The sequence below is a fragment of the Crocodylus siamensis genome, chromosome 2 (genome assembly GCF_052110815.1).
Source record: "Crocodylus siamensis isolate JL-2025a chromosome 2, ASM5211081v1, whole genome shotgun sequence".
Classification (NCBI taxonomy): Eukaryota; Metazoa; Chordata; order Crocodylia; family Crocodylidae; genus Crocodylus; species Crocodylus siamensis.
Window position 1 is genome coordinate 257,109,343 of NC_143396.1, and position 60,948 is coordinate 257,170,290.

The 60,948-nt window shown below is 43.3% G+C and overlaps 1 protein-coding gene across 1 annotated transcript; it reads right to left on the bottom strand.

Annotated features, from left to right (window-relative positions):
• Nucleotides 1–38,878: 38,878 nt before the first annotated feature.
• On the bottom strand, nt 38,879–56,623 carry DIO2 (iodothyronine deiodinase 2). The gene is made up of 2 exons (XM_090033816.1): nt 55,830–56,623; nt 38,879–44,881 (listed from the first exon to the last, which is right to left on the bottom strand). The coding sequence occupies exons 1-2, from the start codon at nt 56,049–56,051 to the stop codon at nt 44,261–44,263; spliced, it is 843 nt and encodes a 280-aa protein (XP_089889942.1). The 5' UTR covers nt 56,052–56,623; the 3' UTR covers nt 38,879–44,260.
• Nucleotides 56,624–60,948: the final 4,325 nt, after the last annotated feature.

Below are 60,948 nucleotides of genomic sequence, written 5' to 3' on the forward strand. Positions count from 1 at the left end.
GTGCCAGCTCTGCATAATCCTGAGAAGTCATATCACACCCATTTATGCTGTGAGCAGTGTTCTCTGCAAGTGCTATGGAGGGATTTGCCCATAGTTGGTAGAGATATTTAGGAATTTTGTTGAAAGAGACTGTTTAAATGTTAGTCAACATTCATTTTTATTTCTGGTAGACTTATTTGGACCCATCCATTTCTCATCATTAACATATTATTATTTTTATTGTTATTATTGCTTTGTGACAGTGTCAAGGATCCAAATCCCATTGTGCTCTGAAACTATACTTTCAAACAACAGAGAAGAAAACAATCTTACAATTTAAATGCTAGACTTCAGATTCAAGTACACCCCTGAGACTTTAGATTCTGTGTTTTTCACCCCTGATTGGCAGCTTTAGTGCTAGAGGATGAGATGTCCATGCATTTAGTTCCTATTGCACCAACCTGAGACCTCAGTGCTCTATAAAAATGATGATGTCAAAGTAAAATCCAATGTCTACCCCTCTCACCGCCCCTGCAAAACCTAGCTCACTCTGGTTAAGGCACAACTGTTTCCGCAGCAAAGGCACACAAGGAAATGATGTAGCCAGTATCATATCCAGCCACCTTTGACTTCCCAACTTGAATGACCCAGTCTGGTCTGCAGCTGGGATGAATGTAAACATGACTCCAGGACCAGGTTGGAAATACCTTAAAATACCTTAACCACTCTGCAACTATGCCTCAAAATGCTGTCAAACAATATGCAAATGAAACTTACTCTCACACTGGTCAAATTCCTAACTAAACAGCAGCAAAATACTGACCCATGACCAGACTTCCTGTATCCCAGCTCATCAGAACTTCAGCTTACTTTCATCTAGTGCACCAGAGAAGAAAGTTAAGGTTTTTCTGTTGCCTTGGAATATGAAATATGGGCTTTGGCATCAATTGTGTCACCAGCAACTTCCACTCATTTGAGAAGGTTTCAGCTCAAGTGAGCCTGCTGATCCCAGCTTAGGAAACATGGTCTAGTGTGTGAAGAACAACTTTATGGCAATCAGGTCCTGAAACACTGAGGTCTTTATAGTTTAACGCCCGCATCTGGCACTCCACCCAGACACTTAGGGGCAGGTGCTGCAGACTGCAGAAGGATGATGTACAGTACTCCCTACATGATGCACTTCTTAATAAAGTTAGCTGCCACAGCCTGCACTAGCTTCAGTTTCCAAATGGATTCAAAGTTTAGCTTCATTAGCTAGATCCATTAGTGTAGCCCCATTAGTTAGAACTGGACACATATGGGGCTTCTCTCTAATGCTATTTCATGGTAATCATCTCCTAGGAAGAACTGACTAGAAAAATGGTCTGAGTCAAATTGTGTAAGATTCAAGACTCCTTGTATAATAATCATTAGGAATATTTCAGTTACAATTATTTTTGTCAAGTTTTCTTATGTCCAGAAGTGTCAACCTGCCCTACGTGATGATACCTAATAATTGTATTCTTGTATGGTGGGGTACTATCCAGATTCAAGTCCTTTCACTGCCTGACCCCAACCAAGGACTTGAAAGTGGCTGCACTCCCCACAAGTGTGCTAACACTACATATTTGCTGTTATGGAGTGGGTCTCTCTCTCTTTCCCTCTCTGTTTTTCCTTTCCCCACCAAAATGTTAAAGGTCTTGATCTCAGTCCAGTTTAGAACAAAAACAAATTCTGAAACCTGGTCATTTTCACAAAATGGAAGTATTGTTTTCCAGCCAGCCCCGATAATACTATCATGTTATATTTAAGAGTACTTCTCATGCCAGGGAATCCCTGCTGCCTAACACAGCACCCCAGAGTGTTGTCAACACTTAAGTACAGCATGCCAGTCACAACGCTCTGTAAAGCAATGGGTTGGGGAGAGGGAATTTGGGCAAGTGCACCAGAACAATCCCCTGCTGTTATGAAAATTGCAACAGATCTAGAAGCTGGTTATAGAGCAGGGAGGTGGCTTTTTAAGGGATCATTTGAAACAACTCTACTTTGTAAATAACATGGAACAGAGGTTTTCTCCTCAAGAAAGGTGCAGGGTTGAATAAAACTTCTGGAATTTGATTCTGGCATCCTAGGAAGTCTGGGTGTTTTAAACCTAAAGCTTCAACAAATAAGCAATGCTCTATGGGTGGAGTTCAAAGGAGGAAACTTTCTCCTATGGAAAGGGAGCCTGCTTTGCATTCCTAGACCAAAGAAAACAGTCTAATTTATGTGGTGAACTTCAACCAAGGAAAACTAGGGTTTTGGGGAGAGGAGGGGGGTCTTGCTAGGGACAATACCAGTAATATCACTGTCTTCAGAGAAGAACATAGCAGAGAGAACATAGGGCATATATACACTGCACAATACAGTCTGTGCAGAATTAAGCAACCTGGCTTGGACACTGGAAAATATCTAGCTGTGTTAGCATGGGAATCGTGCTGAGAAACTGGATATATTAGCTTGGGTGGAGAGCTACACTAATGTAGCTATATTATTTCTGGTAGACCCAACTATCTGCCTTATTTAGAGATAGCCTGGGTATCTCTAAATGGTATGGCATTGTTCTGCATGGCCATAACCACAGAGATAGGAACCAGGCAATCTAGGTCCTAAACCTGGCTCTTCCTGATTCACTGTGGGCATGTCTTCATATGCATTTCACGTGCACAAATAAACTTTGTGCCTGGGCATGCCATTTGAACTTGTGCCTGGAGGCAAAAAACTCTGGAGCATATTGTAGCACATGGAGTCTGATCAGAGCAGCCTGGGCTGTTCTGACAAGGCTCCATGTGCTGCAGAGGAGCTGGCTGAAGCATGAGGGTGCTTCAGCATAGGGGCTGCTTGTGCCCCAGCCAGCCACTCCACAGCAAATGGACCTCTGGGTCTCCTGCCAGCCTGAGCTGCTTTGACCAGGCTCCACATGATGTACAGGGCATGACAGTGCCTCAGCATGGGGGCTGCCTGCCGGCTAGCCCTGTACTGAAGCACCATCGTACCCCAGCCAGCTTTGTCACCTTCTACATGTGCGCTACAGCATTCAAAACAATGCCACCTCAGGGTAGTACTTGTGTTTAGCTGGACTACCCTGCAGTGGCAGTTATAAGTTTACTACGACCTAACAGGGTCGCACATGTAGAAGGTGACATTTTTACTGCAGAGTTGACTAGTCAGCTCTGCAGTAAACAACTTGTGTAGACACACTCTATGTAACTGGACAAGTCATTTCACCTCTCTGCATTTCAGTTTTTCCTGACCAATAAGGGTCTGTCTACACTAAGAAATCTCATTATCAGGCATGCCCTAAAATGGCACCATTTACTTACTTTCCTTTATAAATTACTTTGAGATGTGAGGGTAACAAATGCTTATAATTTACTGCGATTGTCATACGTCCACCCGGAGCCTATCACAGAGGTGCATTAAATGCTTATTGCTTCGTTACATTGCACTGTGCTTTGACCATTGATTCAATTCATAGTATGACTGAGATAAGAAAAGACCAGAAGTCATTGCTGCTAAAAATGCAAAGTGAAAGAGTTCTTACAAAGAAGACCAAACAAAAAAGTTTGTGGCTACCTCCATGCATTTTTCCTGATTAGCGTATTTCCAATCCAAATCCAGATGCCAGGGTTATTGGCATTAGCTGAATTCCTGCCCAGGATAATAAAGCTCTTAAGAGAAGCTTATACAAACTGTCAAGTTGCCAAGCAGGAGACAAAAGCATACTACTGTTGGGAAAGAACAGCTCACCTTCATCACAGACCAATTAAGATGGCATCTGCTATGGGGCTGGAAACTACTTACATTTCCCTGTCATGAGTTCACCTTTTCCAGCAGCAGGCAGAAGGGCCAGTTTTACACGTGGTTGGAACACTTTGTTTTGTTTGAGTACCCTGGAGTCCGATGACCTTGAATGTTACACCGAAATCGAACCACATTTATTCCGAACGCTGAGAGAAGGTGGTGAGAGCTGTGCCAAGAGCTGGAATTCTTAATGATGAAGTGGCTGTAGTGAATGTCCTTATCATTTAAAGATTATTCAGTATAATTAATGCATCATCCCACCATTACAAAAATATCATGATCTTCCAAACTGACTAATGCCTTTAGTCAGAATATTTGTATCAAGATCTTACTGTATAGTGGGCTATAACTTGTTAAATAAAGTATGGTGCTAATAACACCAAGTTTCAAGTTGGATCACCAGTTGAACTAGATAATTTCTTGTGGTCCCTTCCTGCCTTACTTCTCTATAAGACAAAGGAATTTTACCATAGGCTTCAGAAGGATCAGGATGTGGCCTAATCTCGCCACACTTAAAAAGAAAGACTTTAATGGGAAATCTAATCTGAGCATAAGATGAAAGGAATAGATGAATATGAAGTCAGAGAGCAGCAGGAAAGCAAATCCATAAGGAGCAGTGAAAATCTACTGGGTGGTTTCAGCTCTTAGAAATAAGTGGAAAGCCATGCAAAGTGACAAAAGTTAGAGGACATCTTACGCCACTCCTTACAGAAGTCCAGCCTCAGCAGATGTCTTAATGTTCTGATGTTCAACCAATAAAAATGTAGGAGAATAAAAGATGGGAGAACTGTAGCAGATGTAATGGAAAATGGTTGAAGCACAAGTGTACGTAAAGGTGAGTCAAGGCAAAGTTATGCTGTGAAGGGAGCAGACTTAAGTCAGATTTACAAGCTTCTAGATGCCCCAGCATTGGTTATAATCTAAGTAAAAGTGGGGAATGGCAAAGGAATCTTGATCCCAGTCTTTGGGAGCAAAGCTAAGGAGCATGACTCTGAAACTTAGATGTGAATACAAGCAGAAGAGAAGCAGTAGAATGAGAAACAGCAGCAAGTTCACATGACAAATAAGTAGCAGGAACAGATAGGCTTTTTTAGAAATAAATATCCCTTTTTTCATGCTCATTTTCCAACTAATAAAAAACAAAAAAAATAAATACCAGTTATATCCCACATAACCAAGACATCAAATTCATTTATTTACTTGGTAAACATAGTGTTCTTTCAAGTTTTGTGTGAGGCATTAGTATATTTTAAAATAAGAAAAAATTAACACCACATTTCCCCTAGTCAAGCCTGCAGACCACAAGGTTTTTACTGTCCACTCCATTTTTTTCTTTTCTTTTCTTTGGGATTTTTTTTTTTGCCACATAAGAGACAATGAAAAGAAAACACTTTGTAGAGGGCTGTCTTTAAAACTGGTCTGCAACTGGCATGCACAATCACTGCATGTGATGTGCGTGAGTGGGGATGTGGGTACGTGTGAGCCTGAGAAAGTCTGTGTGTGAGATGGAGAGTACATACATATGTGGAAGAGGCAGAATGAGAACTGGAAAGCAAGAAAGATCCAGTGCAGGGTGGGATTGAGCAGTGAGAAATGAGTTATAAAATAGGATTATAACAATATGAGGTTATTTTTGTGACTTTAGGCCAAAAAGGAAGTGGAAAAACCTAGAAATTCTCTCAGTTAGTAGCAAAACAATTCAGAGTTCATTACATACTCTAGGGTGTTTGGTTGTTAGTTTTACATCCCCCAGAGAGAATGAAAAGAGTATTTACAAAATACAGGGGGGAAATTCTGCAGAACTTTGAACAAAATCATGTTGATCCAAATGAGCTAAAGCTCTCACTCTCTTTGAGTTGGCTTCCCCCCCCCCCCCCGAGTTTGCTAATGCTGTAATTTTTCTGTATTGTAACAGCTGGACTGAATTTTTCATCTTTCCTTCATAATCAAAAACCAGGTGCATTAATAGAACTAGTGCAGATTATGACAGCTTAGACTAACTATTAAATTGTCGCTGGGTCAGAAGCAGGGGATCTGTTCCTGTGAAATAACAGCCCTTTTGTTAACTACCTCCTCTCCCCCCACTGCCAAACAAATCTGGTCAGAGTTTACAGATTACATTGGGCAGATTCTTTTCTACAAGATTTCCTTTTAAAACCAAAGTAATCTCTTTACTAGTTTAATAAACTATTTAAAAATCCTACGGCTCACCATGTTCCTAGCTGGCTGTCATGCACATTTTCACACTCTCTTACCCGTTCCTTCAGTCTGATGTTGGTGAAAAGAAACAATGCTCAAGAGAGACCTTAGCTAAATTGGGGTGCTGGAGTACAATTGTCTCTATGTTCTCTGGCCAGTCTGGGTACTATAACAACATGTAAGAAGGCAGTTGATCCTAATCTCCATTTTGTCCTTGGCCACTCTCCTTACACTGCTAAGGCGGACACCAGTCACTGTCATTTGTGGTGGGAGTATTTGTGATATTAACACCTGTCTAACTTAAAACTCAGCTGAAAATCATTTGCATCTGCAATGGACATGTGACAAGGATCTTCTCTCACCACCAGTATGGGAGACAGCCAAAGAAGTCACCTACAGATGAAGCCTTTTGTATCCTATTTCCAGTTTCCTGACCCACTCACTCCCTTTTCCCTTGCCTTGTTCCGCTATATAATTCTTTGTGAACCTAGAATAAAGAAAGCAGCACAATATAAGAAAAAAGTTATTTTCTTGGGGAAAAAAATATATTTTGTAATTAACAGTCTTCAGCAGAAATGAAGCTGAGTCTCAGAGTGTATGTCCCAATTTCCTCCTGATATTTGGGATGGTTCCTTGGACACATTTCTGCTTTAAAGCTGCAGGTTTCCTAACCACCAAAAGAGCCTCATAAAGTCGTTTTGGGCAATATGTGTCTAATGTCCTTTTCAACTAATGCAGCCTGCTGGTTCCAGGAGCCTAGCCACCTAGGATTTACTCCATGTGCTGTTAGCAAATGGCAATATGTAAGGGAGTAGATATAATATATGAAATCCTGGTTATGGCCAAGCCCTGCCTGCCAGCTTTAATAACAGGAAAACGATTACACAAGTCTAGTAAATCTGCTGGCACTCAACAGCTGGAAGGGACCCAGATTTACCTTCTGCCCCATGTTTGAAGCCAATTCTTTGAAGAAGACAAAAAATAGAAACAGTGCAGTATTATCTGAGACCTCCTGAAACTCTATTACCCCCATTAGACAAAATGCTTAAAGTCCAAACCTCCATCATTATGAAAGAGACAGCTGGATTAGTACCCACACAGGAATGCAAGGAGGGATGTCGGGCTTTGTGAATTTATAATACTATTTCAGGAGCATAACTGGATGGACCAGGGAAAAGAGGTGATGTCCCCTTTCTTCACACAAAGCCAAGATAGGGGGTCCTAAGAATGTAGCATAATGGCAACTGGATCTCACTAGATCTGAAGCTACAAGCAAACACTGATTTGGCTGAGGACCTCCAGAAAGATTTGTCCACAGGAACCCCATGCAGATGTAGTGGGGAAGGCACCCATAAATGATTTGCTACAGAAAGAAAGCTCTCCACATCATAAAAACTACCGCCAGGGTTGAGCTGCCTGTTCACAGATTGTGTAAGTTATAGATGGAAATGACGTAGTAGGTAAGACAGGCCATTCCCCTACACTGCAGGCTTGAGCTTTACAAGACATTTAGATCTCACAATGACTGATCCCTTAGAAATACCATGGAGAAAGAGACAGACAGAGAGACAGATACAAATAAATATTATATTTCTAAAGGATGTTCTAATTTAATGTTAAGTGACCTAAAAAAATGAGTCAAGCAGCTATAAAATGAATGAATCTGACTTTCAAGTAATGTCAGCATATAAACTCTGATTCTCAGCCTATGTCTTCCTTTGCTTACAATTTATCCCATCCACCACCCCAAATATTTCCTTTGCACTCCTTAGTTATTTACACCTTTCAGATATTTACAGACTGTTATGTCCTTCCATTTTGGCATGCCTTAGCCAGGCAAGACAGATTTAGGTCCCTTAATCTTCTGTCATAAATCAAGCCCAAGGTGACTGAACTCACATCCCTCCTAACAGCAGTCCTTTCACAGAGCTGGTTTCAGAGCCTGAAAAACCCAGAGCTCTGGATCCTCCTGGATTAGGAGGAACTGCAGTTGCAAAAAACAATCTCAAGGTTGATTTCTTTTTTAGAGAAGTAAGTTTCTAGTGCTTTACTTTGTAAAAAAGGGCCTTGAAAAATAGCAATGTAAACTGATACTCAGCCTCTCTGAAAATCAGGCCATTCATTTAGGAGCCCACATACACCAGGCCTGATACCAGGTACACACGTTTGAAAAAGTTGGCCTTAATTTTTCTGTCTTTGTTTCTCCCTTGGAATGCCTTAGAATGCATTAGCATGCAGATAATAAATTTACTTCCCAATCACAAAGGGATGATGTGAAGATTAATTAATTATAGCTCTGCACTTTACTAGAGCAAACACGAGGCCACGGGGGGATGCCTGGAGGTTTCTATGCACGTTTTAACTTGCTACAACATATTTATCTGGAAGAACATGTGGGCTCTTGGGGGTTAAGGAACCAGCATATATCAAACCCATCCTATTTGTTTGTAGAGCAGAATGTTTATAATCCTTTTTGTTCAAGAACATGCAGAATTGGGAAGAGACACCAGGTGCTCCAGGCCTCTTCTGTTTCACAATTAGTAGCAAACCATGCATAGAGAACAATTACTTTGCCCCAGAGCGATTTGGCTCTCCAGGCTAAAGAGCCAGTGAGCAGGCTGACAGCAGCCACAACAATAAAACCCACAACTGGGCTGGTTGGAACTTGCTTCCAACCTGGAAAACAGCATGTCCAGCCTTGAGCATTCACAAAGGTTTAGAGGAAGGTACAGGAAAGAGGAGAGAGGAGAAATGTTGGGAACTATTATACACAGCCATATGCTTCACTTGGATAAAATAATCAGCTTTAATAGTTACCATAAAGAGACAGCTTTCTCCAGTGCTTTAGGAACTAGGAGTCAAGAGTCCCCAGCTCTGTTCCTATCCTGCCACTAAATTCACTATTTAATTTTGAGCAAAACCCTTAACTACACCCTGACTCCATCAAAATGGGCATACTATCTAATCTATCTGCCTATCATACTGTACCCTAGTAACCTGACCTCTAAGGAATCCTCCAAGCCAACAGGGGACTAAGCGTACCATTCATTATCATTATTTTGGTTAGGGCTCAGCCACTTTGATTTAGCTGTGGTCAGACAAGTGAGCCTGCTTGGTTCTTCCACCCCAACCACTCAGGACTTTAAGATGAGGAACTGTGAATTTGAGTTTGATGGGAGCCAACATCAGGTCTCAAGAGTGGGAGCGATATGTTTGTGGGACCTTTGTAACTAAGGAGTGGAGCCCTTGCATGCTTAAGCAGCAAGAGTTCTTTTCAAGCCTGTCATTTAACTCCCATTTATAATCCATTGGGAACAGTCAAGCCTGACCGTACTGCCATGTCTGGGTCACTGAGAGCAGATGAACATTTAACAGGAATCTGTGGGAATGTAGTAAGAAGGATATGATCTGAAGGAAGAGAAGCTCCTGTTCTTTTTTATTCTCTTGATCTCATCAAGCAACTTCATATTACCACCGTGTAAGGAATGGTACACAGTTGCAGTATAATGAGAAGAATGCCCTAGAGGAACCATGACTCACAGACCTTCAGTTTGTTCCCTGCTGTCCCCTTGCTCCAAATCAGTAATGCTGTGTTTCTATGCTTTGCCAACAGCACACTTTGTGCTTTCCCAGCAACACCAACAAGAACAGTGGCACCCTGGGCAAACTTGCATCCATCATTCCCCCCTTGCCCCCCCCCAGTTATTGGTGCTACTGCAGGCAGAGACAGAGGAATATGGACAGGGGTGTGGGGCACAGTCCAGTGGAGAGGTGAAGCAGCATGGAGCAAGCATCAACCCATCTACACATGCCCAGCCCAAATCCTCCTGAATAGCAGCTGGATGCAGGGGGTGGGTTGGGCTGGGCACCACTCCTGCCTGGGGCAGGGATTGGCCAGGGCAGGGCAGAGTGGCAGGAGAGCCCTGATCTGAGTATGGGCTGTTCACACGTGTGTGCATGTGTTTGGCACTCACCTAACCAGAGCACCCTGGGCAGTCACCCACCCTAAGGCCAGCTCTGCTAATGCAATCATGTTGGAACACTCTGGCCACTTCGGCAGGTTTATGTTCTCAGAAGCTGACACAGACCCGGGAGCTTGACTCTGAGCTCATTACACAACTTTAAAAACCCAAGTGAAGATTGTAAAACTGATGTAAGCAGGAGGAATATTGACCCTTAGATAAGTTCAGCATATTATTTTCAGACACTTCTTTTCTTCACGTGGTCCAACACAGGGCTTGACTCACAGCTACAGAGGGCTTTGAAAAAAAAATCTAACAGACAAAGTTGTTTCAGTTTTGTTTTGTTAGGATTTTCTTGGTCACATTTATAATTAGTATTTATTAGCATTATTGTTATTGTTGTGATTTTACTACACAAATTCACATTATTTTAAGGGATTTTTGCCTGCCTTAAAAAATTATAGCTGCCCCAGTCATCAGTAACTTACAGTACCAAATAATCCCTTCCATGCCAGATTGCAAAGCTGACAATGCACAGGATATGTTCCTTCAAAGCAAACAGCAGCCCAGTGTAATAAAAAAATAACCTAGCCACATAGGTTCTTGGGGATGAGTGATATGATCAAAGTAATACACACTGCTCTCTTTTACTTATTAAAACCATCAGAAGATTGAGGTACTCTGGATCCTGGTTATTAGAGGAAAATTATCTCTGCTGAATAAATGAAAGCATCATCCCCCTTTTTTTTCACTGAAGTCTAACCTCAAGACTAGCTTTTCTATCCTGAACAGAATTAGATGTGACAGGGAAGGCTTAGTGGGAGGGGCATTTATTAAATAACAACCCCACTAGGGAGACAAAGACTTTGGAAGTTTGATGAGATTTCCTCATGTTCTGAGCTGTAGCTCAAAAGGAAATAAAAAGACACAGCTGGGAATGCACTGGCCGAAGAGGGCCTGATGCAAACCCACTGAGTTCATGCTCCAAGTAAAGCTAGATGTCAACAATTACATCACTGGGAACAAGAGAAGATGAGCAATTTTGAGGTATCCTGCTGTGCCTGTCACTGGTCTCTATTTTTTAAATACGTATCTAGTGCCTATCACCATAGCAATGAAATAATTAGAGCTATGAGCAGAAAATACTTCCATTGTATGGAGGATTTGGTCCATTTCAAGCTAGAAAGAAAACCCCAAACTTCTCCATAGAAAAAGAATGAACATTTGGGTTTAGAGCCTCATAGTCCAAAGAGGTCATTGCACCAAGATCTCCCGCTCCCTGGGCAAGTGTTCTAACCACTAAGCTTTTGAATGAAATGTGGACGCAACAACCACAATATGCATTTTAGAAAGTGGTTGCAGTTTCACTTTGTGAAGATCAATTTCCTTGGCAAGTTCTGAGCACATCTACTGAATCAGGCCCCCTGAGGGTTCCTCCATGAAACAGATCTAATTCCTGGAAGCCAGTTAAACTAAGGTGCAAGACAGGTACATAACTGTTCAGTCAGGCAGTTCTGGGCATGACCAGAGACAGAAAGTGTGACACCTAGACAATTTTCAGGTCAAGCTGGGATATCATCATCCAGCGCAGGGTGGCAAAGGCCTACAGCAAGGCAGCAGCAGGAGGGCAGACTTCAATGAGCTAAGAAGAATAGTCGGGGAAGCACTGAGGTCCCGGAGGGGAGGGGAGTCAGGTGTCTAAGGAGAGTGGTCGCTCCTTAAGGAGACGATCCTCCAAGCCCAAAGGGAGGTAATCCCAACAGGGATCAAAGAGAGCAGGAGGGCACATAAGCCCCCATGGCTCACCAAAAGCATCCGGGAATGTCTCCTAGCAAAAAAGGAGGCGTACACCCAATGGAAGGGAGGGGCCATCACCAGAGAGGACTATACTACAGTTGCTCGGTGATGCAGGGAGGCAGTCAGGAAGGCCAAGGCAGAGATGGAACTGGGACTAACTTCCCGGATTAAAGACAACAAGAAGTCCTTTTTAAATACATAGGAGGTAAAAAGAAGGTTCCGGGTAATGTGGGGCCCCTGCAGGACACGCTAGGAAATTTGGTCGTCACACCAGACGACAAAGCCAACATATTTAACAATTTCTTTGCCTCCATTTTCCTAAGCAGGGACTGGAACAGCCACCCACCCTCTGGGCCCCCCTCAAGCCCCAGGAGAGGCACACCTAGGCCAAGGGTTACTGAGGAACTAGTTAGGGAACTTCTGGAGGGACTGGATGTATTCAAATCAGCTGGTCTGGACAATCTCCACCCTAGAGTACTGAGGAACTTGGCTGAGGTCAATGCAGGACCCCTGCCACGGCTTTACGAGCGCTCGAGGTGCTCTGGTGTGCCAGAGGACTGTAAGAGAGCCAATGTGGTTCCCATCTTCAAAAGGGGGAAGAAGGAGGACCCGGGAAACTATAGGCCAGTTAGTCTTACCTCGATCCTGGGCAAGCTTTTTGAGAAAATTATTCTGGCGCATATCCACGAGGGGCCAGCAGGGGAGATTATGCTTAGGGGCAACCAACATGGGTTCATTAGAGGCAGGTCCTGTCAGACCAACCTGGTGGCCTTCTATGACTGGATCACCAAATCCTTAGATGCAGGAATAGCAGTGGACATAGTTTTACTGGACTTTAGGAAGGCCTTCGACACTGTCTCCCACCCCGTTCTCATTAAGAAATTGTGGGACTGTGGTGTCAACACCCACACAGACAAATGGGTCGCCAACTGGCTGGAGGGTCGCACCCAGGGAGTGGTGGCAGACGGGTCATTTTCGACCTGGAAGGACGTGGGCAGTGGGGTTCTGCAGGGCTCGGTCCTCGGGCCCACACTGTTCAACACCTTCATCACTGACTTGGACAAGGGGGTAAAAAGCACCCTGTTCAAATTTGCTGATGACACTAAGATGCGGGAGGATGTGGGCATGCTAGAAGAGAGGAATAGGCTGCAATCGAACCTAGACAGGTTACAAGGGTGGGTAGATGAGAATAGGATGGGATTCAACACCGACAAGTGCAAAGTAATGCACCTGGAGAGGAACAACTGGCACCATACCTACAGGCTGGGGAACTCCCTTCTTGTCAGTACAGAGGCGGAAAAGGATCTTGGAGTCATCAATGACTCCAAGATGAACATGGGCCGGCGGTGTGGGGATGCAGTCAGGAAGGCCAACGGCACCTTGTCATGCATCCACAGATACATCTCAAGCAGATCCAAGGAGGTGATACTCCCCCTCTATGTGGCACTGGTCAGGCAGCAGCTGGAGTGCTGCATCCAGTTCTGGGCACCGCACTTCAAGAGGGATGTGGACAACATGGAGAGGGTCCAAAGGAGGGCCACTCATATGATCAGGGGGCAGCAGGGCAGGCCCTACAGGGAGAGGCTAAGGGACCTGAATCTGTTCAGCCTCCATAAGAGAAGGATGAGGGGGGATCTAGTGGCCTGTTATAAACTAGTCAGGGGGAATCAGCAGGCACTGGGGGAGTCCCTGTTCCCCCGCGCACTGCCAGGAGTGACCAGGAATAACGGCCACAAGCTGGCAGAGGGTAGATTTAGGCTAGATATCACGAGGCGCTACTTCAAGTTTCACCCGTAGGCTGTAACAGGGAAGCTCGAAACAGCGTCTCTCATCCGGCAGGCAGACCGGAGGGCTGCAAGGGCTCTTCCAGTCTTCTCAGGGTTGTGGGCCCCTGATCTGCCTGCCAGATGCGGGGGGGAAGCCGGGTGCTGCCACCTGGGACTGGGGAGCTGGGGAAGGGAGCCCAATCACTCAATTCCCCTCTCCAGCCCTACGATTGTGCTGAACAAGGCAACTGAGCCCAGCTAAGCTGAGTTCCCCTCCACAGTGCTACTATCACACTGGGGAAAGCAACTCAGCCCATCTGGGCTCAGTTCCCTTCCCCTGCCCAATCGTAGTGCTGGGGAGGGGACCTCAGCTCATCTGGGCTGAGTTACCTTCCCAGACTGATCATGGGGCCGGGGGGCGGGAACTGAGCCCAGGCTCAGTTCCCTTCCCCTGCACTACAATCAGCTTCCCGCAGCCCAGCTGTAGAAGGCAGGGAGAGCCAGGCTGCACTCTCTGCCTGGCTGAGCCATATGGAGCTGTGGAGCTGCTGGGAGCACAGCCCTGGCTGTCTCCTGTCTCCCATCACCTTGCTGCTGTGAAACTTGAACCATTTCAAAACTTTTGAAATGTTTTGACTAGCCTCACTTTGTTTCAAGGCTATTTTGAAGTCCTTTGTTTCATTTTGATTTCTCTGTTTTGAGCTTCAAATGAGTTGAAACAGTGTCAAAACGAAACAGCTGGTGAAATTTCGCACAGCCCTAGTACCTACTGACTTTAGGTTTCTGCTGAGCATGTGCTTTTAGATTGCAAGGTTGAAATAAATGCTTAGTCTGCCTAAGTTTTGTGTGCCACAGCTAAACCATTATCTAAACTTAAGTGACTTGCTCAAAATCATACTGCACACCTGTAAGAAGGCTGGTAATAGATCCCATATGTCCTAAATTATAAAGCAGCACAAGTTCATCCTTCCTCTCTCTAGTATTGTTAGCACATTATCCAGTTCCCAAATGCTTACATGTGATCAATTATTTCTGATTTGGGTTTAGTTTCTGTTTTGTTCAGCAATAAACTAAGAACTGCCCCACCTCCCAAGCCAGAACAAGAACCTGAGATGGTCAGATCTTGGTCCCATTTAATCTAAACCCCTAATATTCTGAGCCGAGCCTTTTCAAAAATCAGTCCCAAGCTGTATAAAAGGCTTTGGAATCCTTCAGAAGTGGACAGGTTTCCAAGATATCTGGGAAAAAAAGGCCTAGGAAGCCAGTGTGCACCAGAGTTAGTTAAAAATAATAAAACGTGTATTCCTTACAAATAAAAGATCCAACAAGATAAATGATGACACTTTGATCAGTGGATGACCACAGGTCCCACCAGTACTATTTGTTTTTTATCATGAACTGTACACTTGCTAATTTAGAAGTACTTTCCCGCTTCACTATTTATTTAACATTGGGTCAGGGTTATGAAAGTCACTGCTTGCTCTGACCTCTCCTCTAAATAGAACTGGACAGTAAGTTTGACACCTTGGCAACACTGTTCTCAGTATTATCAGAGATGTACTTAGAACCATAGTATCAGCAGTTGCCCTCTAACCTATTGGTACAGAATTACACCATTTCATAGATTTCATAGACATTTGGGCTGGAAGGGACCCTGGAGGATCATCAAGTCCAGCCCCCTACCCCAGGGGCAGGAAGTCAGCAGGGATCATAGGATCCCAGCAAGATAAGCATTCAAATGTGTCTTGAAGGCATTCAAAGTGGGTGCTTGAATCGCCTCCGATGGCAGGCTGTTCCAAACCATGGGGTCTCGGACAGTGAAGAAGTTCTTTCTTATGTCCAGCCTGAAATGGTCACGGCAGAGTTTGTGACCATTCACTCTTGTCATCCCTTGGGGCGCTCTGGTGAACAGACGTTCCCCCAGATCCTGATGAGCACCCTTGATAAACTTATAGGTGGCCATCAGATCATCCCTGAGCCTGCGCATTTCCAGGCTAAAGAGTCCCGTGGCTCTCAGCCTGTCATCGTAAGATCTGTTTTCCTGACCTCTGATCGTGCACGTAGCTCTCCTCTGCACTCTCTCAAGCTTCTCCACATCCTTTTTGAATTGTGGAGCCCAAAACTGGACACAGTACTCCAGTTTCAGCCTCACCAAGGCTGAATGCAAGGGGAGAATGACGTCCTGGGATCTGCTTGAGAAGCATCTATGGATGCAAGCCAGTGTTTTGCTTGCTTGCAAAACAAGATCTGGCTGGTGCATCTGAGTCCCAGCACTCCATGTGAAAGCCCCAACATGGCAGAATAAGTTCAGTGACAAGGGCCTCTGGACTGTGACCACCTCTTTTGATAGTCACAGAGGAGCATTAGGTGGGACATAGGAGGTTTTTAGCCTGCCATATCAATATTGCATAAGGATAGGAGATGAAGAACAGAACTGACCATCTAGCCAAATGAAAACTATGTTCAATTGAGAAAGGAAAAATAAAATTACCCAAAAGAAGTTAGGAAAGAGAAAAGGACTAACCCACTATCATGAAAAAGATGACAGTGGTTCTTTAATAATTGCAGGGCCTCAGGGCCTGAAAAACAATACCTCCTACCACTACACTTGAGTATGAGTTCCATTGCTTACCACCTATCCACAAGATGTCTGCCACTATTCCCTGGAAAAGCCTAGGTTTTCTGGATGTGTCTGTGAAAGGGGGCTGTCTTACAAGGCTGGTCCTAATCGTTGGCCTGCCCATCTGTCTGTCTTGGGCAGTCTGCCCACCTGCCTTCATGAGGCACACCTTTGATGTAAATCAGATAAGTTGTTAAGTGGGTGCGAGGCTGTCCATAGTACTGCCCAATGCCAAGGACATAATGTACAGCTCCAAACCTGTCCCTTATATTGTGTCCCATGCCTTGGAGATGGCATCACTATATGGCTCTGGCCCCACACTGGGCCCCATTACATTCTAGTCTGATCATGTTAGAACCCTGTCCTGAATCCCTCCTACTCAGGCAGCCTAATCTCCGCCATCATGCAGGGCTGCAAATTCCCTAGACCCCTTTCCCTCTCGGCAGTGGCCCTCTCTGGGACCTTTGGCCTTGTAGGTCACTGGCCTCACCTCTAGGGCAGTCAGAACTCCAGGCCCTCTGGCTCTGGCCAGCCCTTCATGATGGACATCCTTGCCCTTTGACCGTTCTGGTCCTGGCCCCAGCATTAACCAGTCAAGTGTTTCCTGGCTAGGTTCTTGAGCAGCTAGCCTCTCCCTCTCATACAGGTCTGCCTTCTCAGGCCCTTTGGGCACTTGGACAAAAATTTATGATTTTTCTCCAGGCTGAAAAAGATGTTAAACTACTGAATTGTAGTACAGCTCACTCAATCTCCAAGACCAGACTATGCACAGTCCTTCAGATCCACCTACACAGACCCTGCTCTATGCAGCTTACTCACATATGCCCCTTCACTGGGGCCACTACACCTCCCTTACACTGGGGCTACTAGGCCATACACCCCTAGGGCCTCTGATGACATGCCTGGACCCCTCACCTGTCCCCTCATCCAGGGTGACCCAGCAGGTCATGGGGGCTGAGGCTATACAGCACCCTTTCACTAGGGAGGCACTGGTGTGGCATTTCTTGAGGACCAACCCTGCCACAGGCAGCCCCACCAGCACAATCCTTCACAAGCAGGGTGTTAGTTTTAGGTCATTCCCCAGGACCAGGAACCTTCTCCATCCCCATAGTTCCTACCCTTAACCACCAGGTGCTTCTGTGGGGGAGTAGCTCTGGCTGGCAATGTTATCCCTTTGGCTCCCTCCAGCAGCTAGTCACTTAGCTCTGAGGGTCTGGGTTTATACTGAGTCTGCTCAGCCCCATCCTCCAATCTAGGAGCCCTACTTGCAGTCAATGTGGCTACCTCATTAAGCCACATCAGCACCTGCCAGCTGCTCCACAGCCTGCTTAAACCTCTGTAAAGTGGCAGGCACCAAAGGTGCCTTGCTACAGTGTCCCTGAAAATTACCAATATGGTTCATTTTTGCTTTCCTAATAAAAACTATTCTGCTTAAAAGGTTGCAGGTGGCAGTTTCTATATGGAAGAAATGTAAAATTTACTAACAAAAATTATGAAGAATACTGTAGGAGGACCCTGGCTGAGTGTCCCTATTGGGGTGTGGCCTGAGTGCTGCTTGCTCCACAGGTGTTTGCTTCCCCTTTGTTTATATAGTTCACCCACCATGACATGGTGTTACTCAAGGAAGATATCAGGAGGTGGGACCTGCTACCTTGGGGTTCGCTGCAATAATATGAGTCTTGATGGATGCCAGTCTTCTGTGGGGCTCTGCCTTCCCTACACCCCACCCCTTTCCTGTTGGGTGTTGTTGGTGATTGGCCCAGGTGCCTGGTGTACAGCTTTGCTTATTCAGTGCACCTGTCCACAACAGAGAAAAACAAATACACAACTATGACTTAGGTAATCTTGGTTGTGCCTGTTTCAGGCTTCTTGTCATCTTCCCAATGCACCTCAGTCCTTGTTCCCAAGGTGAGTGGGCTCATCTGAGCTTATGCATCCCTTTTTTATGAGTCAAGTCCAATCATCTCCTTCAGATACTCAGGGGCTGCTGGTGTGAACTGTTGCATGGTCCCTATGTATACCTGACTTTCACCCTCTAGGTGACAATCAGGGTTCCTCCTGCAGAGCTGATGAGTCATTGGTTCTAGCTCTGGATCCAGTGTTCTGGTAGGAAGACGTGGCATAAGCCAGTGCCAGTGCCAATGTTCCCCCTTCCTCTGGAGCTGTTGTCCTTTTATCCCAGAAGGTTCTGGCTGGCCTGGAGAAACCCCGATCCCTGCCTCCCTCCATGTGCCCTGCATTCACTGCTAGTGCAAGTGTTATAAGCCTCAGCTGGGCTCATCAGCTCCTGTACCTGTGACTCATGGGCTCTGGGTGGCATTGGCTGGCTGGATTCCATGGTCATGTGAGATGCGAACTGTGGCTTCCTTCCTGTCCCAGACAAGGGAACAATGGCTTATGCATTCCCTGCTAGTTGCCCAACCTGCCCCAGAAGCGGAAAAGCAGCGGGGGACTCCAGTGTTCCTCAGGCTTGCTGTCTTCCTGCCCAACCAGCTGTAAGCTGCCACCCACAAAGGCTGTGGTGGTCATTGCCCCCGTAAGTACAAGGCTGAGCTGGGTCACTGTTACAAACACTGAATGGCTGACTACTGTGAATTGTTGTTGTACACTAAGATTTAAATTACAGAGTTCAATAGAAATGACATTAGCTCTGGCAGCTATAATCTTGGTGTCTCAAAGAGCATGTGTACATGGCATAATGCAGTGTCATGCAGTTATTTGTACTAACTTCAATCTCAGAAGGCATGCGGCTGTATTAGTATGGTATTCCACCTGGGCTAATATACATTGCTTCTCAGCAGGGCTAGAGTGTTCTTCTGGCTCCCTAGCTAGCTCATTCAGAGCTAGCTTGGGTATCTTAACACAGCATCACATTGCCCTATGTAGATATAACCAAAATGACACTTTGTCCTACCAAAAAAAAAGAAAGAAACTTACTTATTTTTTAACAGAATGCAATTCATCCTAAGAGCCAGATAGCTTTTCTAAGATTTAAGGGCCATATGAAAGTGATTGAGATTTTCTCCAGTTTCTTTCCTTGCTGGAAGCCAAGCAGAGAGATTGTATTCTTATCCCAAGCTTACCAGTAGCTCTGAAAGCCCAACAAATAGCTATCAAAACTCTTAGGGCATGTCCATACATGCAAGCACCTGCAGCAGCATAAATAGAAGCAGTGCAAATCTGAGCTGGGTTTTTTTGCCTCAGCACATGTGCTCAGACATGCACTTTGTTGTGGAGCAAATTGTGCCACTTGGGGCAAAATAACCCTTCCTGGCTTCTCCCAGATCTGCAGCCAGGGGGACCTAGAGCCTGGGGCCAGCACCTGTGCTGGCCCCAGCAGTATAAAAACCTGCCCTGGCCAGCAGCTCAGGGATACTTGCCCTCAGGAGCTTCTGAGGGAGGAGCCTCTGGGAGGAAGCTGGCCATGCCACTTCCTGTCCCAGGCTGTTGCTGTTGCTGCAAACTTGGTCTCAGGAGCTATTGGGGAGAAGATGGCCAGGCCCTTTCCTGCCTCTGGCTACTGCTAGTTGCTGGCTTGGTCTCAGAGCTTTTAGGAATAAGTTGGCCTCACCCCTTGCTGCCTTGGGCTGTGGCTGCTACTGCTGCCCCGTGCCATGCAGGGGGGAAGTCCTCTGTTGTATGTTGTTGCCCCCTCCTCAGTGTAGTGGGGGGGCCCATTGCACTGCACCACACCCCAGCACCGCACCCCTGTTCTGGCTTGCTGCCCAGCCTGCCGCCAAGCCACTGTTAGGGGACAGCCTGGGGAGGAAGCCTGTACTGCCTGTTGGCCCCTCCCCTACCATCACTGCCGGAGTCTAAAGGTGCCTTGCCTGCCCCAACTGCCTTGGCAGGCCAACCCCCACCTTCACCTCCACTGTCAACAAAAGCACACCCTAACTGGCTGAACTGGATGGCTCCTATCATCACTGCTGCTGTTGCTGCTGCTGCCGCCATTGTTTCTGCTGCTTCCCCCTTTCAGGAGAGACGGAGATTCCCTGCTGCATCACTTGCACCACCTGATACCACATCTGCACTGGATTACTCCCTAATTTACTGGCTGCTCCTGCTCTCCCCCACAGATACCTCACTGCATCTGATCCTGCTTTGTTTTCCTGCCTACTGCTCTGCTGCTGAGCACCTGGCTGGAGGTCTGAGGGGCTCCTGGACAGATCTTCAACAAACAAAGCCCCTCCATTGCTCCAGCCATGTTTTACATCTGCCTCAGCAGCCTTTCCTGTGTGTTCTTGCCCTTGTGTGGTAAATCTTGTGGTCCAGTCCCCCTGCCCTGGTGTTTGTGGTGTGGCTGAGTAAGCCAGCTCAAGTTTCTCCTGCCTTTGTGTGTGTGTGTGTTTTCCCCCTCCCCCATATTCTAAAAGCATAGCCATCCCAGTTTTTTTCCTGTGGGGCTGTAGCTCAGTGAGCTTCATCCCCCTTCCTCCCTATTCTCCTTTCACTTCACAACCCCATGCCAGTTTGCTGGAGGATGTGGACTTCAGGGAGGCCTTCCAGGAGTTCTGGCTGGCCTGGAAGGAGCAATGGAAAGCTTTCCTTTCAGCTCAGAGATGGTAGGATGTGGGGAAGGTACTCATCTGGCTTTTTTGCCGTGGCTACACTTGGGGGCACACCCAGCAGAGGAAGGTGGTCCAGGAGAAGCTTGAGCAAGAAGTGCTAGAGCTGGAGAGGCACATGGCCACAAAATCAACCAACCTGTCCCTCTGCGGAGAGTGTTGGGAGAGGTGGGAAGAGCTTCATGCTCTGGACAACCCCTGTGCCCGCGGTGCATTTGTCCATTCATGTGTCCACCTCCTTTGGGAGATGGACCAGGGTTCCTGCTTCTTCTATACCCTGGAGAGGAGGCAAGGGGCCATGAAGTACATCACCTGCCTTCTGGTGGGTGACGGCACCCCCTCACATATCCAGGGAAGATGCACCAATGCACATGGGCCTTCTATGAAGAGATCTTCTCCCTGGATCTGACCAATGCTGAAGCCTTTCAGACCGTGTGGGAGGGACTCCTGCAGGTCAGCATGGGTGACTGGGACTGGCTGGAAGCTTCTCTCACTCTGGCTGAGTTTTTGGCCATCCTCTGCCTGATGCCTGGCAACAAAGCATCGGGCATCGACAGGCTGACTGCAGAGTTCTACCGGACCTTCTGGGATGTCCTTGGCCTGGACCTTCCCGCAGTCTGGGCTGAATCCAAGGGAAGTGGAGAACTCCCCCTGTCACACCAGAGGGCCATGCTGACTCTCCTTCCAAAGAAGGGGATACTCATGCCCTGAGGAACTCATGTTCCATGTTTCCCCTCTGCATGGACTACAAGGTGGCAGTGAACGCCATCTCGCTGTGCCTGTGGTCCGTACTGATGGACGTGATCCATCCTGACCAGACGTACACAGTGCCCAGATATTGCATCTTCAACAACCTTCACCTGGTTTGGGGCCTCCTGGAGCTAGTACGCCAGGAGGACCTGTCTTTTGTCATCCTATCCCTGGATCAGGAGAGGGCGTTTGACAGAGTGGATCATGGGTACCTCACAGGTACACTGCGGGCCTTTGGCTTTGAGCCCCACTTTTTGTTGGCTTTCCAGATGCTGTATGCCTCTGCAGAATGTTTGTTCAAGCTCAACTGGACCCTCTTCTGAACAGGATGGGCTCCATCAGGGGTGTGTCAAGGGTGCCCGCTGTCAGGCCAGCTATATGCCTTGGCCCTGGAGCTCTTCCTCATTCTTCTGTGGAAGCAGGTGGCAGGGTTGATGCTCCAGAAGCCAGTGGAGTGGCTGGTCCTGTCAGCATATGCTGATGATGTAGTCCTCATGGTCCAGGACTTGGGTGACCTGGCACAGGTGGAGGCCTGCCAGGCATTGTACTCAGTGGCCTCCTCTGTCCAAGTCAACTGGGTCAAGAGCTTTGGCCTGGCGGTGGGTGACAGGTGGCAGGTGGGCTCACTCCCACCCATGCTCCATGGGATCCACTGGAGTGCAGGCTTGCTGCTTTACTTGGGGGTCTACCTGTCCCCCACAGACCCCCCTCCCTACCAGAGAACTGGCACCAGGTGGAGGCAAAGGTGGTGGAGCAGCTCCGGGCATAGGCAGGGCTCCTGTGATGTCTCTCCCTGCATGGGAGAGTGCTGGTACTGAACCAGCTATTCCTATCCATGCTCTGGAACCACTTACACACTCTGCCTGTGCCCCCTGAGGTCCTGGCAGGACTCCAGAAACAGGCACTGGAGTTTTTCTGGCTGGGATGGCACTGGGTCATTGCAGAGGTCCTGAGCCTCTTCTTGCGGGAGGGTGGCCAGGGCCTGGTTTACCTAAGCAGCAAAGTCCTGGCATTCTGCCTTCAGGCCCTGCAGTGACTGCTATATAGTGTTGGTAGTCACGCAGCATGGGGCCATCTGGGGCATGATTTCCTCCATCACTTCCAGGGGCTCCGATACAACTGGCAGCTCATCAGCCTGCAGGGCTTCTATCAGGCTGGTCTCTGCCTCCAGGTTCTCTGCAATGGTCGCCCAGGGTGCCCACCTGCTTGTTGAGCCCCTCCTCTGGAACTCCCAGCTGGAGGTGCCGACAGCAGAGGTGCCCCAGTTGTGACAGAGATTGATCCTGGCTTGTGTCACCCGTATTGGAGACCTCCTAGACTATGATAGGTGGGAGTGGGTGGACCCTGCTGCCCTGGCCCGGTGCATGGATCTACACATGACATGTGCAACCTGCTGTCTGGTCCAGGAGGTGAAATCTGACCTACCTCCTGATGCTCTTGCCTTTGACCAGGTTCTGCGCAGCAGTGGTACTCGCTCTCCCATGCCCTCCAGGCCACCGGAGTTTGTCATGGGACTGGCACCTCACCTGGCCTCATGGTGCTCCCCGCTGCACCACCTGAGCTGGCTGAACCTCCTTTTGAGGTTCTGGTTTAATTTCACCCCCCAAACTTTTTGTTTTTGGTCACCCCATCTGCGGCCCCACCAAGTCCCAGGACCCCCAGTCAATCTCCTCCTTGGCCTGGCCAGGTGGGCCCTGTAGTTGACCAGGAAGGAGGCTCTGGTCAGGAAGGAGACTGTGGGGCCACTTTCCTTGACCGTGTTCGTTCACTGGGAGAGCACCAGTGGGTGGCATCCACCAGCTCCTTGGATGCAGTTGAGGACCGGTGGATGTGGCCCGGGGTGCTTTGCTTGGTGTTCCCCTCAGGTGCACTTATTTTCACATTTTGACCCTTTGACCTACATAACACTTTTATCCTTGTTTTTTTATTAATTGTCCTATTTATTTTGTTGTGTCATCCATCCATTGGCCTCATACAATAGGGGTATTAGTTAGCTGTGTGGGCCTTAGGGCCCACGATAATTGGGTGATAAAAATAGACAGGAGCTTCTGAGGCCCAGCCACTTGGTATCTGGGGACACTAGCCCTTTGTGTCAGATAGACTGCTGAGGCAGCATCCCAAAATCACTTTTTAAAATACCCCAAAATCCACATTCTTCCACAATTAGAACAAAAGAGAGAAAGAGGGATTGATCTGATGGGCAATGTTTTGTTGCTATATTTACAATCTTAAAGCAATTTGGAAGCCTACCAGGGTCTCTAGCATCATAATAAAATAAATCATAGATTCATAGATTCATAGATGCTAGGGTCGGAAGGGACCTCAATAGATCATCGAGTCCGACCCCCTGCATAAGCAGGAAAGAGTGCTGGGCCTACATTACCCCAGCTAGATACACATCCAACCTTCTCTTGAATACCCCCAGGGTAGGGGAGAGCACCACCTCCCTTGGGAGCCCGTTCCAGACCTTGGCCACTCGAACTGTGAAGAAGTTCCTCCTAATATCCAATCTAAATCTGCTCTCCTCTAGCTTGTGGCCATTATTTCTTGTAACCCCCGGGGGCGCCTTGGTGAATAAATACTCACCAATTCCCTTCTGTGCCCCCCTGACAAACTTATAGGCAGCCACCAGGTCGCCTCTCAACCTTCTCTTGCGGAGGCTGAAAAGGTCCAGTTTCTCTAATCTCTCCTTGTAGGGCTTGGCCTGCAGGCCCTTAACCATACGAGTGGCCCTTCTCTGGACCCTCTCCAGGTTATCCGCATCCTTCTTGAAGTGCGGCGCCCAGAATTGCATGCAGTACTCCAGCTGCGGTCTGACCAGCGCCCGATAGAGGGGAAGTATCACCTCCTTGGACCTATTTGTCATGCATCTGCTGATGCACGATAAAGTGCCATTGGCTCTTCTGATGGTTTCGTCACACTGCCGACTCATGTTCATCTTGGAGTCTACTAGGACTCCAAGATCCCTTTCCACTTCCGTGCCACCCAGCAGGTCATTTCCTAGGCTGTAGGTGTGCTGGACATTTTTCCTCCCTAGATGCAGCACTTTGCATTTCTCCTTGTTGAACTGCATTCTGTTGTTTTCTGAATATCCTAAATATCTATGTTGTAATGTTTGCTTTTGGTTTCCTTATCACATGGTGGGTGTGTGATGGGGGGATGTGGGATTTGCAGGAGGGGGCAGAAAGTGGGGTGGGTGTGTGGGTGGCTGTGGGGGGATGTGAATCAGTGTGTGGGTAGGTGTGGGGGTACTGTGGGTGTGAGGGCTGCTTAGGAGGGTTGGGTTCCCTGAATGAACATCTCATGCCCCAAGTGGCTGGGGGTGCACAGCAGCACTGGTGGCAGAGGAAGCGTGGTGGCAGTGGTAAGTGGGGAGCTCCTGCAGACAGTGCTGCCAGTGTCAGTAGCAGGGGGAGGGGTGGCAAGCGCTGACCAGGGATGGGCGACCCCCCGCTCATTCCACCAGCAGCGACAACAGTGACCAGTGGCGATCACTGACTGCCTGCAGATGCCGGCAGAGGGGTGCTGGTGGCAAATGGTGACCACCCACAGGCATCACTGATAGAGTTGGCAGTCCCTTTTCTGAGGGGGTGCACCGCCATGCTCATGGGGTACATGTGCACCCCCTATGTGTCACCAACAGTTCCGTGCCCCCCACAGGGCAAAGCCACATGGACTACCCTGTCTGCAGGGTCCTAGGCCTCCCCAGGGTCTATAGCTCCCCCCCAAACCCCCCGCTGGTCTCCAGCCCCCTGCTCCTTTCCAGCCTCCAGAGGCTGGAGATGAGCAGGAGAACAAGCAGGAGGCTGGAGAGAATAGGAGAACAAGCAGGAGGCTCATTTCCTTCCACCCCCAGCTCCCCATTGGTTTCCCCCACCCACCATTCATTCCTCCCACCCCCCGTTCATTTCCCCCACCTCCATTCATTCCCACCACCCTCTGTTCATTCCCCCAGTAGCAGAGAAACAGCAGGAGTATTGGCAGTAGAAGAGAAACAGCAGGAGGCTAGAGAGAGCAAGGGAACTCTCCAGCCTATTTCCAGGGGCTGGTCTCCAGCCTCCTGCTCTCTCCATCCCCCTGCTTCTTCTCTTGCTTGTCTCCTGAGGCTGGAGATGAGCTGGGAACTGAGCAGGGGGCTGGAGACCAGCAGGAGGCTAGAGGCAAGCCCCTGGAAATGAGGGGGAGACATTCCCTTGCTCTCTCCAGCCTTCTGCTCATTCTCTTCTGCTGCTGATGATTGTGGGGGGCCTGGGAGAGCAAGTGAGGAGCTGGAGGAACAAATGGGGGATTGGGGGAACAAATGGAGAGTTGGAGAAGGTCCCCCCCAGCCCCCTACTTCTTTTGTTCCCTCATATGCCTCTTGCAGCATCTCAAAGGGGTTTGAGATGCTGCAAGAGGCACGTGTGGGCTTGTCTGGACGTGCCCTTATAGTGCATTTGCTGTACAGTATCCCAAGTGATCGCCATCATCTTCTGTAATAGCATACTAAGGCAGTTTTAACATTACATTTTCTCCTACTCCAAATGAGAGATAGCAGACGGTAAGGTAGAGTTGCACCATATAGTCTAGTGAATCAGAAATGAGTGAAAACCAAACAACAGAGAGATGAAACAAGAGACAGGTGAAAACCATAATCCTAAATCCAGGTCTCCCACCCAAAACCTTGAGGGAGATTGCAGGATACCTTACATCACAGCTTTGCAGGTGGTCCCTGTCTTTACAAAGGGCCAAATCCAAATGCTGTATATGGCTAATCTTATATCTAAAATGCTCAAATTATATATTTGAATGTTGTGTCTTTATCCCATCACTCCCTTGAATGGCTGAGTTCTTAACTATACAGTAGAGGCTTTACAGTATGTCTTAGAAACAGCCAGTGTGGTCTAAGGTTTACAGCAGAAGGCTGAGAAACAGGAAGTTAATTGGGAATATTGGGTTGGATGACAGCCTGGATAAACATGCGTGGGTTTGTTTGCATGATTTTAAGTTAATCAGAAGGGAGATTAGATGGTTTAGAAGATTCGTAATCAGTGAAACAGAATTTTACACCACTAGTTTTTTTAAACCCTTAATCTAGGGTGAACTGAGCATAAACTAAGATAGTAAGCTCTCCAGGGAAGTACAGTTTAGACTGGAAAAAACCCTTCTGATTACATTGTATTGGCCTAAGAGAAGATGGCTAAAAGCACTGATAGGATTTTTCCATCACTGCTTATAGGATTATAGGAATTGCCATGCTCAAAAACCAATCAACCGTCCATTAGATGTGGTTATTCTCTATTTGATACAAACTATTGGTTTGGAAGTATGTTACAGTCTTTAATAACATACCTGGACAATTGTAAAAAATGATTCTGTCTGGTACTTATTTTTTTCTGAGCTCGTCCTACTCCATAAGCCTTTAAACATGAGGCCTAATGGCTCTCGTAATTGTTATCCAATCCAGTCCAAGTGCAGATGTTATTCTTATTCATAGAAGAGCCTAGTGTGGCATATCAGCCATCTTTTAAGAGGTCTTGGAAATCTGCCCAAGAAGTTATTTCAAGACAATTAATAACAAATCTGAGACACACCAAACAGCCAACACAGGACTCACACAATATAAATGAGTCAAAGAGAATGAGACATCCAATTATTTGCAGCAGATAAAAGGCTGGTTTAGTAGATATTTTATGGTTCCATTGCTGATCCCACCTCTCTTTTCTTTGATCTCTAATGCTCAGTTTCCTTGCTAAATGGAAAACAACAAAATCACCAAGAAGCCATTTTGGAAATTAAATAACTGATGTAGTAAACTCATTCTGAATGCTGCTGACAGAATGCAGATGCTTCATACCATGACTGATGACCCCTGTCACTGAATATTGCTTCCATTTTAAATTACTCATACTGGTTTTCTAAATAAAATAAAATAAGATAAAAAAAATCAGCACTAAAATGTTACTATTTACATAATAAAGTATATAATGGCTGCAAGCTGGTACACCTGACAGTTCTTTATCAGCAGTTCTATTTCCCACCCGGCTCACTGGAGCTGGATCATGAGGATACTTAGCTTGCCATATTTGTAACCTCAGGAAAAGGACACTGAGACTTTATTACTCATTGCTTGAGAAATTTTCCTTTACAATGAATAATGCAAATCTTGGAGCTCTTTAGTCCTTTCTATTGAAGGATCTCAATGTGCTTTACAACATGGAATGAATTAACCTAAGTAGAAGGTAAATATTATTCCTAATTATCAGCTAGGAAAACTGAGACACAGAGAAGGTTTAGGCCTATGTTTTCAAAAGTGGATTCTAATTTTGGATGCCTAATGGTTTAGGTGCCCAGGTGGGACTTGTTCTCATTGCTCCTGAGCATGGTATTTTAAACTCACTCTGAGACGAAGTGCTTGATAGAGATCTGCTTCTTTATTCAAGCTAAATACACATAGTCACAAATCCCAGATCTGAATCAATTCAGTCTTCGCAGGTTAGTCTAAGCTGCATAGATTGAACCAATAAGGAAGTGAACAGACATTCACTTTTGATACACATATCTGTAATGGCCCAGGCCAGAAGCCAAGGGGCTCTGGAGCCTGCCTCTGTGTTCTGCTGGATCAGACAGCTTGGGCCATGGCTAGCCTGCCCACCCTGCAAAGCAGATTTGTATGAAAGGTGCAAAGCATCCTGGGATGCTGACTTGAATCTGGAGGGGATCTGGTACAGAAGTTAAATAAACCGATTTAACCTAAATCAGTTAGGGCTGATACTACATCCCTCCAGGTTTATCTTAAACTAGTTTTGACCATTTTGAAAGTGGTTTATGTGCACTGAACTTTTGTTGTGTTACAGATTTGTATAGGTTTCCAATCACCTATACCAGTTTATGTGTAATTTCTGTCCCTAACCTCAGTGTCTCAAGTTATAAACAGATGTCCCCCAAAGTTTGGTGTCATCAGAAAACTTGGCCAGTCCACTTCTGACACCAGTATCCACATTGTTGATAAAGATGTTAAAGAGAACAGGTCCAAGGATGGAGCTTTGAGGGACACTACTGGTCACAGAGCGCCACGATGATTCACTTCCATCAACAACCACTCTCTGAGTCCAGCCCCAGAGCCAATCCCCCAGCCATCAGACTGTAATGTAACCAAGGCCACAACTGGCCAATTTTTCCAAGAGGAGATCATGGGACGCGAGATCAAAGGCTTTTTTAAAGTCCAGATAAATGATGTCAATCTCTTCTCCATTGTCCAGGTGATATGTCACATCATCATAGAAGAAGATGAGATTGGTCAAACAAGACCTACCCACAACAAGCCCGTGCTAGCTGTCCCTTAGGATGTTGCCATCAGCCAGCTTGTCAAGAATAGACTCTTCAATGATTTTTTCTAGAATCTTTCCAGGGGTTGAGGTCAAGCTGATTGGCCTGTAGTTCTCTGGATCTACTTGCCTCCCTTTCTTGAGGATGGGGACCATATTCACCTTCTTCTAATCTTCAGGTACTTCTCCTGAGCACCAGGAGTTTTTGAAAATCTTTGCCAGTAGGCTGGGCTATGAGTCCTGGGTGTTGGTTGTCACTTGTCCCATTTGGTTTAGCAGGGGTCCAATGTTACCCTTGCTTTTCTTCCAACTCCCCACATATCTAAAAAGAACCAAAACCAACTTTCACTGAAGCCTGATTCTGCTCACCAGACTGAGACCAACTGTAAAACATTACTGTGTCACATACACCTAGTCTAGAGGAAAAAGTTTTGATGTGAACAACTTTGTTTAGCAATAGTATCACTTAGTAAAGCTAACTCGAAGCAAGCATAATGGTCTAGAATAATTTTTTTTCTCGACTCAACAAAAATCTATGCCTACTTTTTTTCCAGCAGTATAATTTTTCCTGTGCTGTCAAAATGGTCTCTTTTGTTTGACTTAGCCCTATATTTTTGTCTTATGGGGCAAATATTTAAGGCTTCCTCAATGTTTCTTTCCTCTTGAGACCAGTATGAAACATTGCAAGAACGTCTCATAGACTTGTCAATACTAAAAATGACTTGTGTCCTTTTTTGATTTTGATATATTTTTTTCTGAAAATCCTTAGGGATTACCCTCCCCAGGTCTTTCAATGACATCTAGTTCTGAGCACTCTCTCTTTAATGAGTAATAACGCTTTGGAACATGCCACCCTGTGCTGGAAGCCTTAATCACTTTCTGCAGGACCTTCTCCTAAACCACTACTCTGGCAATCACTGTCCACATTTGGTTTGAAGCTAGATGGGCTTTTATTTTTTTCTGTCAGGTTCACATGTATAATGCAAAATTAGGACTGTACTTTTGTGAATATAAAGTGTGTCTTATATTCTAGATGATGCATCTGTAATCATGAAGTCTCTCTCAGGTTTGTATTCAAGTTGAAAATCATCCTTTTGTAAACAAAAAATATCTCTATTCCTGGGGAGCGTGCTCTTTGTCAGGCTCTTTTGGGAATGGTTATATATGGTTTGTGGTCAGTTCCAGTTAACGCTAGCTTCCTATAAAGACATGATATCTTTTACACCGAAGAACCAGCTGAGAACATGGATTCTCAGCTTTTGACACAAAAGGTACTGATATTTAGTTTTGACCATATTTCTGTAAGAAGACTCTGACTTTGCCCTCTTTGAAGCCATCAAAGGACAACTTAGCTTTAACTGTCATAACGTCTCAGAACTGGAATCTCATTAGTCAGTTTTCTCAGTCTATCAAACTCTTCACTGAGATTTTTCATCCCATGTCCTTTGGATACCTTTACACAGTAGCACCTCTAAATTGCTCATTCAGGTGGCCAGATTAACCTAAAACAAATTCCCAAAAAGTTTTTGTGTCCATCCTTTGCTTGTTGGTGTCAGCACATGGGTGATGACCTCAACCTTTCTGTGATCTGCCTTTATACCTTGCTGCATTAACATCTCTCCTAAACTAAGGAGGTTTGTCAGAGAGGTCCTAAAAGGCCACAACCCAACGGAGAGGGGAGTTCAGGACGAGTGGTTGCTCCTCAAGGGAGCAATCCTGGCAGTGCAAGCAAAGTCCATCCTATCTCAGAGGCAAGGCAGCAAAAGGGCACAGCAGCCCCCTTGGCTCTCCAGGGAACTGGCAGACCTCCTGCATCTTAAAAGGAAGACCTACAAAGGATGGAGGACTGGAACCTCCACCAAGGAGGAAAACTCTGCTCTGGTCTGGACCTGCAGAGAGCAAACCAGGAAAGCCAAGGCTGCGATGGAACTCCAGCTAGCTACAAATATCAAGGAAAATAAAAAGTCCTTTTTTAGATATGTGGGGAGCTGGAGGAAAAGCAAGGGCAACGTTGGACCCCTGCTAAACCAGATGGGGCAACTAACAACTGATGCCCAGGAAAAAGGTAACTTGCTAAATGGGTACTTTGTGTCAGTTTTTCACCAGTCCCATGGGATGCCCATGCCTACTATGGGTCAGGGAGGCCCAGGTGAGGGAGATTCCTTGCCTTCCGTCAAACCTGACCTCGTGAAGGAACACATTGACAGGCTGGATACCTTCAAGTCTGCTGGCCCTGATGGTTTACACCCAAGGGTACTCAGGAAGCTGGCCAGCATCATAGCTCAGCCACTAGCACGGATTCTTGAGAGCTCTTGGCGCTCTGGTGAAGTGCCTGATAATTGGAAGAGGGCCAATGTCACACCTATCTTCAAGAAAGGGAGGAAAGTAGATCTGGCATACTACAGGCCCGTCAGCCTGACCTCTATCCTGGGGAAGGTCTTGGAAAAGATTATTAAAGAGGCCATCCTTAACAGACTAGCTGAAGGCAATATCCTGAGGGATGCCCAGAATGGGCTTGTTGCGGGTAGATCTTGCTTGACCAATCTCATTTCCTTTTATGACCAGGTGACTTATCACCTGGACAAGGGGGAAGAGATTGCCATTGTATATCTTGACTTTAAAAAAGCCTTCGATCTGGTACCCCATGATCACTTCTTGGCTAAACTGGCTAACTGCGGCCTCAGCCTCACCACAATCCACTGGCCAGGGGAATTGGCTCCGCAGTAGGACCCATAAGGTAGTGGTCAATGGGAGCCAATTGTCTTGGTGTGCTGTGACCAGTGGGGTCCCTCAAGGCTCTGTCCTAGGGCCTATACTATTTAACATCTTCATCAGTGTTATGGACATTGGTGTCAGAAGCGAACTGGCCAAGTTTGCCGACAACACCAAACTCTGGAGTAAAGCATCCACACCTGAGGACAGGAGGGTGATCCAGGAAGATCTGGACAGGCTCATGAAATGGGCAGATGAGAATCTGATGGTGTTCAACACTGACAAATGCAAGGTTCTCCACCTTGGGAGGAAAAACCTGCAGCATGCTTATAGACTTGGCAGTGCTACGCTGGTTAGCACTACAGATGAAATGGATTTGGGGGTCATGGTTGACCACAAGATGAACATGAGCCTTCAGTGTGATGCTGTGGCTAGTAAAGCAAGCAAAACAGTGGCTTGTATCCATAGATGCTTCTCAAGCAAATCCTGGGACATCATTCTCCTGTTGTACTCGGCCTTGGTGAGGCCGCAGCTGGAGTATTGCATCCAATTCTGGGCTCCAGAATTCAAAATGGATGTGGAGAAACTTGAGAGGGTGAAGAGGAGAGCTACGTGCATGATCAGAGGTCAGGAAAACAGACCTTATGACGACAGGCTGAGAGCCATGGGACTCTTCAGCCTAGAAGAGTGCAGGCTCAGGGGTGATCTGGTGGCCACCTAAAAGTTTATCAAGGGTGACCACCAGGATCTGGGGGAATATCTGTTCACCAGAGTGCCCCACGGGATGACAAGAGTGAATGGTCACAAACTCCGCCGTGACCACTTCAGGCTGGACTTAAGAAAGAACTTCTTCACTGTCCAAGACCCCATGGTTTGGAACAGACTGCCGCCAGAGGCAATTCAAGCACCCACTTTGAATGCCTTCAAGGCACATTTGGATGCTTATCTTGCTGGGATCCTATGATTTCTGCTGACTTTCTGCCCCTGGGGCAGCGGGCTGGGCTCTGTGATCCTCTGGGATCCCTTCCAGCCCAAATGTCTATGAAATCTATGAAACGGGTTATTATTTATGTTATGGAGAACTGTGCTATTTACCTTTACTACAGCAGCTCTCCTCCTTCCGAAGCAGTCAGTGCCTCTTGTCATGCTCATCTACTTTTTTTCTTACCAGAAGAAAATGTCACCTGTGTAGTTCATACTATTATAAAAAATGTGTTGTATTCTCCAATGAAACATCAGGTGCTGAATTCAACCCAAACAAGTGTTTCCCTACAGAAGTGCTGAAATGGCCTGAACATGTGTTCTGCTTTTCTAATGGCACCTGCAAGAAGCCTACTGATACAGCCAGCATTGAAAAGTATATGGAATCAGCCAGCCATCTTTCCAAAAAACTTTTCTCAATGTTGGTAATGGAAAATATTGCCTTTTCAGACATGTATTTAATTATTTTGTATTTATACACCTGCAAAGCGTTCCTTCTTTTTTTCTGATATCAAGTACTCCAAGCCAACCATTGTAAAAAGTCAAAGGAAGGTTTCTTTCTGAATATTGTCCCTTTTACAGGCTCCCACTGTGTACAGCAGTGGTTCTCAACCTTTCTAGCCTCAGGGGAGCCCTTCATAACTTTTCTGAATTTAGCAACACCTGAGGGTGCTGGTTGAGATTTATTGAGCTTGAATCTAAATCCCAAAAAGTTGCGGAAAGCTGATCTAGCCATTGCCAAGAGAGGGCAGTGGAGGCAGGACATCACCTAGCTATGCCCTGCTCTTTCTACCACCAGCCCAACTCCCTGTCCCCAGTCCATACCGATGGAGGCAAGCTTGGTTCCTTTGTCAAGGCTGCTCCCCTGGGGTCATGCATAACAATGACCAGGGCCATCTGCCCCATGGGCTCTCCTGCAGCTTATGTTTCTTGCATCCCTGAAAGTGGGCACTGGGGATGAGCCCAGTGTAGTTTTGGTGGAAAACTTCAAAGTCTGGACTGGGTAAGTGAACTAGCATGCATAGGGCATGCTTAGGTCCCCTGGTGCCAGGGGGCACCACTGCCACAGTATGGACAAGCTCTTATATCTAAGTCTGATTGCACAGGGATTTTAATACCCTATTTGGATCTTTCTCCTAAGGCAAAAAAATAAATAAATTTAGGCACTGTAATGCTTAAATGGAGGTGCCTAGTTGACCCAGACCTTTGATTTATATTTTGCCTTAGTATTATTTAGTCAGAAACCATACAAGAAAAAACTTCTGCTATGGGAAAAGAGAAGAAATAAAGAGATTCAGCTGCGTAGGCACCAGGTAACATTGAAATGAAATTATAGTAGAAGCATTTTGGACTCACCATGTTAGGGTAGTGGAGCTGATGTTTAGAGAGATCACAAAGGAGGAGGTGGTTCTTAGGTACCAGTGAGACTTCAGAAAAATAGATGAGATGATAGCTATAATGAGAGACTATAAAAGTATAGAGCTGGTTTCGTCCCTGCAGACTGAAATTATCCAGAAAGCAGAGACAACACTGGTAAACTTCCCCACAATAGTACTCCAGTGTACCTCAGTTCTGTTTTGGAGAGCCAACTTCTAGGGCTGAGAAAATAGGTCAGTGTCTATAACTTATTCATTGCTCAGTCTGTCTGCCAAGAATACTGATAAAAGTATTAATTAGTGCCAATTCTGTTAACAATTATTATGATGTGGACATGTACCCACTAAACATGCCCAGATGTGAGTTTTCAGCTATTTTTAATTATTTTCCCCACACCTAATAAGAGCACAGTTCTTGATTACAAATAAGCTTCAAACTTCAGCCATGCTAGCTGAAAATCTCTTCATAGAGAAAAATCTGAGTAGATTAATGAGATTAAATGAGAAGTGATTTTTTTCAAATGTCAGAGAAAAATGAGTCTGTGCCTGGAAGGTTTCAGCAAAAGAAGAAACATTTTGCAAAAAAAGTTATACGTGTATGAAAAGAAGGTGATGAATAATAGAAAGTATTAACTGTAAAGTTTTGGTTGATCCACTGTATTTAGGTTAACCACATTTAAAATGTGCTTTTTAGTTCATAAATTCTTAAGCAACATTAATCACTTGATGGACTTGTTTGTAAATTTATATAATGCCCTAAAGGAGCTAATGAATGTTGCATTCTAAAGTGACTCATAAACTTCTCTGATTCAGACTCTGAGAACTAAGGAGGAAAGCTGAGTAGTATTATCCTGTATGCCCCATGTTTGAGAATTTTGGTAGAGATATCCTAAGGGCACTCTTTAGAATTTTTTATATCACTAACACTTTAAATCCTAAGAGAGTGAAATAAAACAGCATTTAATTGTACTGAACTAAACGGTACTTTTTATTACGCTGTTCAAACTGAAAATGCTACAATCCAAGCATACACATTTAAAATGGATCATCTGAACTTAGCTTTGAAGCTTTAGATGCCCACTATGTTCAAAATAGTTACTCATACTTTTTAGTAAATGACTACAACAGGCCTTTAGGCAGTATGTGAGTACTACTAGTTCACAATATAGGTGCCACAGCTGCTTAACTTCACTTTGGAGTTCTCTCACGAACATCATCCATGAGCTTATATTGTTATATTACACAAAGTAGCCTCCCTAGCCTTTCCCTCCATGACAGCAAACATACCTTTTAAATCATGCTATTAATTGCCCATCAAAGTAAAAACAAGAACATAGACAACCTAAAGGCCCATCAAGTGCAGCAGCCTATTTTTTCCCCAAGTCAACAAGCCAATCAGATTTAGGATATATTTAATTAAAGCCCTACCAATGATTAAATAGATTGTGAGTGACACTGGATGGTGTTAGAGACAATTAAAAAATAGTTACTCGGCATCCTATTTATCTGTCAAATGGACAGATTTATTTGCTGCCCATAAGTGAACATCAGAAGCAATTTAATGGTACTTTAATAGAAGGAGGCTTGATAAAATACCAGCAGATGGTACCCTGGGTAATGATCCAGTCCATAATGATTTCAGTAATGACTTGTCTTATCTATTTACCTGGACTCAAACAAAGAACAAAAACTAAACTAAACTAAAATAAAATAAAGCTCAAATGATTCAACTGGTTCAGGTTGTTTTGAAGCTATAAATGTTTAAATCACTGAAGCAGCCCATTCACTTCTGTAGCAGGAAAGAGCATGAGATTGATTAAAACAGTAGACACATAAAACTTAAAAAGGAAAAACAACTCCCCTGCAGTCTGGGAGGGAGTGGAAACTTACCTTGCCCCTCCCAGCCTTTGTCTCTGCTGTAGATTCAAGGGGGGAAAGTTTGCACTCACAGCTAAGCAAAGTGATTCAGCCCCCAGAACTGCCTGTTCAATACCTTCTCCACTACCAAATTCAGGTAAAGTAACACGTTCATCTCAATCTACTACAGGGCATGCTGTCTTGTCCAATGATATTGAATAATATGGAGGTTAATGTTGATAACATTATGCCCAGCCAAAAAGCAACTATTGTTACACAATGGGATTACCACAAGAGAGTGGCTGAGTATTCTTTGTGTACCCCTATTACGGAGGTAATATGCCCAACTTTTGTCAGAGAGGTTTCTGATACAGTGATATGCCTGGGTGCCCTGCCACACTCCTAGATTCTCAGGCTGCACCAGGGACCAATTGCACTGTTTTTTGTCTGCATGTGACTAGATAATTGTGTCTATTTTTTCAGTATTGTGAAACATGCCATTCATGCCCTCCAGCCTCAGTCTTGCAGTGCACTCTGCTTGGGGTTCCCTAAAAGACCACGGCAGGAGAGTCAGCTAGGAGAAATCTGCTACCCCTCACATGATAGTATCAGTCACAAGAATATTTTCTTTTCTACGAAGCAAGTGCTTTTCATTTATAAACTTTCCTGCCAAGATCTGGTTTGGAAGGTTTGTTCTAATTTCCTGCAAATCTCTGAACAAACCTCAGAAAGATTTGCCTCATAAGATATCTGACCAGGTCTGACCTAAAATATTTCCACTATTCAATTCTGGACTTCCTTCCAGGCAGACACTTTTACCCTGTGCTAAGCTAAAGTGCTGGCATCATGGTTTCTATAAATAGCTTCGAGGTAGGGGCAGATGACTCTGGTGCCCTCCACTAAGACTACAAATGCTTTCCTCTTTCCCTTCCGGCCTCTAAAAAGTAAAAAAAAAAATCTATGCTATTGTAAGCTGTATAGGCCATTGCAACTCAGTTCATCAGGCAAGCACCTCTCACTGTACATGTATGAGTAGACCCGCTGTTCTAGTTGATCAGACAATACACAGTGGGGTTGTAACAAAGCACACAAGAGACTCAAAATGCAGGAAACCCTTAATGATTTATAGTTATTTTTTCTTTTTGTTACCTCTTGCTTAATTTTGCCTTCAACCACAGACCAGAGGTAAATACATCATTGGTAGGATACTAAACTGAGATCATCACATTTCTTGCATTTATAACCTAAAATGGATGATGTGCTGCTTAAAAAAATAATCAAATGACATGGTAAGCACTATAACCCTTTAGGGAATTTGGGGACTTGAACATGAGCCTCAAATGCTAGGCGTTCCCAGAATATCTCACTGCACATTAGTCTTTTTAAAACATATGCAAGCCAGTGGGTTCATTAACATAACTGGCAAATCAGAAGCAGACAGGCAAAATATAGTGAGTCAATTAATGCATTGAACCATGGAGAAGATACTGACTTAAGCTAAAATTGATCATTTGCCTGTGATCAGAGTCTTTAGCCAGCTATTAGACCCTTTATTTGAAGTTTATATTTGGAAAAGTTTATTATGCTTGAAGAACTTTTTCTCTTTTGTGTCGAAAGAATCTCTGAGATACTGTTCTATAAACGGTTTAGCTATGAAGGAGTTTGGGTGTTGTAGAACTGTTTTGTTATGTACAGTATACATCCCAAAAAATGAGCCTTCCAGTAGAAAAGAACCCTGATACATGCAAGCACAAGTTACAGCAGATTATAGTGGTGTGAGAAAAGAATCAGACCTTTGAAGGTGTTTTTTCTATTACATTGCTTATTACTGCAGTGTCAATGTTAGCGAGGAGCATCTTCAGTCAAAGCATTAAGATAATGAAGTACATAAACTATGAGCTTTATCAGTCGTGCCCATATAGAATGGATATGGATAGATTCACATAGCTCACAATTTCTGTGCCAACATTTTTAAGGCTCATTTTAAAAGCAGGGGCGGATACTTTGGAGACAACATCTTCTTCAGTTATTCCAAAATCCTGGTCAGGAAAATAGAATGAGTATCCACAGGACAGTACTGAACAGAGATAAAGAAAACTATAAAAATCAAATAAGTAATTTTACTCCTGATCCATCCAGAAAGCTGCTGAGCACTTTCCATTCTCACTGCTTCTTTCACAGAACAATTGCTCAGTCAAGCCCTTAAGTTTGCTTTCTTATTTGCAGGTACAGTTAATTTTTGCTCTTATGTGCCACTCATTGAAAATGTAGCTTCATGCATGAACGCTGAATACACCTTAAGTTGTCTAAACAAGTGCAAGATGCTTGCAAAGCTGTACAGTTTTAACGTGCAATGTATATTTTGGTACGCTTGCCTTAAGATCATATTTTTAGAAGTGTTACCTGCACTTTGCATACTAAACACTATCCAAATGGTTTTCACATTGCTCCTTCTAATCTTTCTTATAACTTGAGCAACTACAGTCAGAACCGAAAAAAAACAAAAATAAAGGTCCTGACATTTATAAGTATTTTGACCGCGTATGCTGGGTTCTAATCACTGCAGTATTGGCCAGTCTCTTAAAAGAACAGTCTAACATTCAACTTATCTGTCAATTTATCAGGATTTTCACTACACATTTAGGTTAGGGATAGAAATTACACATAAACCGATATAAGTGATCTGAAATTGGTTCAAATCTGTAATACAACAAAAGTTCAGTGCACACATAAACTGCTTTCAAAATGGCTAAAACTGGTTTTAGAAAAACCTGAATGGATGTAGTATCAGACTTAACTGATTTAGACTAAATCGGTTTATTGAACTACTGTCTCAGATCTCCTCTGGATTCAAGTTAGCTCACAGTCCCCCAGCATCCCAGGATGCTTTGCACCTCCCCCACAAACGCCCCCTCACAGCTAGCCTTGGCCCAAGTTGTCCGCTCCAGCCAAGCAGGGAGGTGCGTTCTAGAGCCCCCTGGCTTCTGGCCTGGGCCACTGCAGGCATGTGGCTGCATTTCCAGAATCAAAGGTGAATGTCTGTTCACTTGTTTCTCAGTTTAATCTGCACAGTTGAAGATTGTGTGAAGCTGTGAAGATTGAATTTATTCAGCCTTGGGCTTTTTGACTGTCTGTACTTAGCCTTATAGAAATAAGAACATGGAAAATTGGATTTTTTTTCTTTAGATTTTATTAAAATACAAGAAAAAAGTTCTAAAAAGCACATGTTCCACAGAGCACCAATATTATAGAACATTTTTGCTGGCTCTCCTGCAAAGCAAACTACTGACATATAACAGTGATGCACACATCTACACACACATTCATGCATCTACACCACGTTTAGACAGAACTCATGTCAACGGACCTCAAACAGACTCCTCCTTAAACACAGGGACAGAAAGATGTAGAGAGACATGCCAGTGTGATGGCATCTGAACGCAAACGGAGCAAGTTACTCTTTTGTTGGCGGTCTTCATGAGCACACTGGCATCTTTGCTTCACCCTTACTCCCCCCCACCATCTTTACAGGCCAGAATGTTGGCCTGTAGTTTGCTGAATATGGATTCTGCATTGACATGGTGCAGAGTTGAACAAAACTGGCCAATATTACCTCTTTTATTGCTTTGGTTATAGTACTGAATTCATGTCATAAATATCTTAATCTTACAGCCAATAACACAGAAAGGTATTTCTCTGTCATTCACACGTATGCACAGCACCAATACATTTTTAGAAACTTGGTGGATTTCCCCCTTTAGTTCACCTTCAGAAGCATGATTGCTTTTAGCTTTTCAAAGTGCTTAACCCAGTTGTTCAGTCACGTACATTTTGTCATTCATATTTCCTTTCTACATGTGCAGAGCCAGTTTTCCTACTTTCTTAACTTTATGCCATCACCTACACAAGTGCAAAGCAGAAAAAACTGTTATCCTGCTCATCTGCTGTTGCTTACACTCATTTTGCACTCATTTATTTTGTACTAAATAATGACACAAAGCATAAGCTTGTGGAGAACCTGGCTTTTTTTACTGATTTTTCAGCTATACGCTTACTGGATATTTAAAAAACACCTGAAATTGCTCATGTTAACGCTGAGATGCAGAACTGCATTCCCTAGTCACTAGAATTACTTTCTAGATTATTTTTGGTCACTAGCCTTTGTTGACTCCATACAATTTTAGAAAAGTAAGTTTTGCCATACTGGAATAACTCAATAATCTGGTTCAGTATCCTAAAACAGTAACCAAGTCTGAATGCAAAAGCAAAGACAAACCCAAACTCCAGTATACCTGCCTAATCATATACTGTGATGCCATGTTTTCAGTAGTGTTCCTTCCTGTACCCAGCTGGTAATCAGTTTATACTTTGAACCCTGAGGATCAATAGCTGCTTTTTTTTTTTTTAATTTTGCTAACTTGACTAATCTTACCCATACATGTCTATTTCTATTATTAAAAGTGATAATTAAAAGTAAAAAAAATCATTAATTTCTAAAAATTGTGTCATTTTATATCACAAAAAGTAGAGACTGCATTTCTATCAAACACTCACAAAAGAGAGAACATGTCTTTCTCTAAGCTTACTGTTCTATGAAATACTTCCATCTGTTTGTTTGTTTTTTTCTAGCTACATAGTTTCTGGAGAGGTAAAAGGACCTTACAAAATGTATTCCTGTCATGATAACCACAGAGGTTGATGCATCTTAAAGTTTTTGACAGTCAGGAATTCATGTCGCCAACAAAGAGAGCTCTTATCTTTGTGGACTTTCTGTATACAGGAGCTAGTGTTATAATCCCCTTGCTGTGCAATGAACAGACATCTGTGAATAATGAGATACTGCACATAGGAGACAAAATAATAGAAATCCATAAAGGAGAAAAAATAGCCATGCAGAATATCTGTAACTCCAGATATGCAAAGAGGTATTAGATTTACTAATTCAGAATTCCTCTTCTATGTTTAAGGTATGTTTCAACAGTCATATTAAACACATTTCCAAGACAAACAACTGAGACTATTAAAGGAAGAAAGAACAAAAGAACAAGAGAAAGAAAGAAACTGACAGGTTTGTTTCAGAAGGCATTTGGAGTTATGCCCACAGTAGTTATAGAATGATAATACTTTGAGTGTCAGAAGAATGGAATAGAAAATAATATAGAAGATAGTTTGATGTCATTATATAGATCAATTGTATGTCTTGGCCTGGACTACTGTTTTCAGTTCTGAAAAAAAAGAGAACAAACAAACAAAACAGAAGGCCTCCAGAAATAATTGGGTGGCAGAGGGGGAAGTTATTAGAAACATAAATTTGTATTTAAAATATGGAAAAGCTTAAGATTATTTAGTTTCAGAAGTGAACAAACATGAGGAATTATGTCAAAGCCATATATAAAAAATGAAAAGCACAGAGCAGAAAAATTAAGGGCCTCTATTAACTCTGTTTTATATTACAAGAGCATATTCAATGTAACTGAAAGGCAACAGATATGACCCTGAAAATAGGAATTTCTAAGTATGGAACTCACTGCCACAAGACAGATTTGAGCCCTAAACCTCTCTAGATTCCAAAGAGAGTCAGTCATTTATATGGAAAATGCAGTTATTTGCAGCTGCATTAGGCAGAGTAAAATCATAGAGGCACAAATCAATCAATAACTGGCTACCGGTTAAAAATCAGTGGGTGCATCTACATAAGGCGCATAACTCTGGTTACTGTGCAGTGGTGTTGGAGAACATCTTTTAGGTGATGCTACTGTGCAACAGCCTAATAGTACTATGCAGTAATGTATTACCACTGTCTGTGCTGTGATGCTCTACTGTGCGGTATTTTCTGGCTGCTGCACAGACAGCGTCTCATGTAGAAATGCCCAGTTACACCAAAATGGTCCTATTTAGGATACTTGCACCTTCCCTAATTTTCTGGACACTGTCAAAGAGTGGATACTGGATTAGATGAACCACTGGTTTGATCTAGTATGGCAATTCTTATGTTTCTGTCTGTGTTAAAAGATTTAATCTATTAAGTATCCCACAGGGTCTTAAAAAGATACAACAATCTACAATACTCAGTCATGGATAATGATAACTTTAATGAATGGAATGACTTGATGGATCTTCCTGAAAAGACCTTAAGAGTTCATTTGCGTACATGTAATCACACTTTCTGAAAAGTGGAATTCACATAGCATAAAATAAGGCTGGGAACAGATTAATATTCGTCCTACATTTTCCATTGCTCAGTTTCTTTTCCTCTTCCTAACTACCTACTTTCAGCCCATTCTAAGGAAAATAACAGCATATGTTACTGTCCTTTTTTTTCCTCCATACCAAAAACTACTTAGAACAATTTGGAAAACCTGGAATAGATAGAAGTGTCAGGCTTTGGACTCTATCACATTAACTTGACTTTCTGACGCCCAGTCCCCACCAGCTTCTCTGACATTCTTTCTCAAATGGTGTGTATGCATGTGTGCGTGTGCGTGTGCGTGTGTGTGTAAGGGGGGGTGGTCAAAGAAGGAACAACTCAGTTGTATGGAAAATCAAACTCATGTGTTGCTGACAAGATTTCATATCTGTCCTTAGCAGCACCACACTTCTAAAAATGTTTGTGCGCTAGATAAATTGGGCAGCACCAAAACAGAAGAAAAGACACCAAGAGTGCTTAAAAGGACATTGTCAAAGCTAATATTTTAAGTCCTTCTCTGTATTGGTTTAATATCTCAGATAGACTAGAAGGATTTTTTATTTAAAATACATTTCTTTCTCAATTTATTTTTCCATATTTGTACTGTTTTCTTGGTTAATAGTTGTCTCAGCTTGGACACTGAAAGCAGATTGATCAGTTCCACCCTTGTAGCTATCCAATTGCATTTTCCAATTCTAATACTCTAGTCCAGGTGAATGTCCATTGATAGACTTCGTTAAATTGTTTTATTTTTAACAAAAACTAAACTGAAGTTGACAGCAAATCTTTGAGCATACCTCTAAATAATCTCTTTACCCATTCTGGAGCGAAATCAGCCATTTGTTACAATTGTTCATGGTAGTTCATTCAGTTCATCCTTAACTTCATAAAAAAAAGGAGATGGCTGTAAAGTTAAGGACACAATAGTATGTTCTCAGAAAGCTTCTGAGTAGGTTAATGAAACGTGAACAAAACATCATCCTACCTGACAGCAGAACTGCAATTCATCAATCCCAAGGTTAAAAACTGATTAACATTCACATCACTTACATGGCTGTAAACTAATTGCAGGGATCTCGGACAGCAAAAATCAACATGAGCACATGTAACAGGGTAACTGGCTGGACACATTTCTGTTCCAATGAGGTAAAGTGGTGTATAAGTTCCCCCCCATTCAAAAATACACCTGCTATGTCATTGTCACAAAAAACATAGGAGAAGAAGAAATAAATTACTTTTACAAAACTAGGCACAAAATAATCCCTATTTCTACTGTTTGTCTTTTAAAAAAAAGAAAAATGAAAAAGAAAGAAAGAGAGAGAGAGAGGGAGAGAGAGAGAAAGAGAGAGAGAACGAACAAGAAAAGAAAAGACACCGATAAATACATATTTTTAGTTCTATAAAGAGAAGGTTGGCATCAGCTGAGCTCTTCTCTCTTGCCATTGGCATGATCTGTGTATATACATCAGAGGGTGCTGGTGACTAATGGTCCCACTTTTAACAGTTCCAAAGTGGAACATTATAGATTTCTCTTTCAATCTTTGTCTTTTCCTGCCTCATTTTTCATATATATATTTTCCCTTCACATCACCTGCTTCTCCCCACAGTACTTCCTCTCTAATACAGGGATACCAAAGTAGTACTCATTAAGCTAAGGCCTAAATGTAGGACTCTATATATAGTGTGTCTGTGCATGCATACATGAACATGCATATATATATGCATATATATATATATATATATAAAATTAATGTAAATATGAATGTGTGTGTTCATGTATGCATGCATGTATGTTATATATATATATAGATAGATATAGATATATCTGTCTATCTAGATAGCTAGATAGACATAGATATATATATTGCACACACAGAGCAAGTTGGCACTGCATTATATTGTGTGTGCTGTACTCTTTGGAGGGTCATGCTTCTGTATCAGAAGAGGAGAGTAGCTATAATCTATTCCATTTTATGCAAATTAATGGCAAGACTCTGGCTCCTTGCAATGGCTAACATGGCCATCAGTGAAACAAAGAGATGTCCCTGTTCAAATTCATTACATTGCCTCTCTATACAAGAGTCTTCCAAACAGAAATGTTTCTGGCTCATTCTAACACCAACACTTCAATATATGCATAGGTTCCTCCTCAGAGAAATATCTCATCTCACCATCTTCCCTGCTCGGCACTGGCACTTTTTTCACAGTTGCCATTTCTGTCCCATTGGGAAGGCAGGAGTGGGGTTGTATCACACAACTATCATTTTTGTGTTATTTTTCTTTTCTGGTATGCATTCATTTGATCTTGTTATTTCTTGGAATAGGCCAAAAAGGGACCTTTCGAAACAGTATGTGTTTTTTTCCCTTTTATATCACATTAAAGGGACACTACTTTTGAAACATTTTCCTCAGCGTATGCTGGATTTCATCTCTTGCTGCAGTTTTGTTCTAGCCAAAGCTGAACTTCCTGGAGGTTGTAGAAAAAGGGGCCCTTGCCCCCCAGGTAAGCAATTTTCTGTCGCTGCACGATACACACGCGCTCAAAGGAGACCCCATAGGCTACATTGGCATTATTATCCATGCAGTCAGCCACTACTTGGCACTGGGGGGGCAAGGAAAACCTCTGCAGGAGCTGGTGAGCAGCTGCACATCGGTCTTCCTGGTTCTTGTGCTTCTTCACCTCAAATGAAGAGGGCGAGATTCCAGGAGCAGCCCAACCATCCGATGGGTGAGCCTCGTCAATGTAGACCAACAGGAAGTCGGCCACACCTGAAAACTCCTCCACCAGCTTGCTGAAGGCTGACAGCTGGCTTGTGAATGGAGGTCAGGTAGCTGAACCAAAGTTGACCACCAGGGGGCGCTCAGAGTTGGCAAAATCCAAGAGATGGCACTTGCTCCCCAATTTTCCACCAACATTCTTGCATCTGGTACTGCCGCCACTGACGCCACTGGTTATGTGAATCACTCTGGAGTTTGGGGCTTCTCCACCCAGTTTCACCTGATGGCAAAACAAACGAAGACAATAAAGTTACTGTGACTCCCTGCCACAGTGTCCTGTGTATTCACTCTCACAAAGCAAACACAATCAGCTATTCAAATAAAGCACCATGTTCTCTACATGGAAAATTCAGCATGATCCTAGTTTTAGGAAACGAGCTATCCAAGGCAAGTGTCATCTTCAACTGCTATAAGACAATCAAGGGAAAGCAGCAGCAGAAGAGTTTATTTAGTGACTGAATGTTAGGCATCTTCAGCTTTACTCCGGGAACTGCCTAAGACTCAATGCACAATTGTGGAAAAGTCACCTGCCAGTCCCTCAGTTTTGCCAGCCATATGATAGAGAGAAAACCTGCAGAACTCACAGAGGTGATGTCAGGATTAAGCTGAAATCTACACAATGCTCTGAGATACCCCAGTTTATTGATGTTATAGAATCAAAAAGTATTACAAATTGTTTTTAATGAGTCCTGTCACACCAATTCCTATGTATCTTCCCTTAGCATCAAACTATATTTCAACAGTGTAATTTACTTCTGTGCTTCTCCATTTCTCTTCTTATCTCCTAGTTCATGGCATTCAGAAATAAATGCTGTTTTGAATGAATTCACATGAGGCCAAACACTGAAGTCCTTATCCAGATTTTATTCATCCCTTACTGAGGCTGCACTCTTACTGAAATCAACAGGAATTTAAATTGAGTCAGAAGCCAGTAAAAACTGAGTAAAGTTTAAAACTGAGTTTGGGCACAGAGCTCATCCCAGATTACATTACCAAGCATTGTCTCCAGACAACCCCAATACAATAAGTAAGACTGGGAACTGGATGTTCAGCGAGAGGAAAATAAATCACTTCCACTACTGCTGAGATCCAGAAGTAAATGTTGTAGATAGAAGGACTTTCATCGCTACACCTGACACTTGATGGTCCCTGATGAGCATATGCATGATCATTCATGGTTCAATCCCACTCCTTCAAAAGAGGGACCCATACTGAATCTGATCTTCTTCTCTCCCATGACTCTCTTATAGCCAGTAGAAATTTCATAGGAAAATGTGCTGGTTTATTTAAGGCTTCAGGAATGTATACTTCCATAAAGAAGCCTCATGACATATTTGTAAAACAGCAAGCAACCCTTGTATCTATTTAATATGGGATAAATGAGGCTCAAACATCCCAAAGTTCATAAGGAAAGAATAGAATCCTAAAGGCCTGGACTCACAAAGTTCTTTGATCTGAGCACTAGGTAACTATGCCTGCCTGTTGTTAGCGCTTTAAAGACAACCAATCAAAGCCCGAATCACTGTTTTGTTGCCTTTGAAATAAGTGATGTTTTGCAATGAACTTGCATCTGTTGGGTGGATGATTACAGCTTCTGGTCTAGTCCTTGGATCCAAAAATCTTAAGGTGAATCTATACCATTTTTCAAGAGGAAAGAAAATCCCAATGGAAATTAAGGAATGATGACAGGACCCAGCTCATTTTGGTATCTGCCAATGTGATGCTGGCTTTATAATATGAATTCAATGACTAAATAAGACTAATAAACAAAGCTGCTCCAAAGACTGTAAACAGATTTTGCCTATTTTTTCTCGTTTTACTTTGAAAAAAAATTATGAATGAAAGTTTTCTGGCCAACTGCATAATCACTAATAAATCTGAGGAAACCACAAGCTGTTTATGGAGTTCATACTGGCAGAAAGAGAAGCTAACCTCGTCATATAGACTTTTCACGACCAACTAATCTTTCATCTCTCCCAAATGCTACTTGCACTAAGAAGGTCTGTAAATCTTGGATGGGAAAAAAAGCCCAACGTGTTTCCATTGGACATGAGTATAGTAGTGCTCTTCAAGTCACACTGGTGGCAAGGGCATTGGCATGCATGATTGTGCTCCAACAGTGTCAGTATGCTCTGTCCCTCCTATAAGCAGAACTTTCCAGACCAATGAGTTTTAGAAACAAAATACAAACCAGTTCCTGGCTCCATGTCATCTAGTAAATCAGAAATCCATGAAGATAAGCCATGGTACAGCTAAGCTCATTTAATTTCTCAGTCACAAAGAAAGTCTTATGGCCGCAGGTTACCTATCATATTACTTTCTGCTTCTAGGAGTACTTTTGTTTGGTTGGGGGTGGGGTGGGATTGTTGTTGTTGTTGTTCTTGCTGCTGCTGGGTGGGGTTTTTTTTTTTTTGTCCTTAATGAGACAGGCTTGCCAAGCAAGCATTCACAAGGCATTTTCTGCTCTTGCAGAAGAGTAATTAGGTTGGTGCCTTGTGCTATGCCAGCATTAGCCACTCCAAAAAACCAACCCTGCCTGGTCATTGGCGCTTATACACAAGCCACAGCATCTCCACTAATTGGTCCTGATGAACTTTTGATGTTCCCAAAGAGGTTCTTTATTTCATGCAGCTCAGGAATGGGATTGACATAGAACAATATCTTCATTTCTGATCAACTGCATTGTGGGACTTTTCTGTTTCCTTTGTTGTTATTATTTATTAGTGAAAGAAAAAAAAGAGTCACTCTTGAAAAAAAAAAATGGACATAATGAAAATGCCAAGCAAAAAATGTATTCAGCCAACCCTCTTTTGAAATCATAGACAAAAGCAGGAGAAAAATATGTTCTGAGAAAGAAACCAGCAGAATTTCTCTCACACGCAATAACTAGCTCCAGGATTTCTATAATCACGTACTCACATCAAAGCTGGCTTTATGGGTCCCCAGCTGAGATGGAAATCAGGAAGGGCCCTATATCCCCTTCTGATTAAAGAGGGAAAGCCAAATTAAGAATGAAACATAATCCCTGCCTCACTATCAGTACAAGCAGAAGGATCTCCCTACCTCCAAAGCATTTTGTATGAGGAGAGCCAATCTTGCAGTCATTTAATTGCCCTTATACTGGGCATTTCCTTCTGGAGTTCTCTGAAAAGGGGAGAAAGGCTAGTGCTGCTTTAGCACATAGATGACAAAATGAAGAGGTAGCTTGTGTATGTTCATGGGACAAGGGGAACAGAGTGGAATAGAAAGACCTATTCATAAATTACAAGTTAGAAATGGAACATACTACTTTGTCACGCATTTTCAACACCCCCATGGACAAAATGTCATTTTATCATTTACATTTTTTTTTTTAATTTGCTTTCCATTGGGTTTAGCATAACTCTGTTGGGATCCTTGGCATGCAAACATTTCTTTCAAGCCTTACATCAGGGATTTTCACTCTTCAGCAGGCTCATCAGGCTGTGTTGGCTCCCTGAAGAAACTAGGCATTGCCAGAAAATTAACAAACAATATTAGCTGTTCAAATACGGACACACTGTACTAAGGCCTGGAATCCAGATCTTGCTCATACATGGAACACTTTGAGCTCTTAACCCCTATCCAATCCGTCTCTTTCATGCCTTCTCATTTACCAGCATCTCATCCAATTCCTAATCATGCATTTTATCCATACTATTGCAGAGCCCTTGATCTTTATTTAAAGGTGTTTGAGGCTGAGGGAGGAAAGGGGAGAAGATTTACCAGAAATTAACCTAGACAAACATAAATGGTCAAATCCTCCTCTTCTTACTTACAGCCAAAAACTGCCTGGCCCATTCATGAGGATGCACCTCGCTGGGAAGGCATAAGGAGATTTTGCTTCCCATACCTACTCTGCCCATAGGAAGACCAGGCAGAGTGTCAGCACCTGGAGTTACCATGTTTCAAAGACAGACAGGGTGAGCCAAAAGGAGGCAGGGCACAGAGTGTAGCAGCCCGGTAAGTGAAATGTAGCTCTGAACCAACCCTTGTGGACAACACCTACAAGATTAGATTGAGGCATTTATTATTTATTAATTACTATTATCTAGATTAAAGGATATTTGAGGAATAGTTCCCATTAATTTATTTGAAATGTTATTTTGAATCTTTGCTGTCCATTTAATTCCTTTTCATCATACTTAGGAAGGTCATTGGAGATGGTGATCTGTTGGGAGCCAGGCCTGTGCACAGGAGGATATCAAGATAAAGTCAGTAACTAACTTCCTGTGGGGTCATGGCTGAAGAAAGTCTTCAGAAGGCAGATGGAGACAGAAGGCAGGAGAAAAGGAGCACAGACTTACACATTAGTTCATGAGGATTTATTTTTTTTTCACATAAAGGCCAAAATTGAGAAATTGTGTAAAGATGGCTTGGAAGGTATAGGTTTGCATTTGTAAGTTAAGAGAACAGGATTTGACCCCATGTACAATAACCATAAATATCCCTACCCTTTCTCTGTCTTGTATATTTAGAGTGTACATTCTTTGGGGTCATCTTCTTTGTAACAGTGCCTAGTATAACAGATCCCTGATCTGGCCTGGTCCCTAGACACTACAAGCATGATTACTATTAATAACGATCACTAAGTTTTACTATGTTATTTTTTTCCTTCCTTAAAGCTTCCTTGGTACTTTTGCTGTTTACAGTCAGTTTCACTTCCTGGTTTCCAGACACAATTTAACTTCCCAACACTACGAGGGAAAGTTTGAATTATATTTCTTTATTTTTTTAAAAACTGCTTTCATGATTGGTGCAGTCAGGGATCATAGTAGAAATTATATCTTTTATTAGACCAACAAGATTTTTGCAAAAAAAAAAAATCTTTAATTGCAAGCTTTGGGGCACAAACACCCTTCATCAGGCATTGGAAAAAAGATTGTAAAAAAGTCTTCCTGGGTAGAAATGGAAGTTCATATTTCATAGGATTTCACAGAAGTCAAGATGGAATACTCACTCCTCTGGGAAGACAGTTTTTTTGTATTTTTTTCATGATTTTTCATGATTTCTTGAATTAACTATTATTTGTATTTGTAAATTTAAGTGAAAACAATTTTGCTGATGGTCCCTTTTGTAAAATCAACATTATTAATATAGGTTTGGGAGACATATTTCTTTTTATTAAACATCATGCAATGCCAACACTTTGGACTTGCAACTATTTAATAATTCCTTTTTACCAGAAAACTTACTTCATAAGATCCCCTTATTGCTCTGCAGTACAAAGAAAGAGACATGTTCTTACCCTCTAGATCAAAATAAACAACAGTGATAAGTGCATAAGGGTTTAGTCTAAGAGGGCTTTGCTCCAATATCTAAACAGCCTCCCAAAAATACCATAGTCAAGCACGGGTGTGCTGAAGAACAGGAAAGGTCCAGTTGCTCCTTATGTCATACGTGTAAATATTACCTCTCTCAGGTAGTCAGGACTCGCAATGCCATTCCAGCACTGTTCTGAGTGCTGGTGTCTTCAGATATGAGTGCACCCATTACATAGGGAGAGGTAGCTTACTGTTGGAGGGAAGAGGTATAACAAGCAGTTTTTGTACCCTGGCCAGTGGTGGTGGCCAAGCCGGCAGTGGTGACACCTGCCAATTTCATGCCCCCTTCTTAAGTGGATGCCCAGGCTTGGTGCCCTGCATGCCCAACCCTAATTATGCTATTGTTTGAGGGTATGCCAGGCAAGCTAATTGCACCTCCCCTCCAGCTCTCAGATATTTGGCATTTATAGGATCATTTTTTTTGCCTCCAATAAATCTAGCAGTGTGCCCATGCCCTAAAGTTTTAATCTGGTTCTGTACTCTGTGCATCATTCTGCTTTTGATTCAACCCCTTTTAGAGACAGGAAAGGGCTGTACATATAAATGCACAACTCCATAACCACTCATCTACTGACCCATTCATCTATTAGGATATATGTGCATATGGGATTTATATATAAGTACATAAGAAGTGCCTACCATACTGGGTCAGACCAATAGTTTTATCCAGTATCCTGTCTCCAACAGTGGCAGGACTGAATGCTTTAGAGAGAGAGCACTGAACCAAATAGCTCTAGAGTGATCTATCTTCTATTCATTACCTCACTTGTCTCCACCATTATTAGTTTAGAGATGCCAGAGGGAACACTTTCTGTTCAACAGCTATTAAAGATCCAATTTTTAAATAGCATTGGTTGAGATTTTTCCCTCCTTCAGGACTTTCAAGAACTGGATTCATCATAGTCCTAGTGTACATGATCTTAGAGGTAAAGAGAGTCAGAAAATAGTTCCAGTAATGTTCTTTACTCTGTCCATAACAAATTTTCTGCAGTTTTGGAAGAAATGTGGCATATAGAAAGTGCATGATGAGGTGGTGTGATGTCATTGCTTTGTTTTTCACATGGATGACATATAAATCAATGAGAACCATTTTAATATCCCTAAAACACATATTGTTGGGGGGAGGGTTGCTTTGTGTTTGCGTGTGCCCAGGTGCACCTAGACAAGTAAATATATACGTTTTCTTAGTAGTCAAGGCATTCCCCATTTCTGGGGCTGATCATAGCATCCAGCAATTCTACAGAACTGCTTACAGCAGGAAAAAAAAAGTGTCCAAATAACAAGAAAGCACCTTCCCTTACATTTTCTCTGATAAAGAATTGTTCTGCTTTGTCCGCTAGCCCTGTTAACTCCCCATTATGATAATCAACTTGGTTTTAAGGAACATTGGTCTGTGACACAGCACACGTTTTCTTCCTGTGTTCTAGAAATTTTAAAGAAAAACCACGCCAAACAGCATCAACACGGAATCTGGCAGATGTTGAAATCAGAAATCAGAGTTCCGGACACAGGAAGAAATACATTAATCATGGATAAATTTTACGTAGGGAAAAATAAACAAACATGAGAGAATTACTCAGCCATTCCTATTCTGAGGGGTGGAAAATATCTTATATAAGTAGTTCCAGTGAAAGAAAATATTGTATATTTGTTAAACAAACAATTCAAATTACGCATTATTTGCCCACTGGGGATGTTAAAGTCTTTAATTGTTAATACTAGGTCCTGCCTACATGGGAATGTTTTAACTAAAGGTTTGCATCAAATTTCTGCAGCAATTTGCAATAATAATTTATAACAACAAGGCAACAATGGAAAAACAAGTTCAAGTTTGGGTATGATGGACAAAAATGGGTTTCCAATGGGAGAAACTGACTGAAATAGCTACTGTGGAAAAAATCCTGCAATAGCTATTCTGTAACATCTTTCTTTCCTTGTAAATGCTTTATTATATCACAATGATTCCAGAACCTGGTGTCTACACAAGTTCCTGAACAGCAGCTATTCCAGTCAATTATCCTGTGTAGACAACACCTACATAAAGATCTCAAAGGCAATTTCTTGGCTGGGAAAGAAAATGCTGCATAATAGAAAGCCCCTCTACATATGCAGGTAAAGGTACAATGGGATCTAAATGTGTGATTCACACAATTGTGCCTCCTGCCATGCCACATGTTCATATCAGGAGGTATGATTGTGGGATCATGCATTAGATTCCATTCATTGCACCTTATTTCCCACACAGGTAGAACCCAATCCTGGGCTGCTCCCAATACCAGCAAAAAAACAAGCTCCCATGCCTAGGAACCCCCTCCATAGAGGGGCTCCTAGCCACAGAGGCACCCCATGCATCCCCAGGACTGGGAGATCCCAGCTGCCATGATCCCTCAGCCTTAAGGGTGATGAAACCCCCAGCACTGGGAGATCATGGCTGCTATGACCAACTAGCCTCAGGGGGGGGTTGTGGTCAGCCAGAATGCCATAACCCTGGGGCACCCCCTCCCCGCCAACTGCTGGAATCCAGCTATACATTTTCAAGGTCTAACTTTATAGCTGGTGGGAGCTTTTTATGGTATGGCTACTTTGCACATGTAGCTGGCCTCAAGGTAATTGTACAATTAACTAGTTCAATGCGCAAAATCTGTAACATGTAGAGGGGGCCAAATACAGCACTGGGTAATGGTTCAGAAGATAGGGGATCTGTTCCTCTGCAAGATTACTGGTGACACTGAGCAGGTCACTTCACTTCTGCATGCCTCAGTTTCCCCAGGTATTCAGTGGAGCTTATGCTTACCTCTTAGATAAAGTGTTTACAAATGCACTGAAGAGTGCAGCAGCAATGTAATAGTTATTATATACTAATATGATTATTATTACTAAATATCATCACAGTGGATAAGAGTAGGAGTTCCTGTTCTATGCCCAGCAGTTCTGCTAACTTGCTCCCTCTTGCTTTAGGCCAGTTTAACTATCTGTATCTCAATGTTTCTGTCTCAGTCATGAGAATTGTATCACATATGCATGTCACATGGGTGCTGTGAGGCTTTGGGAATATCTGTAAAATATTCTGAGAACCTCACTTGATCTTCATTGTACAACTGTAAAATATTATTAATGGTCAATAAGGTCCCGATTCAGAGAAGTACTGAAGCATGCCATGATGTCTTTAAGATCCTTTGACATCAACGGAAGTAGGGCACCTGCTTTACTAAAAAGGCTGGACTTTATTACATATGTAAATGCTTTGTTAATGCCAGGCTTTAAAGGGGAAAACTAAGGGACAAAGTATAATAATGGTTAAATAACTTGCATGTTTACAGAAATGCTAATGCAACCAATTTGTTATTCAGTTCTAATGCCTGTAGACTCCAACTCACTTGACCTACTGAGTTCGGTTGGGAATACAACAATTAAAAGGTCCTGACACACAAAGTCCCACTCCAGACTTGGGAAAACCTACCTTGGGGAAAAAGAGACTGTGCAGAACAGCCTTTCAGTTCATGCATTTTACTGTTTTGCCTGGTTTTTTCATATTTAGGGCACAGAACAAGTTTGTTCTTCTTTGAACCCTGTGAGAACAAAGTGGCTTCCTGTTTACAGTTTTTGTCTGTACAGAAACAGCAAAAGACTCTCAAGGATTCAGATGCAATCAACTATTTCTCAATGTATTTTATGCCCTCAACTGTTTGGCTCCCGTACTCATCTTTGTTTGTCTACAATACTCAGACTTCACCAATGGTCTTCTGACCCAATCCAAAGTGCTTTGATGATGTCTTTGATTGTTGTGGCTGCTGAATCAGGAACTTTTAAAGTCAATATAGCTTTCCACTAAGAATCACTGCTGTGAATTTATACCCCTTTTGAGACCTGGGAGGAAATACTGCCGTCATTACAGTTAGTCTGAATTTTGCCATTGACTTCAACAGGGCCAGGATTTCATTCTAGGACCCTTCATAGCCTGGCGGTTAAAAAGTGACCTGATTCTATGTTGTTTAAATGTAAATGAATTTTTTATTATGTTCCAAGACCTTAGCTGAAGATTAGCATTTTATTGTTAATACCAAACATAATGCCAAGCTCCCCACTCCTTTAGGTGTTACTCATACCATCAATGAAAGTTTGGGAAATGCAAATCACAAATGCAGGACTTGGCAGGTCCATAAAGGAGCAAGTAATTTTACACCTAATGCTACACCTTTATTTTAAAGTGCTTTATATGTCACTTAAAAGTCTATGTTACTAACTACAGAGATTATGTAGCTTCCATTAAAAAAAGGGTTTTTGGAGGTTTTGAACTTCCAGCCTTCTCTGTAGGTGGGGGCAATGTTCAGAGCTCAAGCCTAACAGATGGGAACTCGTAAGTACTACTCACAGCTCTGCTACTGCCTTCTTTGACGAGTCATGTAAGCCTTGCTGCCTCACTTTCCCCATCTGTAAAATGGGAACAGTAATATTTACCCGTTTACTTCACAAAGGCATTGAGAAGTTCATTGAATTAAGGTCCATGAATTGATGTGATGATGAAAGTATTATAGAAGTAGTAAGTTTTATTTTTTGACTTGATAAGGTTTGCCTTTTTGTCTGATTTGTACAGTGGTGGGTTAGGATCTGGCATAGCTAGGATAATTTGTATTTGCAATATATAGCGAAAATCATGTATACATGCCTAGGAATTCAAGATAACAATTAATCAATAAGCAAACACCACTGCCTACAGTTCCCAACAGCTCTGGTTGAGAATAAATACTTAATGTTATTCTGCAGGTAGACACAGTACAGCTTTCCATTGGATAATGACTGCATCACAGGTTAATTATCCCATATGTCCTAACTCCATTGGCTGAGTGACTTTTAGCTGAATGTGCTCTAAGAAGACAATATGCTCTAACTTAACACTGGTTGGTAAATTATTCACGTCTGGGTTTCAGTCCCAGCTCTGGTACTTACCTGCTGGGTGGCCAATGACAAGACACTTCCTTGCTTTGTCCCTCAGTTTCCAAATCTATAACATGGGATACAACTGCATGCAGGGGTGTAACACAGACTTACTCGTCAATCTCGGTATAGAATTTTGAAATTAAAAAAACAAAGCCTGTGCAGTAAAAATCCCATTAGTATTGATAACTTAGTTCACCAGGAAGCTGCTCCTCAGAGGGTCAAGTTCATTTTTAAGCTCTACCAGATCACATTTTCGTAAGAGAAAAAGATTGTTCCTGTTTTAAGCCCTCTCACACTGTCATATAACCTCCTTTCCCAAGAAAAAAGTTAAGAAATAAGTGGAATATTAATATGTGTTATTTATATATGTTATAACACACACACACACACACACACACAAGTTTATTTTTATCCTTTATTATAATAGACATTCAGAGTGTTCCCAGATTCCTATTTCAAGACTCCATTTTTGCAAAACATTTAAAGAAAATGCATGGATCTTTACTGGTTAAAAATTGACAAAGGTACTATTGAATTAAACTCTTTTCACCCACAAATCTCACAGCATGTTATAAATGCAAATGTCACTATCATCATAGGGCATCTGAGGAAACTGAGGCGGGGGGCAGTTAAATAGCATGACCAAGACTTCGCAGAGAGTCACTGGCAGAGGAGAGAGTAGAACCCAGGCCCTTGAAACTCATGTGCCAAACCCTGTCCACTGGATTACTACTGATTTTGACTTCCACTAATGCCCGTCAAACAGTGAGCACTAGTATGCACAACCCTCCCCTCTCCCCCGGACAAAAAGAACTTTCCTTACACCTGTACCCCTGAACAGAGTAAACACTCACTCTTGTTCTTTTAAACCCAGTCTCATTCACCCACCTGTTTGTAAGCATCTAGGAGGAAGCTATTCCAGACGCAACGCAGTCCCTCTGAGGTCAGCATCCTTCGCCACTCACCACGCGCAGACTTAGACCGACTCAGAAACAGCACCATGTGCTTCAGGAGGATCACAGAATCATAGAGTGCAAGGAAGAGGCAATTGGAGAAAAAAACCGGCAAGATCTGAAGCGTGATCAGCAAATCCACGCTTAACAGACCCATCTTCCCTGCTGCTGCTCTTCAACAGGCTGCCTTCAGCTCCCTTTTTCCCCCTGTACCCTCATTGAAAAAAAACTAAACTAAAATACATTTTTAAAAAGCTCCCCAGCCTCTCTGTGTCTTTCTTTAAAGTCAGTAGAGATGGTTAAATAGAATCTGTCTGGTCAAAACCCATAACTCTGCAGGAAATTCATTCAACTCTAAGTTGCTCTTTATTTTTCAGAGGCTAAGATGTTAAAAAAAAAGTTCCCTTTTCCAGTAGCCCTTAAGACTACATTAAAGCGGGAGGCAGCTGTGCTTCCAGTACCCTGCAGTTACAAAATTTAAGCAGAGATTGTTAACTTTGCCCTACTATCCCATTGTCTCTCAGCTATTTAAGCATGAAGCAGAACTCTCATTTCTGTTTCACCAGTGCTACCAGGTGCAACAAGACTTTTTTTTTTACGTCTCTGTATACAAACTTTCTTTTCCTCTCTCGCTTGCTCCTTCCTCCCTCCTCTCTCTCTCCCTCTCTCTTGCTATCTGTCTGTGGTGCAAAGTGCTTTCCCTCTAGAGTCCTAGCTTGCTTCCCTGTAGCCTTTTATACATTCCCTGGCTAATTGCTGCAATAGAGAAATGAAACCCTAATCTTAGTAAAGATCTTGACGTCAATGTAAAAGAGGGCTTTACTTTGGCCAGGACTGCAGTGAATAGAAAAGTGAAATTCTCAAAACTTTTTTTTTTTTTTTTAAGAGAAGAGAAAAAAAGAGAGAGAGAGAGAGGGAGGGAGGGAGGCTGGAACTTTGCTTTGTTGTTGAAAAGGAAAAAAAATCAGTGTACTTCTGAGTGCTGTTAAGTGCTTTCAAACTTTGGAAAATGTATTTTTGTATGACGTGGAAGGTAACACAGCAACATAGGCATCTGCTAGTTTTTTCTCCTGAGGCTTTTTATTTTCTTTGCCCTTTTGTCTTTTCCAAGAAGGTGTGTGAGTTGATGCATCCCAAGAAAGAGTATATTTCTGTATGTTTCCCTCCCACTCTCATCAAGTACAATGTTCCTGGTGTTTTAAATATCTTTTGTTGTCTTGTTGGTATTTAAGGAAACATAAGTAAACACCCAGGACTGACTTCATCTACTGATGTGTAAGAGGAAAAAAGGGAAAAGATTTTGAATGAGTTTTGTTAAGCTGAAGCGCCTCACTTTTAAAAAGGGCCAAATTTCCCATTGGCGTAAATCAGTATAATTCCATTGGCTTCAGTGTCCAATTATAATGGTATGTATTTAAAACAGCTAAGGATATGATCAATTTTGAGTAATTTACTTTGGGCTCAAAAAATTCGAGGAAGGAAAAAGGGAAATCAGTTTCCTTTGGAAAATCAGTCTGATGAAAACATTGTGTTCACTTGCACTGCTAATTTTGTTTTCAATATTTTTTTTGACTATTTACCCCTGTCCAGAATTTGGTATTCTTATCTTTGCACTTGTGCAGCAGATACATTTGTGCTGTTTGTAACAGGGTTCTAACCTCCCAAGGAAAATACTGTCATCATTTCAATTAACAACTTGATCTTTTTAATTTTTGAGATAATTTCTCTATCTAGGTGTTCTCATGAGCCTCCGCACTACATAGGGACATGAACAAACAAGAACATTACAGCATTGGAAAACAAGGTGAGGACTTACCACAAAGCAGCTGATGCACTGTTCTTTCCATATGCCCACCTTTACCCTTTGACTTGTGGATGCTAAGCGGAGGTAACTTAGCCCTCAATGAGACAGGGCCAAGGTGTCATGTGTCATGGTTTAGCTTTTGTATAGTACAGGGTAAGAGTGGGCACCTGCACAGTTACCACAGAACAGCCGACATGTAGTAAGCCCCCTGTCCCTTTTAACTCCCCTCACTTTGCTTGTTTGTACATATCTAAAGTTTATCTCCCAGAGATGTCATATAAATAGCTGGCTTTCCTATTTAACCAGTGATTGGACACATTGACTGTGGCCCTGCAAACTTTCCTTACATCATCTTACTAATATGTCTCAATCCTACTCAGCATGTATCATCAATAGCCATAGTACTTTCCACACTATCAAGCAGAAATCAAATGTCACTAGTCATCTTTAGCCTGGGATTGTTTAGCATGTATTTATATCTGGTACCAGTTCTGCCTTCAGGTGCATGTGCGGCTCCCACATGCACACTGGTGACTATGTGTATTTCCATTATTAATGCACAAGTGTTCTGGAGTTAAGCTCAGAGCCTCCTTCAAATGAAATCACGTCTGTTCAGTTTTTCCTTCAAATTAAATCAGTGTTAACGTCAACAGGGCTGTTGGTGACATTGCCCTGTTGCCAGGGAAATGGTTGCAATGTCACAGATTCAGCTTTATAATTTCAACTTGCAAAAACAAGTTATGAATTGGAATTTATATCTCCCCACACATGTATGAGTCAGCATGTTCTTGTAATGTGAGCACAACACTGGGGAAAAGGGTCCCGTGAGTTCTAATCCTGGCTCTCACTTGACTTGCTGTCTGGCCTCAGGCAAGTATATTTAATCTTTCTCTTGCAGGGAGTTTTAAAGCACCTATCACTGCATTATCTCACCATTATATATACCAACAAAAATTACAGTATTCTGTGTGTGAAGAATGCCATTTTCTGCCCTTTTACTTTATTCTTCCAAAGATTATTAAAAGGGAAGTTTGAGGGAGAAGGAGTTAAACTTGCTGACAGATATATGAGGTCAGTCTGTGTCATTGGTGATATTTGCAGACACCTTGAAGAACAGCATGGCCCAGTCTAATCCTTTTCTCCCAAGGTAAGTATAACCCTAGCCAAAGACCTACACTGAGATCACCATGTATCATGGACTTACCTACCCAAAGGGTACAATTGTCTCAGTGATTCATAGATAGACGGACTGTCTGTAAGGCAGCTAGACTCCAGTCCATTGAGCACTCTGAAGTGGATCAGAAGTTGACTGGAAAATCAATGGAGCAAGAGTGTCACATGCTGTTTGGATCCTTATTACTTAACAGGTGGACTGCTGCAGGTCTTGTTATCTACAGCTTCCATGGGGCTATCCCATTCACCCCCAGAAAGTGGGTATAATGAAACTTTAATCAAAAGGTGATACATTTGTGGAGCACTGTTTTGAAATCTTCCTCAGATTGAAAAAAGTATTTTGACCAGTTGAAAACTGTAGAAGGCATTTCTTGCTAATGTTGCTATCTTTTTTCTAAGGAGCAGTTGATAGGCCAACTGAAGTTCTGAGCATGTTTCTTGTCTTGACAGTCTAAGGACAAAAGCCTTTAACAAAGAATGAAGTTAATGCTCACTATTATGTCTATCATTCTTGGACTGATTCTGACATTGATCCAACTGTTTATTTCCATCAAACACTGCAACATCTGGGAAATAGTACTGCCTTCATCTGCCAAGAAAGAGAGGTAGAAATATGGATCTTAACATATGGGCAGCGTGAAAGTCCACAACATCTCCATACTCTCCACACTCCTACCCCAGGCAGCTTCACATAACACTGAAAAGAGGGACAGAGAAGACAGAGACATGAAGACCTCAATAAGTAGGTGTTGATTAGTAAGAAGATCAGAAGCTCCTTATGGGAGGAAGGCTTTCTAGAATTTAAAGTACATATTTGGGAAATCTCGGATCATTTCTCTTCTCTGCCAGAGACTTTCTCTATGAGCTTTGTCAAGTCACTCAGGCACTCTCTGCTTTGGTTCCCCACCCGTAAAATAATACTTCCATATAATTGTGAGGGGCTCAAATGCTGTAATGAGAAACACAGACATTCCATGGATACATATGTGTCCAAGAACAGTGAGAAGAGTCAACCTAATCCTACACCATCCACTGCAACTGGATTTTGTATGTGTACAAGGTAGACAGCCTGAGCACGGATCTCTGCAAATGCCATTGAGAGATCATGTGGGAGGCAAGGATTTCTTGGAGTGATATCTTATATTGGACTATGTGCCTGTCTGGCTTCAAATGCCCTCTGACGTGCGGCCTTAGTCCACACCGTAAGGGGGATACATTCAACTGTTTCGTGAAACCCCTGAGGTGGGTGTCGGTTGCCTTGAGGACCACCCCCAAACTCTCCTGCCACAACTTTGAATGTTACATCGGTGGAGGGAATAGCCTCTAGAGGACCCTCAGGAATGATCACGTCGCCAGCTGGATGTTTATGGGGCTCCACCTCCCCTACACCTCAAACCTAATGCCATCCTCCAATGGGGTGTCTAGTCTCAAGGCTACCATTCCTCCAGCGTGGGTGTTCTTGAGCTTTGTCACCTCTTCAAGGCTCTAGGCTATTGTTCCCTCACTTCTTGTGAGTGAGACACTGAATTAGCTTGGCCCCTGTATCCCAAGTCCCCTGCTACTGGCAGGTTCTGCTCCTGAGGCCCATTCAGGCACCCTTGTGACAATGAATAAAAGAAAGAAGAAAAAAAAGAGAAAAACAAGAAGAAACCTGAAATTCTGGGGTCATAGGAGTTGATTCCCTCAGCCCTCCTGCCTGTACCCGGCAAGGTTTTCCCTGCCATCACTCCCCCGACATCTCCCTTCTTTCTGCATCCCAAGGCCATTTTCACGGCCCAATACCTAAGGATAACTGGGCATATTGGATTTTAAATCCTCAAGGTCGGTCACAGTCTCTCTTCCCAGGTTTCCGTCCCTGCCTCTCTGCTGACTGGAGCGTTAAATGCCATGCTCCCTCGGCAGTGTTTGGAACTTGTTGCCCTGAGCTCTCTCCCCTGTCAGGGTTCAACTTAATTATTTTTTTGGTGCAGGGAGCTCCCACAGCCTCCACTGCCATTCCCTGCCTGGGTTGGCTTTGATCAGGCTGGCGTAAGGAGCTTCCACCACCTCTCTCCCTCCTTTTGCTTCTTTGCCAGCA